Raw genomic sequence first — 70904 nt, 5'->3', positions numbered from 1 at the left:
ACTGGATTATAATTGGATTTCACTTGGATTAAATTAGACTGAATTTGTGTTTGTGTTGTTTATTCTTTGCTGCAGTATTGTGCAGTAGAGTGGTGTGGTGTGTACTTATTAGAGGATTTGCATTGAGCTGCTTTAAATCATATTTATCTGATAGATTCAGGCTTCTCTGTCTGCAGGATTATATTTTTTTTCTAGATTTTTCTAAATCAAAATAGAAGCCGAAATCTTCTGATCTACGGCTCCTCTATTGGGGAATCAAATCTGGCAACCAGACATCTCGTTTTTCCTTTTCAGGAGCAGATTTTGTGTTACGTTTGTTTGCTGCACTCTTTGACCTTTCTGGTAGAAGCAACTGGAGGTTTCTCCTTTTCATAGAAAGTCATTTGTCTCCTCTGTTACCCAAATCTATAATCGGTGAGCATTGTGACTGAATAGAGTTACTATAATTTATTCATCAGTGATCTAAATAAATCTGAATTGGACTTAAATAAGTCATAACAACCTCAGGGTGTTGAACTTTTGCTTTTTTAAAGACTTTGATGTCTTCAGATTACTTCTCTTCAATTAGAAATTGAATTATATCCACATTTAAGGGAGGTAACTTGTTTTAAAAAAAAATTAGATTTTTGTAGATAAAGTCAGAGAGGCCAGAGTGAGATGGTTTGGACTTGGCCAGAGGAGAGACAGTGAATATATTGGTGGAATGATGATGAGTCTAGAGCTGCAGGTCTAGAGGAAGGTTTAAGGATGCTGGTGTCAGAGTAGAGGATCCAGGGTTAGACGGAGAAAGCTGATTCGCTGTGGGGACCCTTGAAAGAAAAAGCCTAAAAAAAAAAAAGTTGTACATAAATCTGACAAAAGCATACTGTTGTGAAATCAACCATACAATTATGAAATGTAAATGTGTTTTTTGTTCTAAACACAAAGAAACTTTATTTGAATCATGTTTCTCACAAAACCATTTGACATATTTTCCTTTTGCATCTTGACTAGTATCACCTCTGAGTCACAAGTAGCTTAAAGTTCATCTTTTGATTTATTTATAAAGCCTTCCTAGAGCTCTTTTAATTATGATTATCTCAGTTTTTAGGCAAAGTTTGAAAAGAAAGTGTCATTTTCTATGACATAGTTTCTGTAGAGTGACAGTAGTTCATTAGAAATTCCTTGAGTTGTGGCCGCCCCCTTTCCCGTCATCCATATCTGAGAGCTCTCTGTTCAAAGAGAACCTGGTGGCAGACAAGATGGTGGCTGAAAATCATTAGCCGGAAACGGAAATTCCACAAGATTTCAGAGTTGTAGCCACTTTTAATTAAACTTTTTTCAGTGTTCAGGATTAGCTTAAAATGTGTCAAGAGGGTAAACGCTTTATTAAAGGATATTAACCCTTTAACACCCGAGGGATCGTCGGTGAAGCTTTAACACAAAATCTTTAACATACTGTAACCATTAACTCGATCAATATCATTCCAGTGGATGCCAGAATCTGCTGGAATTGTGTTGATCGTGTTCACAGTTGAAAAGTTACAGGAAATCAAAGAAAATAAATACTGGAGCTCCGGTGTTAAAGGGATACCAAAAGTGTTCAGATTTATAAAACTATTCAGACTTCTACATTGGAGCTTTAGCTCCAGACCAGTGTTTATGTTTGGCTTCAACAATTTATGCCAGGTATAGGTAACTCTAGGCCTCGAGGGCCACAGTGTCTGCATGATTTTCAGATATCCAAGCCCTACTCATGACTGATTAACTTGTTCAGGTGTGTCCAGTCAATTAGAACATGCCAGAGCAAGGGATGCTGGTACACATGCATAATGCACAATGCGGCCCTCGAGGCCTGGAGTTGCCTGTTTCTGCTTTACGCGATGAACATGAATCAGCTCTGTCGTGATGACAAGCAGATTTGCACCGATATAAAATTACTTCATATTAGTAATGTGTTGCATATCTGCTTACCAGCACAAAACCGCTTTTCTCTGCAGATCAGCTCATTCACATTGATCCCGTGAGGAGTTATGGTATGTCCAAAAACATTTTAGGTTTTGACAGAAACAGCTCAAGTGGTAAAGGTTCAAACTTCCTTCCGGCTAATGATTTTTTTAGCTGCGATCTTTTCTTCCCCCTCCTCCGTTTACACTCTCTGTCGCTAGCTTACAGCCCCTCATACCCCCACCGGGGCTAAAAAATGGCGAGCAATATTGGAGCTATCCAGTCGTATAGTTCTGAGCCAGATACCAGCTCGGACGAGGAAAACGAAGACATTCATGGATCTATTGTGTACAAGTACATCAGAATGGGGCAGAACAGGAAGGTTGTGGCCCAGCTAGAATATTTTCTACATAACAAATAAGCTCTTTTTCAAATGGCTTTTTTCCTCCAAAATACACAATTTTACCATACAGATACTCCATCCATCCATCCATTTTCTTGACCGCTTCATCCCGTTCGGGGTCGCGGGGTGCCGGAGCCTATCCCGGCTACTGAAGGGCGAAGGCGGGGTACACCCTGGACAGGTCGCCAGTCTGTCGCAGGGCCTCAATCACACATCCATCCACTCTCACATTCACACCTAGGGACAATTTAGTGTCACCAATGAACCTATGAACCATGTTTTTGGACGGTGGGAGGAAGCCGGAGTCCCCGGTGAAAACCCACGCATGCACGGGGAGAACATGCAAACTCCACACAGAAAGGTCCCAGCCGGGATTCGAACCGGGGCCTTCTCGCTGTGAGGCGAGAGCGCTAACCACTTGCGCCACCGTGCAGCCCCATACAGATACTCGTAAATGCAATTTTAAACTTAATTTTCATCATATTTGTCCTATATCATCAAAAAAATGAAAAAAAAATGCTGCAATAAAAACAACTAAAAAAAACATTTTTACCAGAGTTGGTCTTAAAGTCACGTTGGTCCTATAAGTCTATGATCACCAATACTTTTCTAAATGTTGGAAAAAGTTCTGGAGGAGTCTGGAGTCCATTCTAATCAATAATGTCACTATCATCTATCCTACATAAATGAAATAAACACTTCAGGGGGTTCAGCCATTAGGTAGCATCCTTTCTTCTGCATAAAAAAACAGCTGTTGCTCTGAATTTTCCCCAAACTCAGAACTGTTTTAAACACAGCAGCAACAATTCTTCATGTAAATACTGCAGCCCGCTTCACCGTGGAAGAGTTTCACCATTAAGCTCATGTGTATTTAATATACATCAACTTGGATTAAAGCCTTCTGCTGTGTACCTGCTAAAGCACCTGTAGGGGCTTAGTGATAATCCATAAAAAAGTGATTGGGGCCTGCTTTGCTTGGAACAGATTCCATGGGTGGGGATATGAAAAGCAAAAGGCTATAAGTTGATGTTCAAACATGCTGGTCTGGCAGATTCTCTCCTTTTATTCAATTTCACAGAGATTACCGGTTTGATCACATACGCTGTGTTATGTTTCAATCTATTCACCAGTGGCAGCTTTGAAGTTAGAAAGGAGATTTTATTGAGAGGCAGGTGTGGCGACCAGGGCCTCGCTAAGCCGGTGACAAAAACGACACTGAGACGCTCTCTGTCTCCTCTGATCCACAGGGACTGGGAAAGTAGGCCAGGCTCGGTGTCAGACTGCAGGGAGGATCGGGATGCTCAAGTTGTTGACTTGTGATCAAAGTTGTTTCTGTTTTTTTTTCCCTCACTTTGGTTGTCAAGATTTTCACAGAGGTACAGATTTAAAATACTCCTTGCACACATAAACACAAATATAGGTCTCCTACTTTGGAAGGAGGCTTTCCAAGGGAACACAACATCCTCCAGATGCTCTGTCAATAAATAGCAGCTTCTTGTAATAGCATTTGAACTGTTCACTTTATGACACATGCATGCGCAAAACCCAAATAGCAGAGAAAATCCAATAATGAGCATAAGAGTCTGGTTTTCTCTTGAGTGGTCTGCAGATCAGAGTCAAAATTGGCCCATTGTTACTCATTAGGGTAAATGTTTGATGTTTCACCGTTTCTCTCCCCTCCAATGTGGCATTCAGAAGCTCACTCGTGCGCAAACACTTCTGGAGCAGACTTTTTCCCAACTAATTAGACCAATATGCCATGCACCAAAGCGACAGACAAGCATTTGACTAAGTTGCAGTTGGGGGAGCTGAAATTTCTGCACCAACGCTGACCTGCAGAAACGCCAAAACAGCTGAGGTTCTGCGTCCAGTTGTAATCAGAACGCGCAGCCGGCGGTGCGGAGCGCGCTGTGCGAGCGCGCTGACGGCTGCGTGGGATTGGGTGGAGTGGTGCGCTGTGGACGGAGTCACGGGATTGGTAGAGTTCAGCGCCAAACTTGTTGGCTCGTCACTGAGCCGCTCCTCTCCATCCTTTGTGCGCGAAGCTGTCCAGGACCGTCGGTGCTGAAACTGTCAGCCTCCGACACACATTTTTAGGGTTTTATCTTTCAAGCCCAGCATCTGTTTTTTTCTCTACAAGACGCCTGGTTTAAGCCTCCTTTGCCTGAATTCATTCCATCCGCCGCTCTCTCCAGGAGCGCATCAGAAGCCTTCAACTTCAGCCGATCCAAGCGGGGACTCTCCGGATCTCAACCATGGCTTTCATGATCAAACACGTGGTAGGGGGACAGCTGAAGAACCTGACAGGCGGACTGACGGAGGAGAAAACTGAAGGGGAGAAATCAGATGCTGCCGCGCAGGGGATGACTCAAGAGGAATTTGAGCAATATCAGCAACAGTTAGAGGAAGAAAAGTAAGACAACTTTATTATCGAGCATTACAACGAGAATAGTCGGTGTTTGTCAGACATAGCCGTCGTGTTTTTTATGTTCTCTTGGAGAAGCGCCCCCAGTGCGCCGCGCGCACTTTTACGCATCAATGCAATAATAGGAGCGCTCCACAAACAGCTGCTCCTCTCGCCCAGAGAGCCCTCCGTTTCTCATCTTCGGCTAATCCTGAAGCCTTTTTAATGACGTGACTCCCTAAACTGTTCTGATTTTGTAAATGTTTGGGAAATCGTGCTTAAAGGGCAAAAAAACATTATTTCAGTCTTTGGTAACTTCCATCCTTCCTTCAGTCATTTCTAAAAGCTTGGATAATTTAAATATCTGCATCTGAAGTCAAAAATCTATTAATTTTGTTGTTTGTAAAGTCTTTTTGTCATTTCTGTTGTTGTTTTCCTATGAAATCAAATAAGTTTCTTTTCCGATTTTTAACCCAGAGAGTTGCTTAAACACCTCTTATAAGAACACAAGTCAAGAACAAGGTCATTTGGCAAGCAGAGTTCCAGGGCACACGGCTCACAGCTGATTAGTGTGATGCTCCCCTCAGAGCAGGACTCCAAATCCCCATTTTAGACGATCCCTACTGCTTTGAAATGTGTTTGTTGTGCTTAGATAGTGTTCAGTTGAGACAAAAACGCATCACGGCCTTTGCTTTCATCGTTTTTCAGGGCTGTATGTCTCAGTCTTGGCATCACTCAACACCTCTGATGAACACTTCTGTCCAAAGTGTCTCGTGATTCCAAAAATCTGAAGTGTGAGTGGGAGGAAATGTCCTGATGCTGGCAGGATTAACACTCAGCCCAGCCCACTGGGTTCTGCAGGAAGCGTGGCGAGACGCGTTTCCGTCATAACGTGACCTTCAGTGGCAAACAGCCATTAGTCAGAGGTGCTGAACATGAGCATAGATCACTGAAGGGAAGCAGAACAGGACTGTAGGGGGGTGGGGTAGACTGCTCATACAGGCATGTCACATGTAGACATTTCATCACCCTCAGCAGCGGGGCCACAGTGACAGCCCTGGTGATCCGATGCCCTTGAGAGAGAAGACACAAAGCTGCAAGTGAGCGCCGCGTGGCCCCTCGGTGCTCGGCCCACTCACGTTAATCCAAAGTGAACTCCAGATCGCAGGGGCAGGGCCACGGGTGCAGCGCCTCCACACAGAACGACCTTCTCCTGACACAGAGGATGGAGACTTTCCCCATGAAGAGCACTGCGGTCCTGCACTGTCACTCTGTGTTTAGATGATGCTGCTGAATTGATCAAAGGTGCAGCTTCTTTCCCTGCCTTCCCTCACCGAAGGCCGTCATTCATTCTGCTTTTTCTGAGGCATTTTATCAAACTTGTGCTCATCGATGAGGAATCCCTTCAAACTTTGAAAGGTTTAGGAGTAGAGGAAGCTTCTTCTGGATGCCCTCTGCTGGAGCCAGTACACTGTGATCGGTCAAAATCAGCATTTAAGGTGGATTCAGACAAACATGGAGAAGCAGAACCTTTGTTTGATCGTAACAGAGCAGCAGCTTTGACTGAAACCCACCAAAAGCTTCCAACTTTTTATCAAAAGCTTGGATCTAAATGTGCAAAAAAATCTTCACTTCCCTCTTACTATCAAAAATCAGCTTAAAAGTGGTGGAATTGTGATGCAGTTTGCAAAACAAGATAGTTTACAGTTAAAGACATTTACAGAAAAGAGAATTGAAATGAAAAACATTGCAAATTTCTGCTTTTTATGACCTGCAAACATTAACTAAATTGGTAAAAATGACTGAAAGAACAATCAAAAAATGAAAAAAAAATAATAAAAGACATAAAAATGTAAGGAAAGTCAAACGAAAGGACAATATAGACAGACATCAAATTGAAAAATGAAATATGAATGCAGTCTCAGCAGGGCACAAACCAGTGTCCTGTTTGTGCCTGTCCCAAGTCCAGTAAATGCAGTTGGTAGTGTCAGGATGAGAATTTCAACATAAACTTATAAGACATATCAAAAAATATCAAAGGAGAAGAGAGATACATGGACAGATGAACTGGTATGATGATGATACAGTTTTCTATGCATTTTAGGGCATTTGAGACATTAAAAGGGTAACCAAACCCTAATTCAGCTTTTTTTGGCTGTTGACCTTTATAAAGCGCCTTTAAAAGTGCAGTCTGTTGGTCATTACCAATTTTTTTGTCAAATTAAAATAAACTGTTTTAATCGTTGAAAATATAGTCAAAAACAATATGTGTGCTGCCCCCTACAGGTTGAAATGAGGTATTAGAGTTGAATTTGTGATTAATCTGCAGCTCCAGTGATGATAACAGTTCTATTCCCTAGCCCCACCCCTCTGACTGGATATTCAAATTTTGGCTGTGGGTGGAGTCAGCCTCCACCTTTGGTTAACCTTTAAACTCCACGTCTTGTAGGCTGTCTTCCTGCTGATTTCCTCCCTTTGTTGTTGCTGATTACCTGGATCAGGTGTGCTTATCCAATAAGGAGCTTCAATGGTAGATTGGTTGAAAAACATGTTAGACACCGGTCCTTGAGGCCCAGATTCTAACAGCCCAGCCTTCAGGGGCGGACTTACCATTAGGCAAAGGTGGGCAATTGCCTAAACACTTTGGGGAGCCCGAGCTGAAGACTTGAAATATTTCAATTATAATTTTTGTGGCCATCATCATTGGCCATCACTGAGATGGTCACTCATGTGAAAGTGTTTCCCTCTCCCCAGTAAATCTGCAGCAATAGAATATTCCGACAATAGCAAGTTAGTTAGCAGTGAAAGACTCATCCAAGAGTTTGAAAAGAAAAAAGTGGTAATAATCAATAAATGCAGGGAGAAAGACAAAATAGAAAAAAGAAGAAAACAATCACAAAAAGATGAGAAGACAGAAACAGAGAGGAAAGTCAACAAAATTAGCAAAAATTGTCTAATTGAGCCTTTTGAGTCCACCAATGCCTGCCCTAAACTCCCAGTACACCAATGTGCCGCCCTCTTAAGTTCTACATGCACCTCAGAGTGTGGCAGGCGAAATCCAGGCCTGTCTTTAACCTTACAGCTTTAAGGTTAAGATTTTTTTTCAAATTCTGGAATTCCATCTGAACCTTTTCTTTACAAAAATCTATTTACTGTAAGAATTTGTGGAGGTTTCTGAAGCCTCCTCTGCTGATTAAAAAATAACTCAACAACCTGAGACGTCTAACAAACACACTGCGAAAACAGCCCCCTTGAAACTAGTACAAAATTCTTAAAATTTGATAATTTTTTTCTTTAAATAAGCTTTAAAAATCTGTCAATTAAGTAAAAAAAATTGCCTCACCAAGAATTCTTATTTAAACAAAAAATAAGTAACTTCGGTTGTGTCGGAATTCCTTCACTTCTCACTATAAAGTGCACTATATGTTGTGATTGATATTTTGTAGTGCTGTCCAAATCTATGATTAAAAATGTATTCCCATTGAAATTTCCCAGAACTCTCTCTGAGAAATCCAGGTGTGCATCGATGCTCACTAGAATGGCAAATATTATATATATTTTTTTTAATAAACCATCCATGTTTTCATCATCAGAACACAGTAGATTCATATAATTGTCTTCGTAAAATGCTCAAATTTATTTGGTTTTTAGTTTGTGAAATTAGTGATGTCATATTTGTCATTAAAAAAATGTAGTGAGCATGGTGTCTGAATTGCTTTTAAAATCCAGGGCACTAAATAGTCCCGCACTTTATTGTTTTTTTAGAAGTTAGGGAGTAAAGAGAGAGAATGCGGTGATAGCACAAGGCATATTTTCTTACACTAACATTATTTTGCTATTGAAAAAAAAAACAGCATAATAAGATTATTAAATATTAAAATAAGTCATCTTTTTTCTTGCAACAAGGGTTTTTTACTTTCTTAAAATCAGTTTTTGCTTGCATTTTAATTTGAAAAACAACACTCACAAGAAGAAACCTCCAAAAATATCACACCTGTACATGTTTGTTCATTAGATTCTGGTTGTTTTTCAGTCAATGTGTGGTTAAAGGAACATTTTGTTCAGCTGCTTTCTCCTCAGCTCCTCAGAACGCACACATTTCTGCACAGCTTGAGCAAAGTAAACAACAGCTCTGAAAGATCAACACCATCTTTTCGTTGAGGAGTTGGTTTCTCCTCAGGGGGGTGAAGCCAGAAATCTTACAGAAAGAGAGCTGAACAGACAGGAAGCGGAATTAGGAGCACCTGAACGTGAGCGGAACATGGCGCCTCCTCCAACAAGCACGCGTACACAAACATTTGTTGTGCTGCTCCTCCACCTTCTGTTAGCTCTGCTATTAAAAAGGACACACTGTTAAAATTGCCTCAGAGGAATTAACGGTTTGAATCTGATTTAAGTCTCACGACACGTTTATTACAAAGATGCAAATGCAGATAAGAATAAAAAACATTGATTTTTATGCATCAAGTTTAATTCAGTTGTGTGATTTCACAATAAGAGTAATGAAATCAAGTCTTACAAAGTCTATTTATTGTGTGAATGTTTAGTAAGCATTTACACCATAGTGACTCTCCTGCTCCTTTCGAAAAAACTCAATCACACTTTCAGCAATTTTAGCAATCATGGTATCATAACGTTCAGCTCATTAAGGACATTACTGCTTGTATATTTGGTCTTCATAAACTTTATAGTTTTTGAAATATTGAGTAAAATATGCCCCATAGGAAATTAATGAGAATGTCTTCAAATGTCAAAATTTCAAGTAGATTAGCAACAAACATTGAAATAGATTCATGGCTATGTTTTAATCTTTATAGCAATTTTCTAAGAATTTGGATCTTAGCTAATATTTAGCAACGTGCCAAACATTTTTGTCTAATTTGTTATGGTTTTTATAGGCTAATTTAGAGTTTAGTTTCTATTTTAGCAACAGACTAATGTAACTTACTGAGGAATTTTAGGCTATTTTGGAGTTTAGCTAGTATTTAAACAATGAGCTAGCTTTTTTGGCAGATTTGGCATCTACTAAGGTTTTTTTGGACTAATTTGGTGTTCAGCTCATATTTAAGCAACACACCAAATATTTTTTTTTTGCTAAATTGACATGTATTAGGAATTTTTAAGCAACTTTACTCCATATTTTTTTAGAAATTTAGGGCAACTTCAGTGATTTTTCATAGTTCTTTAACAAAATTTCCAATCTTTTATCAAATTTTACATTTTGCATTTGATTTTCAGTAAATCCCTTCAGCAATTAAAGTAAATTTTGACAACAAAAAGCTTCAGCATCTTCAGTGACTACTTTCAGCAAAACACATTTATACTAGCATTATTGCAGGTAATGCAACTTTTCTAATTCCTCCTAAAATCCGGTGAGGTTGGATGCTATAGAGTGTTTTTCATATAAATCTTTCATACCTGTCAATCATTTCAAATTATTTTAATGGACAAACAGATTCTACTGAGATTTGTGCTGCAATTACTGATTCATGAATGTGAGAACAGAAAGTTCTGAGATCAAATGCTATTAATTTATGATCGGTCCTTTGTGTCGTTTGAGTTAGTGGGGATCACAAAAAGCCAAACAAATAATACTCTTAGAGAATGCACCATTGAAAGGGATTGAAATGTGTGCGTTTGAATTTTATAGTCACTAAAAAAATGTGTTTTAAAGCAATAGGGGTCATTTTAAAGCAACTTTTTATCCTTTTTTTCTTTGCAGACAAGAACGAGAAGCTCATTTTGCACAAAAGAAAGCTGAAAGAGCCACAGTTAGAACCCATTTTCGAGAAAAGTACAAACTACCAAAGGTAAATCGATGCTGAATGAGGTATTCAGGATTTTGGTATCTAATATTCTTTTTCTCCCACATGGTGAAGTGTGTGTCTGATTGTTCTCTGTGTCGCAGAATGAATTGGACGAGACCCAGATCCAGCAGGCCGGAGACGACGTGAATCTGCCCACGGAGCTGGCCAAGATGATCGCCGAGGACAACCAGGAGGAGACACACAAGCAGTCGGTGCTGGGCCAGCTGTCCAACATCCAGAACGTGGACATCGACCAGCTGAAGGACAAAGCCCAGGCCACACTGGAAGACCTCAAAAAGCAGACAGAAAACTGCAGCCTCATGTGATGCGGCCGGCTCGCCGCCTCAGGAGAACAGAGATGTGCAGGCCTTCATCAGAGGCAGAGCTGCTCTCGTTGCTTTAGCAGAATGTCAGCTGGCAGGAACACAAAATTTTACAAATTTAAATGAATCTTTGGAAATCTCTGACACAATCGAAATTCTAGAAATGTCATTTTCCACATTTTGGGGTCATTTCTGCCGTTTGAGCAACTCGTCCTCTGAGTGAAGTTCGTCTGGTGAGTCCAGTCCTTCGTTCCCTCTGTCGGCCAGACTCCTCCGCTCCCTGTACCTCATGTGACCAGTAATAACACAAGATGATCAATGCGATCTTGTGGCGAGAAAGTGTGCCGCTTTGCGTTGTCTTTTCTTTAACACACAGCAGCTGGTTTCACTGATGATCACATGCACTTTCAATAAGAGGAGGGGTCACTGAGACCAGCTGCTCTAGAAAACATACATCTATCTAAGACGCTTGCGCAGGATTTCGTGTTATGTTAAATTTGGGAAACTTAATTTATACAACAAAACATTTGTTTTTGGTTTAAACCTCCCGTTCAAAAGCACACCTTTGCGCAAAGAGGCAATTTAAGACAAATTTACAACAAAAAGTCGTTAAAAGTAGCTCCCTTATGCTGCTGTAGTCTTTTCTTAGACATATCATATTTATTTGTTAACTTTTTCTGAACTTCAGTGTGCCTTGGATGTCAAGGTTGTCTTATTTTAGGCTATAAAAAAACCTACAAAGCTTTCTCAATTGTTAAATTCTGCAGGAAATTTCTTCTAAAAGCCACAGAAGATGATCTACTTTATGAAATGTTAGGGAAATTATAGGAAGTTCTTGAAAAGAGGCAGTCATGTACTCCCAAATTTAACGTAGCATTCTCATAAATGACATAGCGAGTAGATCTGTGAATATGCTGCATCCCAGAGAGAAAGAAACACTTTAGGGAAGTTGTGTGATGCCAAAGCCTTTGCTGAGAACAAAACGTAGACTAAAACGGCGCTTATATTCCTCGTGTAACTGAGTATAAACCCAACACATATTAATGTTCTGTAGATGTGAAGGTATCTAACGTTCGCCCGTGCTGTCCACAGCAGGCTGTTCTTCATCGTTCCCATGAGCTCGCTGGGTCTTGTGGTGTCCTCACCTTCACCTCTTCCATCCCCTGTCCCATCTGCCCCGGCGTCTCAGTGGTGCTGTTTGTGCTGGTGGGTTTTTGTGTCGTTTAGCTGGTGTGATACGTCAAGTGGTGTCTGTGTAGAAATCAAGTATAACACAAAAAGTTGTCCTGCAGCCGGAGCTCGCAGTTGCTTACAGCGGTGTTACATATCCTCTCTGACCACAAGGGAAGGAACTCGAGGGGATTTTGCTTCAGCTAGTTTCTATCATTATATGTGTTGTTGTATTTATTTTTGTTGTGGTCAGAATTTTGGTTAGTTTCTCTTTAAAGACCCACTCCAATTATATATTTTTTCTATTGTAAAATCTTTCCTAGTGGTCTTCAAATTATGATTATGACGTTTTTAGCCCAAATCAAAACCCGGGGCCCTTTTTAAAGACCTATTTCCTATTTAAGACCTGAGCAATATCAGAGCTATCCTATTAGAACTCAGACGGGGAAATAAATATGTGAATGGATCTATTTGTCTGCAAGTAAATGCATCAGAATAAAGCAGAAATGGGAGATTTTGTGGAAGTTGGTGCGTCACAACTGAGAGATTCTTCAATCGCCAAGTTTTTATCTGCTTCCAATAATTTATGATAAGAATAAAGAAATACTAAGAGACTAAGTTTTAATCTGAAACTCGTATATATATGCCATCCATCATGATTAAATGCCACAAGAATTAAGTTAAAAAGAGTAAAAAAAATACTAAAAAACACAATTTTCCTTGGAGTGGGTCTTTAAGTTCTTCAACTTTTAACTTTGGAAATTAAGTCAATTTTTTCGCTTTGTGTGCCACACTGCTGCTCCACAAAAACTGAGGCAACACATTTTCCAATGCAGTTATTATTCTGAAGAAATAGATCACCACTATCAGGATGAGCTGCAAAAGCCCTTTCATATTAAAGCCACGACAGCTTATGTCATTCACGATCATGAGGTGATACTCACAGGTGGAAAACAAGCCATAAACTAAAACTTTATTGCTTTGTGAGAAAGTGTGACTTGAAATACTAATAAATAGGAATAATAATCAAGTGTAACCTTTGTGCTGTTTTCCTGAGGAACAGACTCCTGAGGAAATGGCTGCTCTAACATGCAGTTTCCTGTGATTTTTTTCTTCTCTGTCATTCTGTCAGAGCATTACAGTGCGTTTCAACTGCAATAAACTGATTTTTATGAAAACGTCGACTCTTTTCCGTTTATTTAAGGTGTTTTGTACTCACAGCAGGAAAATGGAACCGCGAAAAAATAATTTTAACAAACAAATGATTAAAAATCCATCCTCAGATCCCTTTTGAGGTCGTGGGGCTGCTGGAGCCTATCCCAGTTATTGTTTGGAGACACACACTGAACAGGTTGGGAGTCTGTTACAGAACCATGCACTTACATGCACACCGAGGGGCAATTTAGAGACCACAATTAAGTTTCAGGTAGTAAGTTTTTGGACTGAGAGAGAAAACCCTCACTTGAACAGAGAGAATATCCAAACTCCACACAGAAAGAGACTGTGAGGTGAGGGTGCTAACCACTGTCCCACTGGTCAATAAACCAAATTATTTCAATAAGATTGTTTGGAAATCAAAATAAATCTAAGATTTACTTAAATCAAACACTACTGTGAATGGCAGCAGAGATATTCTTCATTTAAGCATTGCAGCCTTGAAGTAGACAGGACTCCGTCTTCTTTTTGGAAACTTTTTGCTCTGAACTAAGTATAATTTTGTACTTTTTTCAGTGGCAGCTGGAGGAAAAAAGCTTGAATACTTACACATTAAAGTGCATCTCTCTTTCGCACGTGCACACAGGTTGATATTGACTACAAATATAAAAAAGTAAATAACTGAAATAAGAAATTGTTCAAACAATGCTAAGACAGAAAAAATACCCTTTTCATTCAAATATCTCTAATTTATAATTCGTAAATTAGAGTAAATAAACTGAAGATTTTCAGGCAACTTTATTTTTGCTTTATTTTTCAAAAGTAGTTTAGGAACATTAGCGCCCCTCGAGGTGGCGGTTGGAATTGCAGCTCCTCTTTCGAATTTATTTAATGTAATTTGGATTCATATAATAATTTATGGTAGCCTATCCAGTTCATAGTTGATATTTTTGAGCGATCTGATCTGATTTGATCCGATTCACTGACCTAAAATCGATCCAGAACATATTTAGCCAAAAAAAAAGGAAATATTTCTTGAGATAATCAAGTGTACAATAACTATGTGAACAAACAAGTAAATAAGAATTAGTGGCAAATCCATTCACATTTTAGCTTCATAAACTTCAGCTCTTGTTTTTTGACATCAAAATAAAACAAACAGAACTTTACTAGAACATTCTATCACACTGTATGGTCATGTCTTTGAAAAATGTAAGATGTTTCCAAACATTAGATTATAATGATTGTTTTTTTGCTGTCATGTTTTTGTTGTCCACTTTGATGGTTTTTTTTCTGAGGATATCAAAAAAAGAACTTTGGTTGTTCTTATTTTTTACTAAAATGCATTTTTTTATTTTTATTTAACTCTTGATTTTTCACGCACTTTTTCACTCAAAAAAATTCTTTAGATTTACTTTAAAGTCTTGCATCTTTATGAGTAAAGCAAAATATTGAATGCATTTAGTAATATTTACACAAGTATTTTAAAAATTCATGAAAAATCAAAGGAGTTAAATAAAAATAATAAAAATGCCTCTAAGTATAAGTGAGAATAGCCAAAGATCATTATTTGAGTGTGAAATACTTTTTGCTTTACTCTGTGATTTAGGCAAGTAGAGTAGAAAAATAAGAATATTTATCCTTTTCGGATTCTAGCTAATTTGCTTCAGAACAATCATTCGGTGTGGTTGCGTGCAACCACTTGACGCAAACCTTTCAAGTAAATCCCAAATTATTATTTTTTTTTTTTTTGTATAATCAATAAATCAGCAATCGATTTTGTTTCTTGATAAAAAATCTGCATTTGATCTCATCACAACTAGAATATGCAAAATTATTAAATGGAATAACTCAGTAGGGGTGGGATTATATAAGTTTGCTTCTTCCCACTCATTTTCAAGCAATAAATCAAGCTCCATAATCACTATATTTAATGAATTACATGTGACTTAAGTGTCTCTATTTTTTAATCAAATAATTTAATTATTTAACAAGGTTGAAAAATCAGTGATTTTTTTGTCTCAATTTAAGCTTGAAATAAACCAAATTAATAAATCAGCTAAAAAAAACATGATGCGCTTCAATCCTAATGGTATTTTCCAAAAATTATCTTATTTTGAAATGTCTTTTTTTTAGTAGTATCACTGTAAGAAGTGAAACGTTGGCTCAATTGACAAAAGTTACGTCATTTGTTACATTTAAAATTGTTAGCTTGTATCAAATTAAAACAAATAGTTGATGGATAACTATACTTGGAAGTTTTATTCAACATAAACAAATGATTATAAATGTAACAAAGTACATACCTTTTGTTAATTGATCCAATGTCTCACTTCTTTCAGTATTCTGCCTCAGATCTGGTTGGATCGTAAAGAAACCAATTAATCAATTAATTGTTATCCCCCTAGAAATTATTTAATCTTGGTTTAATTATTTCCATGTCTATTTTATGTCACACGGATTAAAAATTGTTGTGATTTCCTAAATTGAATCTGTTTATTATGGGATGCCTCTGCCTGCTGCACTGGTAGCAGCCCGAACACCAGATGGAGACAGAACCACTCAGTCAGAAGTGATTGTCAGTGATGAAAATGAGAGATGTTTGACCAACTGATGCTTAGAATGAAGACAGACGTGATGGAGCATATTTGGATCCACTGAAACCAATGAGAAAAGTACAAAACTTCTAACTGTGAAATGTCTGGATTACAGTGTTTCTATTTTCGTATTCTTCCAATGTGCGTCATCAAACTCACACTTCTTTCACGCACAATCTGTGCGGAGTTAGGAGTGCTTTTAACTGCTTGGCATCCATCTGTTTTTGTATTTTTGGCATGCTGGCACCTCTCTGCGCGCAGACGCACAGCCGTCTTCAGACACAGAGCTGGTTACCATCATAATGGCAGGAAAGGCCTGCGCCTTTGCTGGTTTTCAAGTGCGCCCTGAAAGGATCATGGCTGTAAAATATATTGATGCTGAACCTTTCCCATTGACACTCCGCAGTGCGTGAACAATCTGCAGCCGAGACACTGGGCCGCTGCGTTGCCAGTTTGACACAATCGGGGTGAAACGGGCCAGAAAATACTATTCTCTGCCATTCTCCTCTGTCATTCGGGGCTTAAAAACTGGATAGAGGGAGGTGCAGATAGAGAGGAGGAGAGAATGATGAGGAGCAATTAAAGATTAACTGTTTTTAGGGCAAACCTCTTCCATAATGTGCGTTAAAAACGAACTTTTAGGAGTTTAAATTGGAGCAGAAGAGGTGTGAGCTTTTGCTCCAGGAATGCGTTTTTTCAAGCCTCCCCCTTTTTTCTGACTTGTGTTTTGCTAGAAAGAAGCTTGGGCTGGGGTGTGGGGGTGCAGGGGGGGACCACACAAATCCAGGGTTTCATTATAAACAGTTTCATCCAGAGGGCTCGTCTCGGAGAGGATTTGTGCCTGCAAATTTGATCTCACGGCTCGGACTCGTCAAACGGCGACCAATCGGGGATCAAGATCGTAAACGGAGGAGGGAAGAGGTGGTGGTGGTAGGAGAAGGAGGGGGCTTTCTTTTTCTTTTCTTTTTTTCATGACAGAGGGAGGGGTGCTGCGGGGAAATGATCGGCGGACCGTGAAGCGTAACAGCCAGAAAGAGGGACAAAGACGCACGTAGCGGGAGCAGAAAGCAGCGCAGAGAACGCAACAGTGGGGGGAAAGTTTAGACCGCGTGGACGGGTGATGTTTGAGTCTGGGAATAATCAGGAAAAATTGGGAAGATTCCGTTAGGAAAACTGTCCTTAAAGCGCGCGTAACGTTTGGATACCTCCGTGGCGCGTTGGCGGACTCTGCGTGGACACGCGTCCAGAGATGACCGGTTCTGCGCCGAATCTCTTATGCGTGCCCTCTTGGGGTGGTCCCGATCCAGATTTTTTTCGGTTGAGAAAGTAAACTTCTTCGCAGCGGAAAGTTTGTGGAAACTTTTGTGGACTTCTTTGGACTAGTTCCGATCCGGATGTGTTGGACGAGACGGTCCCAGTCATCGGACTAGAACTTCATCCGAGCATGAGGTGCTGGTGCGCCCCCCTGGCACTTCTCCCATGGGTGCTGGTGGCTTTGGACGCCCAGCTCATATGCTGGCAGGCGGTTCTCCGGTGCAACCAGGAGCCCGAATGCAACCTCGCGTTCCGCCAGTACTCCTCAGCCTGTGACGACGTCATCGCGGGCGCCACAAAGCAGTGTCCGAGCCACTGCATCAACGCGCTCATCCGGCTCAACGACACGCGCAACGGGCCCCAGCTGGAGAGCTGCGACTGCACGCAGGACCAGGAGTGCCTGCGCGTCCAACGCGCCATCGAGCCTTGCCTGCCCCGCAGGCACCCCAGCGACTCCGGCGGGATCGGCTGCATGGAGGCCCGCCAGCGCTGCGAGGAGAACCCCGTGTGCCACACCTCCCTCACGGCGTACCTGGCCCACTGCGGGCAGCTCTTCAACGGCAGGAGGTGCTCCGCCAAGTGTAAGGCCACCATCCAGCAGATGCTGCTCATCCCAAACGGCGAGCTGCTCAACCAGTGCGTCTGCGACGGGGTGGAGAGGCCTTTCTGCGAGGTGGTCAAAGAGAACATGAGCAAACTGTGCTCCATTGGGGACCCCAGTGATGTTACGCACACGCCAGATTACAGCTATGATGACGAGAACGAGGGTGTGAGAGAGGAGGAGGTTTACTCTGAAAACTCCTGCTCCTCCAACAGCTTGAGCTCCCATGTGCTCCTCCTTCTTTGGCTGTTGTTCTGGATTAATGATTGAAATGAAGGAAAACTGGAGATTATGATCTGGACATGAAGTTCTACAATTAGGGATCTTCCATGATTTTGTCCTTTTAGCTGATCACTGTAAAGGAAAATCTTCTGAAACTCAAAGATGCTTCCAGGTGAGAGGACCAGACTGCTGCAGCACCTCCTCATGTGCCTTCTGTTTATTTGGCTTCCCTTTAATTGTACTTGAAGTGTGGCTTTAATAAGACTAAAGACAAACACCAGACTCTGTTTGCTCGGCTCTCCATGTCAGAGGCCTTCAGTTGTTGCAGCAACCGCTCTTCAAATATTTGTGGGAAACGTTTAGAGGATATAGGCCAGGGTGTGGGGATCAAGTACTTAAATTAAGTGAAGCACCACTCCAGCACTTTTGTCGTGTTCCCATCCCCCCATGTCAAATTGTTTTACTGAACTTCTTTTCCTGAGAGGGCCCCCCACTCTTCCTCTCCCAGCAGCCCCCTTTAACGCTCTGCCAGCATGCGAGCGTGAATGTCCCAGCTAAAGTTTGACCACCACGTAAAGTTTATGCACGCTTTAAAACATTTGCAATGAAAGTAAAGTATCTTGATGTGTTTGGATGGCACAGGAAGCTTGTTTCAGCTCTTGAAGGTATATATACTGCATCTATTTGAGCTGTTTAAGAGCTTGGAGGATCCAAGTTTGGTTGAAATTAAATAAATGTGCACTGGTTGGTTAAGAAACCACACATATGATTGAATGTACAATGAAAGATACCCACAAAAAAAGCAAATGTTGGCTTAAAAAGAATGTTCAGCCAATACTCACACTGATAGTTCTACAGTTTGTCCGAATGTTTTTACAACTTCATGTGAACGGACCAAATTGTCCGGAAGTGTTACAACAGCTGCTGGTTTGGTGGGTGTGTGTGCTGAAAACAAGCACTGACCAGAATAGAAAAAGCACCTGTCCAGTTCCTAAAGTCCATCAGAAACGAGTGGGCAACTTAACCTTCCAACTGAACAGTTTTCTTTTTTCAAATTCTCTCTTTATTTCGCATTTTGGGCGTTTTTCTTTTCTGATAATGGATGGCGCTCATGTCAATTCCTCTATTGAATTCACTTCTGTTCTTTGGTGTGCTGATTAGTTTGTTTGGTTCTGTTTAAAAACCCACTCTGATATATTTTTTTATCTATTTTTAAAGCGTTTCCATTGGTCTTTTAATTATGGTTATGCAGTTTTGTAGATAAAATAGTAAAACATGTTTTCTTGGACATAGTTTCTGCAGAGCGGCATTAGAAATTCAGAGTTGTGGGTGAGACCGTTGGTCTCCCGCTAGCTTATAGCCCCTCACATCCCCAACCTAACATTAGGAGTGCAACAGCTCAGACGAGGAATATGAAGACATACATGGATCGAGTTGTCCACAAGTTGATGCATTGGAATGGAGCTGAGCAAACCCTTCCAGCGTAATCACTAAAAAACGTTCTTTTTCAAATTGCATTTTCAGTCTGCTCCTGAGTTACAGCCTGGGCTGGATTGATAAAATCGAATAATCAATGTGAGCTTAATAGATCAATAATCAATCTTCAAAAGTATAGATTGATCCAACACAAAATGCTAAAGTATGATGCTAACGTATAATAGGATTTCCCATAGGACGGCTAATGCTAACGCTCGGTTGACCTAAACATACATTGTTGACTAAATTTACATCTATTTACTCAGGGGTATGAATTTTCCAAACTCTTTTAAGGAAATATTTTTTAAAGTAACCATTTGTGGTCTAAAGTGCAGTTTTTTTGAGCATTCTTTCTTCTTCTGGAATAAGGTGTAATGCTATAGTGCGATTGCCACCTAGTGGCCAAACTGAAACGCCCTCCAAGAGAGGCAGAACAATTGTTGGCGCTTTTCCGTTTGAAAATCCATGTAACACTGTCTGGTAATACATCTTACAGTATGTGAACTGTATCAGATTAATATGAATATATTCAAAACATTTATAGATTATTCATGTATTACTAAACAAATGTGTCTAAATGTGTAAACTCAAAATGGAATCAAATTGAATTGAGAGGATCAAAAGAATTGGAAAAAATCAAAATCAATCCAGGCTCTGGTGAATCAAATCGATTCTGGAAATAATTGGCGATACCCAGCTCTAGTTACAACAATTTGAATAAAGAAATACTCAGAAATGCAACTTTTTAGCTTGATTTTCTTTATATGTCTTTCATCATTGGAAAAATACCACAAGGTCATGTTAAAAACACCAAAAACACCATCTTTATCAGAGTGGGTCTTTAAATGCAACCACAAAAAAAATCATGCAACAGTTCTGTGTTTTTATTGAATTTCCCAGAGACTACAATACGTTTTTCCAGCTGTGCCTTGTGTCTAAACTGACACTTTAGCTATTTAAAAATGTCGAATATGACATCCCTTTGGAGAAACAGGTTGAAGTTTGAGGAGTTGGTTTCAACCTGGGACCAAAAAGGAGGTTTTGTTTCTCTTTGGGAAATGTAACATCATTAGAGGGCGTGTCATATTCAAGGGTGCCATCTCATTGGTGTAAAAGTTCCATCTGAAGAGTTCAGACTAGTCTCCAGAACAGAACCACGTCTGTCTGAAAGAGCATCTGTTCAACTGTAAGCAAATAGAAACACTAAAGAATGTTGTTGTGTGTTTGTGCCAGTTTGCCGCTTGAAATGAAGCCTTATACAATGTTGTTAAATTATGAAGCTGCAAGATGAAGAAATGTAAACATATTTCACAATCATATGCAATAAAATAAATGTAAGATCAATGTTAAGGTAAATCAACTTTAGTTCAGATCTCCACAATGGTAGATGGGTCGATTTTTAAATAAAGTCTTTATAACTTAAAGAGATGTTCTGTCTGACTGCATTTCTACAAAGTTAAACACACTTTTTTCTTTTAACTATAAGATTTTCTCTTATGTGAATTTACATGACCTCATTGTCAAACCAAAAGTTGAAAACTTGAGGAATTTTTCTTCATGGTAAACATATTGAGCTGCTGCTCTGACTAGTTTAGGTTTTAAGATATAAGGTGATCATCCATAGAAAATGGTTTACTTTGTCGTCATTTGGTGAGATATGGATGCCGCTATGTTGAAACCAGAAATTGTCAATTAGGAGTCACTGGTCTGAGTTAGCATTTCTATGTCAACCCCTTTTGTCACTTAGTAGTGAGCTTGTTAGAAGGCCACTCCTCTACCACTTGAAGGAGAATCTGTCAATCAAACGTTCAATGTGGAGACCAGCAAGAGCCACATACTTTGATTGAGGCATCTGATTGATCAGTTTATAACTTGAATAATTTAAAAGATAAAGAAAAAAATATCATGAAAAAAACTAGGATTTTGAAAAATGGTAAAACAGTACAAATGGTTATTCTGACAAATATAGGGATAAAGGGTGTATTCAGAATGGAAATGTTCATTTGTTCAGATCAAGTCCGTGGTGTTGCGCTTATTCTGTACTCAGACCGTCATGAACCGGAAGTTTCTGTTTCAAACCAAAGCTTGTAAACAAAACCATGTGAAAAAAGATCTCTTCAGTCTTTGGCAGGAATTAAGAGAACGGGCAAAGCAGCAATAGAAAGAAGTCCTGCGGTTTGCAATTCTTGTAAAGGTAGTTCACTTATTTAAAACTTTATACTTTGCTCACCAACTTTGAACGTCAGTATCAAGGTCATCTAAAACACTCTTCCTGGTACTTTGGCGGGGCGGCGTCATGCGGCAAGGCGGTTACTGAGGAGACAACTAAGAAGCTCCGCCATTAAGTGTTTAAGACATACAGATTGTAAGGAAAACTGTGAGAAGTAATGTGTATCACATTCAAAGTTGTTTTATTAAGCCTGTATTCATCTGACCAAATTTCAATGAGTTGCTGTGTCTCATTAGCCTTGTTTCCACTGAGCAACCTGGTCCGGGTAGGTATGGAGAGGAGCGGTACGGGACAGCGAGGGTTTTCACTCATGTCTTCACAACATGGTGTACACCGCTAGCGCGTCATTGTAGTGCGACCACTAGTTTAACCGCCATTAAACGATGATGAAGGTTACCCAGCCATTTTGCTCCAGTTGTTCTATTCAGACTGAAGAATCTCGGAGCGAACTGGAGATCAATCTGTTTGGAATAGAACTGAGACCACCTCGAAAGACGGGTCTGAGAGCGATTCTTGGTCCCAGACCAGGGTCCGCTTGGGTGTAATAAAACTGACATTTTTTTCTAAAGTATTGGGAGAAATGAATTCTGGCTAACTTTAAACAAACCGAATGTATACAGTTTGAATACGCCCTTATAGCTTTTTATTTTTCAATAGAAGTCTACGGGATTTCTGCTTCTTGGAGCCAGTCGGTACTTCCGTTTTGAAAATAAGGAGGGGAGTGGTCAGTCGGTCCAGTTCTCAAATCCAGTCAATGGTCACATACCTGTTCCAATGGTAGAAAAAGATAATACGCTGAAAATGAACAGCCTAAGAAAAAACTGCGCGATCAAGTTGACCTACATTTGCTGAAAAAATTCTAGATCACATGTTAACAGTTGATTGTTTGCATCTTTTGGAAAATTATGCATTTTTTTTTCTCAACATTTTGACTGCAACTCTAGACGTCATAAAACAAAAGATGGTAGGACAAAGTTTTACAAAAGTTGGCTGCAGTCTGGTATCTTAATCCATGCATCCTAAAGGTCTCTAAAACCACCTCTCCAGTTAACTCCCCCTACCTCCTCAAATTTTGGGAGCCAAATCAAAACAAACATGAGCCGAGCAGCCCTGGGGAGTTGAGTGTTTTTCAGTAGGGTGGGTACGTACAGAGGCAGCAGTGTGCTGGGGCCCATTTTCTAAATTATCTTTATTCAACGTTTCTTTAAAAGAAAAAAAAGAGAAAGAAAAAGAAAAACTCCTCAACCTCGCCACCCCCCCACACCACAGAACCACACTCTTCTCCTCACGATTCCAAAGCCGAGGACACTCAGTGATTTAGGAGCCTCTTGTCTTCAGCACGTACAATCTTCCATTCATGATGATGTCTGACCTGCTTTTTGTGTGGGGGGGTATTCAGGCATCCCGCTCCCTTGTGTGCCGAAAGAAGAGACCCCTCTTTATAGTCTCCAGTATAAAAGAAAAGGGGGGTTCTGTGGTTGCACCAAAAATGGAGACTAATCAAACCCACAATGCCTTAGATTGTGGTTCGAGAGAAAAACGGAGGGATGTTTTGGACGCTGGGTTAAGTTTTTCCATCTCAGAATGCTCCTTTTTTTTTGGCCACATTACACCGAGAACATTTACAACAGTTTTTTTAAAGAAATATATTCTGGCAGGACTCCCAGAATCAAGAAATGGAGAAATTGCAGAAGGCCACAAAGTTTGGCAGGCAGCAGCACACTCATGTCATGGTTGACGCACAGAAGCCGAGCCAGGATTTGGGTTCCGAGAACCAATTAGATGCAGATCCAGTCAGGGACGAGCCACCTGAAGGTTCCCCAGCACCCCGGCTTGGCACTCACAGACTGTGCTGCTCTTTGTTCTACTCAGTTCAACTGTAAGTATTCTACACCTGACATGCCAGGTGGATGTGAATGAATCAGACTGTGGGGCCAATATTTCATAAAAAAGTTTTAAAAATAATTTAAATGGAAAACTTTTGAGAATGTTCTCATCTTCAGAGCCATAAAAATTGGGTTTACCCTTTAGCAAAAAGTTGTATATTTGAAGTTTATTTTACTAAAGAACCACTCCAATGAAAATTGTGTTTCTGTTGTTTTTTTACACGTTCTTGTATGATTTTTTCTGATGATAGAGGACATAAAGAAAATTAAAGATTAAAACTGCACTCTTAAGGATTTATTCCTCTAATCTTCCTCATAGGATGAATGCAATTAGTATTCTATTTTATGTCTTTATTCAAATCGACGTGAATCAGGAGCAGACAAAAAAATGCTATTTGAAAAAGATAATAGTAGTTACATATAAATTACAACCAGTAAACCACAAGCTCCCTGCTCCTCTCCATTCTGATGCATCCAAATGCACACAAATAAATCCATGTACGTCTTCCTTTTCCTCCTAAAGAGATTTATACTCCTCATCTGGCAATTCATTCAATCCATATCAGTGCCGTTGTTTTTTTCCTCTAAGCTCAGTGCTTTTATTCATATTAAAAAGCTGGAAAGTTCTTTCATCGCTCCTCTCGGAAGGTCCGACTTCAACCATGGTCCACGCCAAAAACACGAGGAAACATTAGAGCTGGCATCCGCCTAAAAACTGTATGGCTGGATAGCTCCAATATTGCTCGCCATGTTAGCAGAGGCTGTAAGCTATGCAGTAGAGAGTGTAAAAAAAATGGATGATGGGAAATCAGGCTTATTCTTCTACAACACACAACTCAGAGGCAAAATTCAAATGAACCACTGCCGATCTGCAGAAACTATGTCCTTAGAAAAAAACACAGGTTTTTTTTATTTTGGGTAAAAATGATATAATCATAATAATAAGACCACTGGGAATGTGTTGAAGATAGAACAAAACATGTCTGGATGGGACTTTATGTATAATTACGCATAGCAAGTATTCTATAGAACATGTACATGTAGTAAACTTCTCACAAAAATTTGAAACATTATACATTTACAATTTTTGGATAGTATATAAAAAACGTATATAAAATACTATATAATAAACTTCAAGTATACTGGCTCACTTTTAGTATTCACTAAGTACGTGTGTAGTACACTTAAATAGACTTTTTGCTAAGGGTATCCTAAAAGTATAGATTACTTCTAACTACAAACAAAAACCAGATAAGAGGATTTCTAAACTACATAAAACTGTTTTTTAAGAGTAAAACAACAACGACAAAAAAATGATAAGAAGTGGACACAGTTTGCAACTTCATAAAAAAACAAACACAACCTTCTTCAGGAAGTTTGTTCAAACCATTGACTGTAGAATCCCTGGACATATCAACCCCTCCCCTTAGGTGTTCCAAATAGGAAGCACCTGTGGGTTCCAACACTCAATTTCTCCACAGAGCTAATGGTGATCAGCAAAAAACTTTCATTTTAGATGAAAAATATCGTATATTTTCCAGTTCGTGCTGACGTCAGCATGATATGAACCGCTCGTTTTTGTGGGTATGGGAGGGGCAGTTCTTGAGTGCGCAGATTTTTAGAGGATTACTCTTAAATGTATAAACTGATCAAAATACCGCTTTGGGGTTCTTTATAGTGAGGAACGGATAGTATAATGCACTTAAAACCTCAAAAAGTAGAATTTTCATGGTATGGTCCCTTTAAAGATGATTCTAAAAAGATTTTTACATTTAAAAATTCCCTTTTTTTCTAATTTCTCACAACATCCCATTATTTCAAGTGGAATCCCATCACCTTCTGGCTCTGTTGTAATTCTGGAGTTTTAAAAAGAAAGTCATGTTTGGAAACATTCTTATTCAACAAAAAAGGAAGACACTAAAAGAAGAGGTCTTCATCACAGCATTAAAAAGTATAAATAAAGTAAAGAGAGCATTTTCTTAATAAATTTAAAACATATAACAACCACCCTAACGCTTCTGTCATCCCCAGTTTATGTTGATGTACATAATCACAAATAAAGAAAACAAATTCTCAATTAAGTATTTTAAAATGTCGTAAACAGTTTATTTACACCAACAAATCATACATTTTAAATCTTTTTCACAGTTGTCCCTTTTATTTGATAATCAGCCGCACATCCAAGGAACTTCAGAGTCCTAAATATCTATAATAGTTTGAATATGTTAACACAAGGCAGACAATGGTGCACTTTTTGGATATTGCAATGAATATTATTTGTCATTAAATTAATGTGTCTAAACAGACAGTGCGTCACTTTCTATTTTATTCTTTTGTTTCAAGTATTTCCTGTGTTGCTTTAAGATTCCACACAACGATTCTCCCTCGTGAAATATTTACATCTTTGATATTCAGACAGTGTAGTCGTACAGCAGTACAGTACGGCAGTCAGCATGCCGAGAGCCTTCCAGTTTCATGAAGGCCTGCCTCTGAAGGCTTTGCATGAGTATTCCTCAAACGAAGAGCTGCTGCCAAACCTAAGAACATTTAAGACCAATGTAAATAAGGCAGAGGCCGCACCTCTCCGGTTTACCCTCACTGAGGCGGCGAGGTCTCCATCAGTGGAGAGAGCACGGCGAGCCTGCGGCTGACCCACAGCAAAGGCAGAGTAGGGAGGGGGGGCTCTACATCCAGGCTGAAATATTTGAAAGGCTTAAATATTCTTAACAGCTGTGACTTTCCTTCACATTACAGTACAGGTTTGTTTGCCGCCGTTCAGGTCTGAAAGTCGGGCTGGGATTTCCTCTGAATGCTGGACTAAAAACAAATGCAGCCGTCTCTTTTACCATGACAGTGGGGTATTGTCATCCAAGCTGTCCTGCATTTACATTTCAATGGGGAGGCGGGGGATCGAGGGAACTAGTCCCAAAGAAAAGTGCAGGGAACTTTCACATTAACCGTGGAGCTAATCCGAAAATCAAGAGCGACTTTAAGTGCCTTAACTTCAACATTTTTTTTTTAATGGAAAAACAACAAATCAAGGTTCCTCACCTGCCAGTTTTATCTGATAGAAAAACTGCCCAGCAACAGCCAAAGCAGTAGCCACATTTGGCTGGCAAGTGCAAAATCCCACCCAGACGGTGTACTCAGTTGGTCAGAACTCGGTGTGGTTTGAACCCGCAGAGACCTGATGAGGTGAAGGCTCTGTGTCCGTCCCAAACGCTGACCGACAGGCTGCAGGCTCTCCAGTCTTTTCCTGGAAGCTCCCCAACTCACTGCACACAGCAGGCTGACAAAACAGAAACGACCGGTGTTACGTTCTCTACATTTTACAGGACATAACATGGAACACTTAGTTTTTATTGCAGTTTATCTTGCAGCAACCGACAGAAAAATCCCACAAAATCTTTTGAGTCAATTTTTTTATTGATATGTAAAAGTATAACATGATGAAAACAAATTAATCTCTAGAGATCAAGCAATTTTCACTAGGGTTTGTTTTGGCAAGAGTCTGGCGATACATAACGTATCATAACACAGGTGTCACTATTCAATATAGACCAATACTGTAACAGAATAGGTCACAATTTTTTAAGAGCAAGACTTTGAAAAATTTTGTCCAAACACTAATACACCATCTACATGCACAATTAAGACCCACACCGTTGAAAATTGTGAGTTTTTAACATGTTTCTTACATTTATGTAACCTTTTCCTGATGATGGAAGACAAATATTATGAAAATTAAGTTTAAAACTCTGAGTACTTCTTTATACAAATCATTGTGAATAAAGAGCAGATAAAAAAATAGATTTTCGTTCAGTTAATAGAATGGGATTGTGATAGAGTTGTACATACATTTATCTCATATTTGCTTTGTATTATTTTAACCTCTTTTCTCTTTCTGCTCATTTGAGGTCGTGCTCAGCTGGTGTCTGGAAGGTTGCAGTCATCCTAGGCTGAAGGCTGTCTGGAGGCTGACACATTACAGATACTCAAAGATGCTGACGCAGACCTATTGCATTGAACTAAGACAATAATGATAGTAGAACCAGTTTGAGGCTGTTTTTCCTTCCACACCGTGAGAGCAGCAAATGTAAATAAAATAAGACCGCCCCTGAAAGGTTATAAATATGGAAACCCTGACCCAAGATCTTCAGAGCGGGTGGAGACTGGTTTGAACATTCTCTGTCTGTTCTCCTTGTGCAAGTAAAATCTGATTTAAGAACTGACCCCTCTCTTGTCTTCCTTTCAGAGAAATGTTTCAGGTTGTTTGAACCTAACAGATTGTTTTAAAATGAACCAATATAGACGATGAACTACAAATTATAGCATGAATCAAATTGTTGTTGAAATCACACCCTAATTTCAGTCTATACTTTTGTCATTTTTTTTTAACGTTTTATGTTGAATAACCTAAAATGACATTTGTAATCAGAAAGTGGCAGTTGTATTTTTACATGCTGCGCAGGGGTTTTAAGAAAAACTTCAAATTTTACAAGTGTGACAGGAGGGCAGCAGCTTAATTCTGACTGATAGGAGGGTCTCCAAGGTCCCCAAAGTTGTCTGATGATCGATCAGCTAACTTTAGATTGCCGTCCCACTGCCACTGTCAGATTGTTAGAAATTGTACAGAAGCAACTGACCACTGTGGGTCTTGCATATAAATGGGGAGATGGTGCTGATGAAGCACTAAACTCAGACTCTTCATTAAATGAAGACTCCTGCTGCGATTGGACCGATTGAACCTTCGTTATCTCAGGCACCAGGGCTTTTCCCTTGCATAGTTTTTGGAGGCATGTTGTCTCAAAGTTGTTAAATTGACAACATATTATGTATACTTTAAAAACTGAGTTGCAAATGACCAGTGGTGGAGAATGGCCTGCTTTTTTCATACCCCCAGGTGGCTGGTGGCCATCATATGGATGTCCGCCGTCGGGAGACATTTGCACACTGTGCAATGAGAGTTTCTGCCGGCGATCTGGCGACCACCACCCTGTGGTCGCCCCCCCCCCCACCGTCGCCCGATTTTGTAATGGCGTCAACCCCACCTGACCTACAGACACCTGATGGCCGCCATCTACATACATGACCACGTCAACGATTTTCAAAAAAATCAGGCATGTGCATGAAATCTTGAAGATTCTGCCGATGCCTCCGCATCACATGCTGTGTATATGACCACATACTGTAGCTAAAGCTTTTAAAAGTTGTAGTTTATGTTTCCTTTCTATAAGTTAAAAGAAATTCAACACAAAATCGAAGCAAAATTTTCACACTTCATGTTTTTACATCATAAACTTGATGGCTTTGCCTGTCATATGATGCTATCATGTAAAAGTTTGGTCAATGGTGATGCCACATCTGAAATATGCACAGATGCATGCAACAGAATGTGTCTGTAAAGTGGATTTAAAGCATTTTTTTTAATAAAACTAAAGTGAATTTTCCAGACTGGCTCACATCTCAAATAGCATGGCAAAAGGGTGGAATATGCTGCAGATTTAATTGATTTTATAACATTTTCTTTGGTTAATTCCACACTAACCATAATATGAAGTTATAGCTCTTCAGAAGTTCTCACATTTTTATTTATTATCACGGGACCCTCATTGGTGTTGACAAACAGTTTGATGGTCATTTGTGAGGTCATGTGACATTCTAGTGGTTTTATGGACCATAAAGAATAAGACTACACTGGTTTTAGTTGCTTGTTGATTATTAGAGGACAAATGTGAAACAACAATAAAATCCCACAGTAGTAGCTAAAATGAAATGCAGTTGTTTTATAAATTCTGACCTGAAATAAACAAATTGATCTTAAATGTATATGTACTTTTTGCAGATGTTTGTTTCTTGAATGTTTCTGTTCAAAGTCCTTCCTTCATGTAGAAAAAGTTCTTTTAGAGGCCTTGTGTCTGAGATGCCACACAAAGAAGTCCAAAAACATGTTTTTTATTGTGGATTCAGTGAGATGGTTCTCAGTACGTTGGTGTATTCCAGGGTCACCAGACAGGCTTAGGTGCTGCTGCCATCTAATCTAGCGCAGCTGCTGATGGATCAGCGCCAGCTGCTATGGCTGACTTTAGCTTGTGTTTCTTATTAAAACAGCAGCAGGATAAGAAGCTACATTCTTCATGAAAGCTGAGCAGCCTCTGGAGATTTTCATGCCCTTGCTCCATCCCCCTTTTTGAATTCATAATTCCCCAGAAATTTCCAGCGGGGAACAGGATATTGTCTGAGCTTTGGTTATCCAACATCAGTCCAATGGCTGAGCCGCCCCCAATAAATTCAGTCTTGTGTGTAGGCAGTGCGTTTGCATTTTCACTGAGTATTTTTATTAGAGGACCCAGAACAGCACGGAGCTGCTCGGAAACCGAATCGCGCCCTGCAGGGTGGCCGGCAGACCCCGAGGATGGCTGGTGTTTTACTAGAGAAAAACATTCAGTGAAAGGACATTTCATTCCAACTTTGGGCATCAGCTCAACCCCTGACCACCTTCCTCAACCAAACCTCTGTGTTGTTGCTTTTTGGATTAATATAAAACCTCAACACTGTTGAAGCCAAAGAAATTGTGCAAAAAAACAACTCACAGCCTCTGATAGAATCTGCAAAAGATTCTCGATCCAGAGAAACATCCTGCTGAGTCTCCTGCATCTGAAATACCAACATAAAAGTATTAAAGTAAATGTGTTCCACTATTTTTTTTTTACCATTTTCATCTTGCTTTACCTTAATATGCTTTTTAAGGTACTCTGCTCTCGCCATGAGGGTTTTTATCTGTTGACAAACACAAAGAATATTGTTAGATGAAAATAACAGTTTGGTTCAACAGTTGGTGCGTTTTAGGTTTAAGCATTTTGCCATCAGGCCCAGAGCGGTTTAATCTAAGATGAATGCTTTAACAGGTGTCCACTTCCATTTGTCAAAATCTGCCTGTGTGATAACAGCTTATGTATCAGAAACATGTATGCAGTCCTTTATAAAGAGGGATTTTTGCTGAGATAATCACTTTTTCTGCTGACTACACAAAGTTTTTAAATACACGTCAATACCTGCAAGTGCCCCTACTTAATCTCAGTGCAACCTCAACCCAGATGTTACAGGTTCTGTATATGAGAACTGGACTGAGTGACACAGGACAATAAATTATACTCTTTAATTGTTTAAGACAATAGATTTCTAAATGACAGTGCAAAGCACACGGGAATATTGATAAGTTTCCAGGACAGGGGATGAGATATGCTTGGGTTTTATGTTCTGTGAGTGTGGATACTCAGCCACTGATTCAAAGAAGCCCGAATGATGAGTTATGACTTCAAATGGAGAAAGTGCAGCTCCTGAGAGATGTGAACACCAGCCATGGCTGCGTGTGTCGGCTGTTTTGGGCTCTCACATCCACACATGCTTTCAATTTAGCCCCCGATCCTGATGCTGCTTCAGATTATTACAGCCACGTCTGAATTTACTTAAGACAAGCACCAATAAAACTTCAAACAGGGAGGTCTAGGAGGCCCAATACTTGCCATGCAGCCTTCTTGGAGGTTTGTCGGTGAAATACCGTTGTATGTTATTAACTCATTTGCTAAATAAACATGGCATATGGGAAAAAGACACTGAGACATTAATGACAACCATATGACTATCAATTTACAGCTGACAAACAGCGGGCAGACATTTTATCAGTTACATCAGCACAACAAGACACAACAGAGAGCATTTGTTTTGTTCCAAAATGCTTTTGTTTGTTGGCTACCTCTTGAATATAGTCCCTTCCTTCCTTCTAACTCAGTTTTAGTAGGCAGGAACAGGTGAACATTAGCTTCCTCTTTGGTTTGAGATTTATGAAGCACATTATTTTAAGCAAAATTGATAAAATAAATAAATAAATAAATAAATAAGATGTGGATACCCCCCCCAAAAAAACAATGAATCAATTTGATTTCAATCCTGAATTTAACATTTTAATTCACTTGTGATTTGAGTAGTGCTGTCAATCGATTGAAAACATTTATCAGATTGATCACACTTTTGGGTTATGATTAATCACGTTTTACTAGGTAAATTTTATACGACAATATGCAGCTTTGAACAAAAATAGCCCAGAGAGAAAATGTTTTCCTTCATTTTTATTGTCTGAAATATATAAAGTATTAACTCAGAAGTGTAAGTTGTGTGCACAAAACACAACAGTAAGATTAACAGAAGTGTAACGTTTAGGTCAGCAGGATTACATCAAGAAAACAAACATGCTGATATACAGCCATAAGAAACAAACATTGCATTTCTCCATTTCAAATGACCTGGGTGAATACTCTGAACTGGTGCTTTATTTAACCTATTGTGACTATCAGCAAATATATTGCTTTATTTGCCCCTGCTGTCAAGATCCGACTCAGCAATATGTTGCTGTGTTACTGTGACAACGGGTTGCATTACAAATCAAATAGTCCACCTTTTGTGAAAAATAGTATCTAAACCTAAAAAATAACAAGAATGATCAAAAATGTATTTAACATTTATATATTTTGTAAGTGACTACATAGTAAGCGGTATAATGCCCGACAAAGTAAGCATTTTTTAGAAATTAACGCACGCCATGGAAGTCTGAACTGGTGGAAGATTAGTTAATAAATATTAACGCTTTTTAAAAAATGGATCAAGTGCAATTAACACGTTAATGTTGACAGCCCTAACTTTGAGACAATTCAATTAAATGCCCATTTATTTTTCAATTCTTAAACTATAATTCTTCAATATCTATATACAATAATTACTTCAAAGCAGTTATTTACATGAACATAATACAAAATACGTCACTACAAAATTTAATCCCGTAATTGTTAAAAAGTTCGACCTGATTTAACCTCCAATACCCCGTCAATCGCAGCACGTTTTGGACATGGGGCCCGAAAACTGGCGTTGCAAGGCGTTAACGTGGAAGCCCAAAAAGTCAATTTACGTGCATTTAGACGTGGCGTAAACATAGTCTAAGATACTGCCGCTGCCCTCTGCGGGCTTTCACAGACCTGAACAACCCAAAAACCATTTGCACCTGTACAGAATGAACATTTCATGACTAGATAAAAATACAAAATTGTTAACAACAGGCCATTAATAATAATAATAATTTTAAATTATCTGTGGGGGCGGATATGTTTCAATAAACTATCAATGTTAGATCAGCTGAAACGATATAATTTGACAAGAAATTTTGAAGAGTTTCTGTAGTGAAATAATTTGAAAACATAATGTAGGCAACCATATACGTATGTGTAGAAGTGGATGTTACTAGATATGAGCGATGATCAGCTCACAGACTGTCGTCTAGTCACCCACTCACCTCACTGTGCAGCAGCTCTTTCCTCCGGCCCTGCGGCTCCGCTGATGCACCACAACAGAGAAAGAAAACACAAGAATGATGAACTGGAGAAGTCCAGCGCTTCATCAACATTTAAAATGAGGCCAAAGACGTTGCTTGCGTATACACTCGGGGGTTGAAAAGTGGAAACGGTTGTAATGTAAGCATTGTTTTCACAGTCGGCCTGTCTGGAGAGTGACAGAGGGAGGAAAAAAAAGAGGAGGAGGAGGAGGGCTCTGTGGTGGGGAGGCTCACTGGGAAACTTTGCAACAAAAGCTTTGGGCTAAACAAAGACCCAATGTTTTCTCCCAACAATCCCTGTGGTCGTATCTGAACAGCAGAAACTCCACGAGGACCCTCAATCTGTTCTTTATACTAATAAAGCTTTAAATGCTGTGCCCACTCTCCTCAGCTAGTGCAAGGAGCGAGACAACCAACACTCATGTCCATTAGAGAAGTAATCGTTTTTATTTGTCTCCTGTGTTTAAAAACAAACACAAAGTTTGGTGTCTGGATTGGAAGCAGATGCCGGGACTCCGATACCACACACGGGGTTGCTGGCACCGGGTCTCATCCCAGCTCAAAGCCACATCTGGATCCTGCTAGCCCACCTCTTCCATTAGGCTGATCTTCCCCATGAGCTCATGGACCCGGTCTAATGGACGCCAGGCCTCAGTCTTCTCTGTTATTCATCTATCCATCTCCTCACCCACCCCTCCTTCACCAGCTCCTCTCCTTCACTGCTTAAGTACCCTTTTGTTTATATCCATCTCTCTCAAGGACTCACTGTCACGGTGAGTCGTTCTCCGTTTCACTTGTTAAAATGATCTCACATTTCTCTTTGTTTTGACTGCGATGTCTTTTTAACTCTATCAGAGGATCTGGTCTACTGAAACAACGTTTTTAAAATAATTTGTAATCCTGCCATTCCTCCAGTTGTCTAAAATTTACTCCTGCAGAGTCATGATACAGAAAGTGTGTATAAGATAAAAAACAAAAACAAAAAAAAAACAGAAAATCTCTTAATTATGACACCTTTTCATTGGATGTGTTTGTTTTATTCATAATTTGTGGGCGTACAGATATAAAAAGAATAAACTCAAAGCTTTTTTGTTTTAGTCCAAGCTCTATTCTTTGTTCAGAAAGTGGCTGATTAAATTAGTGTAAATGTTGTGGTTAGAAACGTTGATAATAGTAACTGCAGCACAAAAGAAAGTTTAAAGTCTTTATGGAACATTAAAGTAGACTTTGACTGAAAAACAGGGTGTATTCAGAAAGGAAAAGTTTATTGCTCCGGACAGTCTGGTTAAGTTGGACCGGATCGAGTCCTGAACCTTGCGTTCAGACCGGTGTCTACCAGAGATTTCTGTTTTGAACTAAACGACGTGATTAAAAATCTTCTCAGTCATTGGCCAGGAAATATGTACTCCAAAGGATTGAAGCTCAGACACCTTCTTGGTCACAAAAAATTATTTATATGATTAAAATGCAGTTACAGAAAGAAATGTTTGCATATTATACCTGCAAGCGCCAACAGAAGCTCTCCTAAGCATTGCTGGTACATGTCCAGAGCCTCACAATCATCTGATCGGCTCTCCTCCTAAAAAAGAATATCAAAAGCTTGTTAGCATCAGCTAAATCCACAAAATCGCTCAATGGTGGTTCCTCGTCATTTCGTAAGTCACCTTTTGGTGTTTCAGAAATTTTTTATGATGTTATTTTGCATTCAGTTTTTTTATTTTTTTAACAGCAGATTCTGCGTCCTGATTGGCTGAAGAGCATTTTTAATCAATCCCCCAGAATAGCTGGAGAAAGTGGCCGGGGAGAGGGAAATCTGGGCAACTTTGCTTAGACTGCTGCCCCCACGACCCGGTTCTGGATAAGCAGAAGAAGATGAATGGATGGACTTAGATTTGTTCTTATTCAATAAAACTTGTTTTTCTACATAGATTTAAACTTTAAGAGTTTAAACAAGAGAAAAACGTGTTAAAATGTTCATGTCTGTCTGAGAAGTGTATAAAATGTGAAGTGAGGAGTTTTACAGTCAAAAAATGTCTATAATAATAGAGAGAAAAATAAAGACAAATACTTTATTTTTATAACGCAACTCCTGGATAAATGAGGGAACACTGTATCAAGGTCAGTGTTTATCCAACAAGTTTGTTACCAATATATTTTCTTTTTTGATTCAAGTTTAGTCTCAGGGAAATTGGTGATGATGTATTGATAGGTAAACAAAAGTTTCTATGTCAAGTTTGAACTAAAATAACAACGGTAACAATCATTTAAGTTGTTGTTTTCCAGCTGTGAACATGTCTAACCTTAGCGATGGCTGTGGACGCCAAATTCAAAGCAGCGACGACTCGTGGTTGGTCCTGAGACATTTCTGCAGAAGTAAATAAAAAAAAAAAACATGATGTTTAGATAGATAGATACTCATATTTGTCAGATGTGCAACAAAATGTAAAGTACTCTTAGCTCAGTGCATCATTCATTAAAAAACAAAAAATATTACAGCGAGTTAAGTTGCAACTAATTTGTAACTAATGGATAGAAACTGCAAAATTTTGGTCATTAAAAACAAGAACTAATTATAAGACAACTACAAGGTGCATCCGTCATTAAAATCAAGAATTGAAATAAAAAAAGTGTTATACTTGTTTAAACAAGCACAATAATAACTACGTAGCCATGAGGGGGGCCAAGCTGGAGACTAACTATGCCGGTCCAAAGCCCAGATAAATACAGAGAGTTGTGTCAGGAAGGGATCAAACGTAAAATCTTTGTCAAATCAAATTTGCGAATCAGACCTATAGAAAGCTAATTTGATGTGGCGACCCCTGAAGGAAAAAGCCAAAAGGAAAACCACAATACAGCACAAGACCACAATACAACAAGTTTTCAAAAACAGTTTGAATTTAAAGTTTAGTCCTTATACTGTCACAAATTCCCCAGCAGAACATTTCAGCAAACAATTAGCTGTGATGATTTTGGAGTATTTTGAACATCTCTAGGTGCGGTCCTGATGGTTTTTGGAACTGGTGATACCTCTGATGGAATTCAATTGGAAGAATTTAGGGGTCAAATCAACGTCTTAATCACTGATTTGTGTTTTCTGAGCAGTTTTTGGAAGGTAGTAAAATAAAAAAAAAAATTGTTAATAGAAAAAAAGTGTTTTGGTTTTAAAATTAATGTGGCACCAAAGAAGAAACTGATGACAAAAAAAGTGAAGTCTTACTAAAAGAAAAACACAATAAACTGGTATAAAGAAGTAAATATCAAAGTAGATTAGGAAAGGCTGGTGTCACGCATGTCAGCAGTCCCTCTCTCTTTACCTCGGAGAACATCTCTGGCACTTCGGGCCTCTTCGACGCTTCGTTTGTTGTCTGAAGCGAGCAGAGCTTTGAGCTCCTCAGCTCTGGAAACGTACTGCTTGACCTGTGGAAAGCCCTCACAGTCAGTTATGACAGCAGCAGCAGCACACTACAAATGTTCTCCATGCATAGTGGAAACTGTCCATGAAAGAGTTTCACTCCAGCTGAGTACCAGTGAAAATGACAAGAAAAGATCAGTTGATGAAAGAAGCAACAAAAAGCATTAATTCCAGGCGTACCTTCTGCCTGAGGGCTTCTTTACGTTGTCGGTCTGTTTCATCTAAAGGAAAAGAGACATTTCAGTTTTACATTAAGTTCTGGCAGTTTATTATGCTGGATGAAAGAAAGAAAGCATAGACAGAATACAAGAAGAGTTTCTGCTCTTACAGTAGATGGCGGGGACAAAGTGCTCAAGGGAACTACAGTAAAGAGACAGTGCGGAGGACCTCTCTCCATCCTGGTCTTTCTGAACAGCCTGCACCACCAGCTCTTTCTGAAAAAGTAGAAATATCCAGTATGTATTCACATCAGCACACATGTGCACTAAAACACAAACACATGTGCCGCCAGTCTCTCCAAACTGAATCATTTTTTATAAACGTTTATCTCCTTACTGCCTTCTCTATGCTGTCTGCACTTGGCATGTGCTCCATATCCACAAAAGGGTGGGTGAAGAACTCTGCAAATGTGATCCGGGCATCTGGATTTCGCTCCAAAAGCCGCAACAGAAGATCCCTGCAGTCCTTGGATACCTTGGCCCCGGGAGGTAGCTGATACAAAAAACACAACCTCATTACGCTGAAACCGATCTGCGGGGCACTTCAACGGCAAAGAGGACGGCACATTGTCGCTGCAGACCCCGCAGTCTTGCGTTACTGCCTTCTGTGAGAAGATGACCTTTAAATGTGTGCTAATGCTGCCAATGAAGTCTGAGTCTTAAAGCCTGAGACAGGAGTTCAACTGTTTTAAAGTGGGCCATTATCTAAAGTACAAGTAGACTGGATAGCAACCGTGTTATCCTGTGAATTTGGTAAGCAGCGGGAAATACAGTAGGACACAATTTATAATCAGACTTAAAAAAAAAAAAAAGTTAAAAATTGTGCATAAAACAACAAATATTTTATTAAACCTTTGAGTGACTAGCAGGCTTTAATTTCCACAAAAAATGAAACTAGTTTAAAACACTTGAAAATAAATTTGGGCTATTATAATTAAAAAACAGCTCTTATTTTGGCTAATCTTCTAAAAATATGTTAAAAAAAACATTAGTAAGATGCCTCTCACTGTTAGTTCTTCAAGGGTGGAACAAAAAGCCACCTAGTGGTTTATTTGAAAACATCACAAAAGAAAAAGCAAATGTGTTTTAGTGGTTGGAGGAAAATGTTACAATAAGTTTTTTTCTTTTCCTGAATAATCTCTTTTTGGAGATGATATAGTGAGAGTAAAAATGTTTTAAGAATCTATGTAATGTTAACAAACTGCAGTTGTAACAAATCTTTTAGCCTTTTCTAGCTGCATATCATTCATGTTTGATAAAAAAAAAAAAAATGTAATAAATAAAAAAAAACATTTAATTTCCATTTACTGAACATGTCACCTCAATAGGCTGGTCACTCCGGATCTTCTCTTCTAATTCGGCAAAAGACTTTGATGCAAATGGAGCTCGTCCAAACAGAGCCTCTGTCAAGACACAAAACAACTTGTTTTCCAAAATCAATTAAATAATCAATTAGTTTTAGCAAAATCAAAGATTACTGCTCTTATAATTTACTTTTGTTAAATAAAATATCGTTATCACACTTCCAAATGTATCAGGGGTCTAACTTTATTAATCTAAACACCAGGCAGCAACATGTTCTAAATGACAGCAATGGAAAAAAGAGACGTTGAGAAATTTAAAGGAACGATAAACTACTCCATGGGGAATTATTTTGTTAAGACAAAAAGTTGCAACGTTTTGAGATAGTATTCTAAAATTAGACTTTTAATAAATAACCCTCCAAATAGCATATGGAATCATAAACTGCTTTTTTTTCCATTGAAAAAACAAATTAGTTTCATTATTTTAAGAAGAAAATCCTACCATCCTGTCAGAACATCTGTAAATCCCCTCATTGTCTTTCAAATGTCACATCTTAGCTTCAAACATGAACAGCCCTGGCTTCAGGTCAAATTCATAAATGTCTGTTTATTGTGTTGACTTATACAAATAAGTCTTTTTATTTCTATCTGAGATACAAATTCAGTTTCTAGTCATTGCTGTGAATTCCTTAATAAATATTTTGATCTTTTTTAAATTTTAGTGCAGGTGGAATAATTTACTAGAACAATTAAAGGTTTTTATTCAAGTGAGGTTCCTTTGAAAAAGTGATTTTTAATCACTTGGTTAAATAAAGGTAAATTAAAAAAAGTAAAAAAAAAAAGTGACAACTCATTAGCAGCAAATGCTAAAAAGAGCTTGTCTAATATTTCTAGAATTAATTTAATATTTAGGTTTATTAGAATAGAATAGAATAGAATAGAATAGAATACAATAGAATAGAATAGAATAGAATAGAATAGAATAGAATAGAATAGAATACAATAGAATAGAATAGAATAGAAGCGTTTTGATCCCACAAAAGGTTCAATTTACCTTTTTGCTACAGCTCTATTTAAAAAAGCAGATATGTATAATAAAAAACACTAAAATGACACTTAAAAAGTGAATTACAACAATAATTATTGTCCTAAGTCTACTTGTAAATTTAACAAGTTTTTAATTAAATAAAAGTTAACTTTTAATAATAAATATTTGTATTATTATTATTGAAAAAAATAATTTCCACTGATCTCGTCTGGATGGAATTTTATAGAAATACAATAAAACGGAACTATTATGAATGTAAAGTGTAATTAAAAGACATTTTTGGTCTTTAATTTTGCACATTCTGACTCAAAGAACTCCAGTTTATTGTTGCCCTTTTTAAACTACAGTGAGCTACTTCCACATTACTGTGTTGTTAACTCAAAAACGAGCCTTCTACCTTCTTGGCATTATTTGATTAATGATACAATTGTGTTAGACCCTCCTCAGCCTGCAGGTCCACTTGACTGATTAGAGTTCCAACGTTGAAAAAGCAGAAATGTCAAGGAGTTATTAATCTCCATTAAAGGGGAGTTACACTTCGCAGCACAAGACAATTTACAGCAGGCAGAACAACACAAAACCCACTTCATTTCATCACATGCTGAGTACGAACAGTAATTTGAAGCGGAGCATAAATCATGTTTGGGGGAATAGGATGAGAATGCCGCCGCTCACCGTAAAGAATGACTCCCACGGACCAGAGATCCACTCGGGAGTCGTACTGCCGGCGACACACCATCTCAGGAGCCATGTACAGAGGAGAGCCTCTGAGGACGCTCTTCTCATCCCACGGTGACATGTACTGGGCAAAACCAAAATCTGAAGGCAAAGGCAAATGTTAACAACATTTCCTCACTCAGAACAAAATGCTGCAAAAACTCCTAGAGACCAAAACAAAAGTAACTGACAAGTTTATATGACTAAGTGCTGAATGAAGCTGCATAGCTATATACAGTTGAACACCTTTAGAACAGATGTTAGCACAAACTGAACAAGGAAATTCAAAATGAATTTATTGTCAAATGTGCAACATATTTTAACATGTGAAATTGTTGTTCTCTCAGAGTTTGGTGCAAATGTGCAAAAGAATAAATAATAAAAAGACGCAAGCATAAAAATAGGTATAAGTACAAATATTTAGGTAATGTATATACTAATGAAAACGAATTGGTAATGGCTGTTGATAAAAGAGGCTGTGCAAATAGAGCAGTTAGTAAAACAGCAAAGACAAAACCAATAAAGAGAGGAAAACTCCCAGTTTTCGATGCCTCATTTCTCTTCGTGGTCTTCGTTTGTTTTGTGCTTTATCTGACGTCTTGACAGAGTTGGGATGAGCTTACCTGCTAGTTTAAGGACACAGCCGCTCAGTAAAATATTTTGAGGCTTCAAATCCAAATGTGAGATGTTTCTCTCATGGAGAAACTGGAGGGCACAAGCTATGAACACACACAAAAACACAACACAAACAGTTGAGATTTGCACATATTTTCATGAAAAATCTTTCTCATTGTCGGCTCTTCAACTATGTACAGGATTTGCATTAACTGTAAGTAATCAAACATATCCAAATGCTTGACTGACTCTTCTGGTGGTTTCTCAAAATATTTTATAAATTTGACTGTATTAGCCTCGATAATGAATGAAAAACACGCTAAATATAAATCGATATCTGAGGTAATGTGATAAATAACAGCTTTTTATGCAGAAATTGTATTGATCTGTGAAAATATGACTGACTCCTTAGTTTGAATTGTGGGGATGTCAGAAAATTCTCAGTTTAAAAGTGTTTTTTAGTTTAGTGAATAGAAAGATGATAATAATATCGTAAGAAAAAAAAGAACATAATATGCTAGAAATTTGTTATTTTTAACAGGGAGTAAAACCACAAAGGTTTCATACGTCTTATCAAAGAGGAGATTAATCTTCACTCTATTTTAGCTACATTTGCTAATTCGTCCTCCCAGGATGAAGGACCCACCAATCTGCTGCAGAAACCGCCTGGCCACACTCTCAGGTAAAATCCTGCGGCTGCGAATGAAGCGGGAGAGATCTCCTCCAGAGCACCATTCCAGGATCAGGTAAATGTTGTCAGCGTCCCACTGAAAAAAAAACAAGCTAAAGTTTTCTAGTTTTCAACAGTTGGTTTGAAGAGGAACTGGCTGATGGAGATCAGTTTGACAAAATGATGATGAAAGTTTGGAGTTTTGAGAAAATTAAGATGCGCACAAAAACAATGTCTAAAAGAAGCCTAATACTTTGGAGTATAATCTGAGTTTAAATTATTTTCAAGATGCAGACAAGTCTCTGAGAAGCAAAGTTCTGACCTTCCATTAATTATTAAGCATTTGGAGCCTTTTAGGTACAAAAAAGAAAAAAAAAAATTCAAAATTTTAAAGATTTGGTCTCTTTCCTTCATTGGCATATACTGGTACATAGAGTCAATAGTGAAAATCCACTTATAATGATATTTATTAACTGTGCACACATACATAATATATTGCTTTGTATAAAGGAAAAATAAACTGTTTTAATATTTATTCAAATTAGTTTTAGCAGTTTGTATGCCAGGAAGCATTTCTTCAATAAAATATGGATAAATATACAAGTTTAACTGTGCAATCTGCGTGTACTGCCCTGTCAGATAGTTACCATTTATTTTTTTCTGATTTAAAATAAAATGTATTTACAGAATATTTTTATTCAAATGGTAAACATTGAAAAACAAGAAGAAATAAAGTAGTAAAGTTACCTGAAAGTCCTTCAGCTGGACAATGTGAGGGTGACGTACAGTTTTCAGGATTTCAATTTCTGTGAGGAGGTTTTCTGTTGAGGCCTTATTTAGAGTCTTCTTCCCAACCACCTTCACTGCCACAACCTCCCGACTGTTCCCCTACAACGACACCATCATGGAAGCCATCAAGGCTGGAACAGGAAGTCGGAGCTGACCTAAATACTGGATTCTGAACACTGTCTTCAAACTTCACCCTTTTTTTTACTGTAGCTTCTATTGTAATTTGGTTAGCTGCCTAAATGTAATCAAGTTGTTTTCTTGTTCAAAAACACTTAATATTAGAGTAAATATTTAAATATCAAACAGAAGTTTGTTATACAGTGAAGCTCTGAGTGTTAAAAGGCGTTCCAGAAAAAGTTAAACATTTAAGACATAATTAATAAACTTAATTAGATGCTATATTTAGTAAAGTACACACTGCTTTCTTTTTTTAAGACAACACCAATTAGGGTCTTTGGTCAAAGAACACTTTTTGAATATTGGTTATGTTAAACAGTGTTAATGGTATTTTACGATGAATACAGTTATTTTTGAATAATAGTTTTATATATTATATTTTAGATTAGTAAAGTATAACTTGAAAAAATACTTTTAACTAAAAGTTCCGTATTAAAATCATTACTGGCATAAAAGATTATAGTGATTCATATGTATATGAAGCGAAATAACACAAAAGGGGGTGGATTTTACAAGTTTGTTTATTTCCACTGCCTTTCAAGCAACAAATCAAACTTTACTTGACTTTAATTGATTATTATTTTTAATGGACCTAATGTGATGTGTGTCTACTGTATATATTGCTTCAAAAATGCCAAGTTATGATTATAAGTAAATAATGCTTTTTTTCGTATTTATATAAATAAAGTCAAATCTATCAAAGAAAAACTAGCTTAATAAGCCTTTTACTATGAAACAATATGCTCAAAACTAACATCAATAGATCACAATGAAGCAACTTAGAATTAGTCAAAAATATCAGTAGCTAATCCAAGACTGTCTTTAATCAACATGTAAAGGCAGATTACTTCTATGCTTTATTATATTACTTTAAGAAAACCTGAATAGTACTAGGAAGTTAAACTATGAGGAAGTTCATCTACTGATTTTAAGGTTTTGATATACATCGCTTCCTGGCAGATTGAGCAGAAACAAAGGTCATTTTCTCTATCAGAGTTAATACACTAAAATAGTTTCAAGTAATCAAACATTTAATTCAACTTGTAGAAAATGTCTCTTTTCAACAATATTTACTTACTTTCCTGTAGGCTTTGTAGACTGTAGCATATGTGCCACTGCCCAGCCTCTCTGTGAGGATGAAGTCCGCCAGCTTTGGGGGGGCAAAACCTGATGTTGAAGCCATGCTGACACAGCAGCATTTGAATGACCAAACCAGATAGTTGTGCTGCTTTGAAAGGTGAGAGGCTCAGAGCTGCAACCTTTCATGGGAGAGTCAAAGGTGTGGGAGGCTCCCTAGCAGTCACACATAAAACATCACACTAGTATTGTATACTCCCTTACATTTTTTATAAGATATTGAGATAATACTCAGTAATTATTAATTAGAGGTTACAATGTAGTTGCCTTACTGTCAATAAATTATTATCACACATATGTAAACAAGAATATATATTACTATATCCCGAAAACACATTTACAATTAAAACACGCTAATAGTTAACTTTCTAATATACACTGATAGTAAAATAACCGTTTTTACGTGAAATGTGGCGAATTTAAAGAGTGCTAGCTAACCAAGTTTTAGCTAGCTAGCTGCTATTCTGTGAGTTTGGAAGCAAATTCCGCTTTTTCTGTCACTCTAACTCTAACCCAGAAATACGTGCGCCATTTTCATGTACAAGTCAAAAAGAAAAAATGCAAACACTTACTCTTTCAGCTAATTCGAGAGCACATGAAATCAATGTTTACATCGCCATTGACAGACAGATGTGAGTAGATGACGTCAGCATTGATATAAAGTTTTCTACTGCCCCCTAGTGACAGCTTGTTAACACTGCACCCTAAATTGCTCAAAGCTTGACCGGAAGTTAGCAGCTAGCGGTCTTTTAAAGATGGCTGAATGGCTAGCAACACGTTTGGCCGCACAGGAGGAGCAAATTCGACTCCTTATCAAGGAGGTGTCTAGTCTCCAGGACGGACTCAGCAACGGGCTCGACGCCGCCGGCATCACGGCCGTAACACCGGAGCTGGAGATCCTGCAGGCGGAGAATGAGAAGCTCAAGTACCGGCTGCTGCACCTCCGGCGAGGTCTGCAGGCGGAGCTGAAGCTGGAGGAGGAGGCGGAGGCGCCGCGTAAGAAACGGCAAGGGGCTAAGGAGGCCACAGCCCCCGAGAGGAACGCCAACAAACACCAGCAGATAAACGGGGTAGGAGTTGACACAATAAAAGACATTTTTAGTCATTTAAATAGCATAGGCCCGCCACCATGGTCAACCAAAACAGTTTCCAAAAATAGAAGCCATATTGTGTTACTACTTTAATATTAAGACAGCTAATAATTTGACATTTCTAAATAGCTACAAAATTAGTTTGTTCATATGTTTAAACAGGTGAAACCCTCAAACCCAAAAACAAATGACAAAAACAAGAAGGAGAAGAAACAAGATAAGGAGCAATCTGAAGGAGGCGCAAAGGAGGTAAATGCTTTTGATAAAAAATAATAATAATAAATCTGACATATCCTTGATTTCCATTTCTATTATTTTTCCTGGTGAAGCTGACCCCCTGGCCTGGATACATCTCTGAGCGCCTTTCCCTCTACGAGAGTCTAAAGAAGGAAAGTGACGCTCTGCTGGCCAAAAGATCCCAGAACAGCAAAGCCATCACAGTGGAGCTGCCAGACGGGCAAAAGGTGGCGGCTAAATCCTGGGTCACCACACCTTATCAGGTGGCCAGTGAGATCAGGTGAGCTTGTCTTTTGTGATGCTCGTAGAAATCTCCTGGATGTTGCTGAACGCAGCGTTTCTGAGGCAACTGTGATGCTTGTCATCTTTCAGCCAGGGCCTGGCTGACAATGCAGTGATTTCTCGGGTGAATGGAGAGCTTTGGGATCTGGACAGACCTCTCGAGCGGGACTGCTCTCTTGAGATTTTACGCTTTGACAATGAAGACGCTCAAGCTGTGAGTATAAAGATGCTTTGCTATATTATATTACTATTAGATCCATTTAATGTGAGCAGTTCTGACCTTTGAAATGGCATTTTCTTCTTATTTTCTTTTGCACAATTTTGCCTTTAAACCCAAATATTCAGGACATGAAATGGACAAATTAATGAAAAACTATTATCTAAATAAAACAAATAACCTGTTGTTACCAAATAACTCCTATACAAACATTAAATCCTTTTAGAACTAGCAATTTTACTTTCCTATAATATTTCAAGATCTTAAAAAAATGTGATGCCAATTTTTCAAATGTAATCAAAAGTTTCTGGGATTTTGATTAAACTTTTGTAAAATCTCACGAATATAACCTTAATAGAGCAATTTTCTAAAATTACTTTATCACTTAACTTATAGCTGAAATGGTTGTAAAATGAAAAAAAATAATCAAAAGTGGAGCTAGATAATGTAGATCTAAAATATAATAATTGTTTCTTGGGTTCAAACAACCTGAAACAACTCGAATGATTGTTTTGACTCTCCAAATATGTATTTTAAGCACCAAAAGTGTGCATTTTTACTGTAAATTTATAATTTTCAATATTAATAAACTTTGATTCTACATTCCAGTCCATACTTTAGTGTATAATTCATCACATATATTTCATAAATAGAAAAAAATGTTATTGGTCATCATTTAGAGGAAAAAACAGAACCTCCCATAAAGAGTATTAACTCCAACGTTAATCACACACTAACAATAAATCCAAGTGTCTCATGTTTGCACACAGACTAAAAATTTCAGTTAATGTAAATCATTTAAACTGAGGGTCTTTTTCCTGCATTACTGGTGTAATGAATGCAAAATGATGGCTCCTTCTTTCCCAAAAGAGTTTTGCTGTTACTTTATTTTATTTTATTAACTTTTTTTTTTTGAGTAAATGAAGAAATTCTCACATGAACACAAAAATCATATTTCCCATTTTTCTAATTATGTGGTGGCAGAATCATGGTTTGGGCCGTAGTCTAAATTACACGTAAAGCCATCTATCTAAACTGATATTTTAAGAAAAAGTTATTATTTTCAGGAGTAACTACCAGAAACTTCAACATAATTCAAACTTTTGGTGTGCTGGTCCGCACGTTTTAAACCAAACCATCAGAAAAATAGTGCACGTTCTTTGAGCATTCTAAAAATTATGATAAAAAATGTCAAACTTGTCTTGATCTTGTTCCCAGGTGTACTGGCACTCCAGCGCTCACATTCTGGGTGAAGCAATGGAGCGCTATTATGGGGGCTGTTTGTGTTATGGCCCCCCCATAGAGAACGGCTTCTACTATGACATGTTCCTGGACGAACAGAAGTAAGGAAGTCTTTTCAGAGCCCAGTCTGGTTTCCATACATGTTGGTATTACTGTATGATGTCATGTTTTGTTACTTAAAAATATTTTTCCTTTATTTTATTGTTGATTTTTTTTAAGCATTTTTCTCGAAAATGCAGTAAATGAAATGGGAATTTGTGATCTTAAATTGTGAATAAGATGTTGGCCCAAACCTTTAGGATCCTCTTTGTTTTTGTCAGAGCCGTCTCCAGCTCTGAGTTTGGCGACTTGGAGGTGTTGTGTAAGTCTGTGATGAAAGAGAAGCAGCCATTCGAAAGGCTTGAGATCAGCAAAGACACTCTGCTCAAAATGTTTAAAGTGAGTAAAAGTGGATGTTTGTTGATTTTCATATATATATCTTCATTTAAGATCATCTCTTTTTAACTTTCCAATTTCCACCAGTACAACAAATTCAAGTGCCGCATTCTGAATGAGAAAGTCACCACTCCCACTACAACAGTCTACCGGTAAGCTGCTGATATTCATGTCATTTTTAAATATTAAGCCCATTATTACCTTACAGAGTATTAGGACCAGTTTACCAAAAAAATCAAATTCTTTAATACTCGTAAATTTATGAGAAAAAAGTAATAACTGTTAAGTTACAAGAATAATGTCATATATTTATGACTTACAAAGCCAAATATCTAAATTTATGACTTTTTTGATGTAAGCTTACGTATTTTAAAGTAATAAGTTTATAACTAAATCTCATAAATTTATTATAAAACAGTGAAAATTTTATGAGAAAAGACTCAGGAAATTAAAAAGTCTTTAAATATATGAGAAAAATGAAAACATTTAAAAGAAAAAGTCATACATTAAAAAAAACATGTAAATTTACGAGAAAAAATTATAAATTTGCAGGAAAAAAAATATAAATGTATGAGAAAAAAGTTGCAAATTTAAGAGAAAAAAATTAATACATTTACGAGGTATAATTCATACATTTACAAGAAAAAAGTTGTACATTTACGAGAAAAAAGTAATAAAACAGTGAGAAAAGAACCAAAGTTGTCTGTTTATTGTGGCTGTGTTAAAGATGAAAGGCGTGGAGCATCTTGTGAAGCGTTGTTACCAGATCGGTGCAAAAATAAACAAATTCTGAATTTTTTGACCACTCAAAATCAAATTATTATCAGTGAGGCTGAATCTCCGGGGTTCGGTATGTAAAATAAAGCTCAGAGACAAACATTTGAAGGACTTTATTCTGCCCTTTTCATTCACATACCCAGAAGCCCATTTGCCACTTTACGTCAAGTATCTGTCATGGGCACAAGGAACACTAAAGGAGAATGTAAACAGTGTTGAATACTCCCCCTCCTCCAAATGAAACGCCCTGTTTCACCTTAAAGTACCGAAGAGGAATAAAATGGATCTGACACATTTGCACAAGAGCGTTAAAAATGCCAAAAACTAGGCCTCCTCAGACAGAAGCATCAGACAGAGTTGGAGGTGATCTTATCTTTCATGGAGGAAGAATTATTGGAAGTGGACGGCTGCGAGGATATCGATGACTTTATCAAAGTTGTAAATTTACAAGTTTTAATCTCGTAATACAATTTTTTTTTTGTGTCCCTAATACTCTGTCGTACCCTGTAGAGTCGATGCATTTATTCATTTCATCTTTCTTGTTCTTGTCCTATAGATGTGGGCCCCTCATTGATTTATGCAGAGGCCCCCATGTCAGACATACAGGCAAAATCAAGGCGATGAAGATTTACAAGGTGTGTAGGAAATTCACTTAATCTTTACAATCCAAAACCATAAGCTCCATTTGTTGAGCCAATATTAAAACCAAGATTCCATAGAGGTTTGGTATTTCTGTCCACAGAACTCCTCCACTTACTGGGAAGGTTGCTCCGACATGGAAACTCTCCAAAGGATCTATGGGATTTCCTTCCCAGACTCGAAAATGCTTAAGGAGTGGGAGCGCTTTCAGGAGGAGGCCAAGAACAGAGACCATCGCAAGATTGGGAAAGTAAGTCAGTCGTTCCACCGAGGCTGCTGCTGCTGCTTGAGCCTGAACGTACCAGCTGGGGGTGCTGTGACTCCTCCTGCTGGCACATCCAGACCACCCATGAGTCATCAGAGCACTCCAGCTGGTTTCCCAGCAGGGTAGACCCAGACGGCAGCGTGTCGTTCAGCACTTATCATAACACAGCTCCATATTAAACGAGAGTGCCAGGATAATGGTGCTGATTCCTGTCGGAGGCTGGTGGCAAAAGCGGCATGTTGTGGTAAAGATGGTGCTCAATGACACATCCCCAGGTCAAGCCTTTCCATTTGGACGAGGCGTCTTGGAAACGCTATGAGAACTGGTCATCACCGTCTGTTTTTCTTACTCAGGTGTGCCTGCGCATGTCCAGCTGTGACCGCTTTTCCCTGCAAAAGCTGGTGGATTTCTTTAGCTGCAAATGACATACTTTTATCCAAATGTCACAGAGATGTGGAACAAATGTCCCTTTTTAACCACACTTTTTTACCCCTGATCATGAAAACCAGTGGGTCTCTCAAAAAATGAGACCCATTTAAAATAAAACACAACCCTTTACCAAAGAACCAAACTTCTTAGAAATGGCCAATTCAATCCAGTAGTACTTTACAGTATGAAGAAATGTTAAAACTGAAGTAAAAAAAGCATAAATAACCAATTATAATCTACAAAAAAGTTTTTAAAAATGGATAAAAGCCATAACTGACAGAAAAATCAGCAACAATCACTAATTTGAGCTTACTGAAAATGTGTAAAATGAGAAATTTCTCTTAAATCTTTGTTCATCTGATTTATTTTATTGTCAAACTTATGAAACTATAAGGCCACGAGCGCATCTCTAAGCAGCTACACATGATATTTAGAAGTTGACCTCCCTGGACCTGAACAAAACTGATGTGACTTTAGAGACAGATGGTATAAATGGTAACAAAGGAGCCCAAAAAAACCTCCAATGATAGTTTAATAAGAGAACTCCACTCAAACTGTACATCATTTTTACTTAGCAGCATTTGTTATGTTCAGTTTAATGCATTACAAAGTATTAAATTACTGTAGTTTAATGTTTAAAGGACTAAAATGACAAATTACAGTTAAAATTTCAATAATTGAATTACAATAACTAGACTACAGAAACCCTCATCACTTCATTACTCACATTTTGGTGCAGTGAAACCATAATAAAAGCAATTATTTTTGTGTAAACAGTTGGTTCTGACATTGTCTCTTGGTTAGATGAAAACAAAATTGATATAAATGTAAAAAAAAAAAAATACTGAGATCGCGCATGAAAGCAGAAATATGGACGTGGACAAATTCTTACGGACATTCGACATCTGGAGGTATTTAAATGATTTCTAATTTGTTGAAAATAAAGGCAAAAATATTTCAGTTAAGTGCAAGTTATGTCCTGGAGATGAACCGTTTTCCACTGCCCGAGTGTCAATGAGCAACCTGTCTATTTACTGTGTAGTCTGATCTACAACGTACATTTTCTCATGTTAATATAGCAACATTAATGAGGTGGTGCTCAAAAACCCTGTGTTTTTTTTGTGTGGATTTTACAATGGAATCTTGTTTGTGCTACCTTTATTCCTTTAAGAATTTGTATGTGAGTGACTCGTGAGTTACTTTTTAAATTGGGGAATCGGTAAAGTAATTTAATTACAGTTTCATATAGTAACTAAAGTAATCAATTACTCTTTAAAAGTAACTCCCAACACTGGTCATGTTTGAGCTACAGTGGGTGTCATGCAGACAAACAAGGAGGATACAAATGCTACTAACAACAAAGTCGGACTGGAATTTCCCACAATGCATGTCGGCAACATTTCTGAAACAGTTTGCAGATGAGCCAAAACTGCAGCTTTTCTAAAACACCAGCTCTGTCTTTTACATATGCAAATATTTTCTATGTTTAATTACTTTTATTGGTACTTTTACTGGTGATTTTATTATATAAACTGTTTTTTATACTTCACTATATTTTATGTATTGTTGTGCTTGTACTTGTCAATAAATATCTTCTAAATAATAGTACATTTTATTTACATGGCGCCTTTTTGGTTGCCTTACAAGCAGATACTTGGTGATTACATACTGATGAAGTGTCTTAATAGCATAGCAGAGGAGCTCCAAGACGATAATGACCCAGAACACAAACGCAAACGGCTAAAAACCTCCATGATTGGCTAAGAAAAAAAGACATCTGTTATGCCTTCTATGATACTTTGTCCAAGCCCTCTTAGATGTCTGTGACTCGCAAATAGTGGACCAAAATACCTGTCCACAAGTGTCTACATTGACAAATACAGAAATTGTTTAGTTTTTTTAAAATCAGCATATTTAAACACTAATAAAAAAAATATTTTTCTGTAGTTTTTCAGCACTTTTTTACTTGGTTGTACATTTTCTATTTTTAAATTATTTTTGTGATCATTCTAGTTTTTCCATCTTGACCAAAGGGAACCAATGATTTTGTCAATGTAAATTTTGCACTTTTCTACTTGATTTTCCCTTTAATAAAAATACAAATAAAAAATAACTGTTAAGAAGTACCAGCTTTTATTAAAAGGTGAGCAAGTCTGCTGGGGATTTCTGCCTCAAAACCTAATTTTTGACAAATTCAACTTTCTAAAAAGTCAAGAAGTTCCCCCTGATCTGTAGTTGTGAAGCTGCAGGATGACTGTCAGTGTGTGATGATTGGGTAACTCCCTGCTGTGTACAGTAGTTTCTCACTGGCTGTGTCTGCAGATGACAATGTGACGACAAGTCCTTAAAAAAGTGTTTTGTTTTTTTTTTGTCTTCTCGGTGACAGGATCAGGAGCTCTTCTTCTTCCACGATCTCAGTCCCGGCAGCTGCTTCTTCCTGCCGCGTGGAGCCTACATCTACAACACGCTCACGGAGTTCATCCGAGTAAGGACCGAACACTGACTAACAATCAGAATCATGTTATTTCTCACTGTGAGATCTTGAATTAGGTCATTGGTGCTGGATTCCTGATTTGTTTTCATTTAAAGTTGGTAGAACTGCAGAAATATATTTATAGTTTTAAAATGAAAACACAGCATGAAACACAGAGTCTCACTGTAGAACTCATCAGGCGATGCTAATCACTTCCTGTGTGCTACGGGTGATTGCCTCTTCACTGAAGTCAATCAAATCAAATCAAATATACTTTGTTGTCCCAGAGGAAATTTGTCTTGGACTCTGTGCCGGTGGCCGCATAAATACATTCGCACACAAACCACTTACCAAGAATAACCTCAAAAACTGGTTCAGCTTCAAAATCCTGGCTCTGTTCTTCATGCTGTGCACGCTCGACGCGCTTTAAATGCACGATTATAACTGACCTAAAGTGAAAGGAGTCAAAGGTTTGTTTGATTTGCATTTAAATCCATTTTAAAAGCAGTCTTTTAATCATGGTGCCTTTGGGGAAAAAAACTTGTGTTGTTTTCTAAGACATAGTTTCTGCAGAGCGGCAGTAATGTATTAGAAATTTGCCTCTGAGCTGTTGTCGGGACAATTGGCACGGAGAAACCCCGCCCCCCGTTCCCCTCACTGTTGCAGAGAGCTTGTAGCAGGGCGTTTGTGGCCCCCCAAGTTTATTTTCTACGTCAGGGGTCCCCAACCACCGAGCCATGGACTGGTACCGGTCCTGGTCCGTGGATCAATTATCACCGGGCTGAGGAAGAAAGAATTAATTATACCCGTCTTTTTTTCTTCTTCTTCTTTTGATACTTGACAATCTTTTATTTTGAAAAATAACCGTATTCTCTTAGCTACAATTTTGATTACTTGTGCTGTAAAGTTTAGTCGGGGGAGCAAAATGATGACAGTTAAACAATCTTTTATTCTGAAAAAATGTCTTGAATTTGAAGACAACGGAAGGTCAGTATGGTGGCGTGTTGTTATTTTGTAACAGAATCTTCTTCAGTTGCTCCAGATTTATGATAATTTGAATTTAAATGTACTCAAAAATACAATTTTGAGCTTAATATTCGTATTATATGTCCTCCGTCATTAGAAAATGCCACAACAACATGTTAAAAGCACCAATTACACCATTTTCACAAGAGTGGGTCTTTAATCTGAGCAGATGACCTCCCCTCCAAAGGTAAAACTTCAAAGTTCCACTTCTCGTCCAAGTTCAGCAACTCTGCAGGAACCTTTGACGTATGTGAAGAGTGGAGTCGACATGTCGAAGGCTTTGACAGCTCACTCCCACAAACCAGACCAAGCCTGGAGGAGCTTGCATAGATTGTAGGGAAAAGGTGCCAAGATCCTTATGGTGTCACCCATGTTTATCACTGCGAGGGAAGATGCATCCACACACTTTGCATTTTTACCTAACACGTAACCAAATATTTAAAACCAAGATCTGCGTTTCAGCGAACACTGCTCACCAAATGTTCTCCTAAATTGGGTGTTCTGGTTCTGTTGCTCCTCTCACAGTTTTGTTTAATCACAGAATTCCTCTTACTGATGGCTACTAAACTGCTCATTTTCTTTAAAGACAAAGTTAAAGTGCTATTTTTGTTGCAGTGACTTGTGTTTTTGTGGTAGGGCTCATACTGTGGCTCTGCTCTGTGGAGTACCTGCGCGGTTCACTTGGAGTGTTTGGATTATGTGGTTCTGCTGTTTGTTCTAGGACGAGTACTGGAGAAGAGGCTTTCAGGAAGTAGCCTCCCCCAACATTTACAACAGCAAGCTGTGGGAGACATCTGGCCACTGGCAGCACTACAGTGAAAACATGTTCTCGTTCCCGGTGGAGGAGGATGTCTTCGCTCTGAAGCCGATGAACTGCCCCGGTCACTGGTAAATGTGGGGCGACTGTGAATAATTGAGTTGATCTCAGCCGTGTGACTGGCTGCTCTGCTGTGGCCCTGCAGCCTGATGTTCAGCCACAGGCCTCGCTCTTGGCGGGAGCTGCCTTTGAGATTGGCGGATTTTGGGGTCCTGCACAGGAACGAGCTGTCGGGAACTTTGACCGGGCTGACCAGAGTGCGGCGCTTTCAGCAGGACGACGCCCACATTTTCTGCACCATGGATCAGGTGCGTTATTGTGTGAATGCATCCACACTATAGTGGCACATTAAAAACTCAATCACACTTTCAGCGATTTCAGCAATCTTGGTATCAAAACATTCTGCTTGTTGAGGACATTACTGCTTGTACTTTTGGTATTCATAAACTTTATAGTTTTTTAAACATTGAGCAAAATATGGCCCTTAGGAAATGAATGAGAACATTATCAAATGTCAAAATTTTAAGTACATTAGCAACAAGGCTTTAAATATATTAATGGGCTACTTTTAAATTAGAGTTTATCGAATATTAAGGGAACATGCTAACATTTTTGGCTATTTTCTTATCTACTGGGGCTTTTAATAGGTGAATTTGGAGTTTAGCTTCTATTTTAGCAACATACTAACGTTTTTGGCTAATTTAGTTTACTGAGGAATTTTGGGGTATTTTGGAGTTCAGCTAGTATTAAAGCAACAATTTTTTCTTTCTTAATTTGGCATCTACTAAGGTTTTTCTTTTTGATAATTTGGGGTTTAGCTCATATTTAAGCAGCACAATAAATAATTTTACAGTTTTTAAGAAATTTTACTACATATTTTTCAGAAATTTAGTTTAAGTTTTTTAACCAAATTTCCAGTCTTTTAGCAAATTTAACGTTTTACAAAAAGCTTTTGCATTTTCAGCGAAAAGCTTTAGTAATTAAAGTAAATTGTGTCACCATTTTCAACAAAAAGCTTCAGCATCTTCACTGACTACTTTCAGCAAAAAGCATTCACGCAACTTTCCTAGTTTCCTTTTGTCAAAAGTTAAGCATGTTTTATTTTTTAAACCCAGATGCTTTTTTGTTAAAACTGCAGATTGAATCAGAGATGAAAGGCTGCCTGGACTTCCTGCGTGGCGTTTACGACGTGTTCGGATTCTCCTTCCAGCTTCACCTCTCCACTCGTCCAGAGAAGTACCTGGGTGATATAGACGTGTGGAACCAGGCTGAGAAGGCAAGTGTTTTGTAATCAAAATATATGAATGCAGCCTTTTTGGCACACTTGAAACAAACGGCTGCTTTGATGTGACACTGGTTATGAAGAGGCTGGTTGCCTGCCGTGCATGTGGTCATCCAGTAGTATCACATCTGTGACTCATGTGGAGGTTCTTCAATTGCTGTGGGCGGCGTGTTGTTAGTAAGCTATTACTCATCTGAGTTGATTTGGGTATTTTTTTCTGGTTAAAGATGTTCAGTACAATATTATTGAGCCTCAATTAAAATCAAAGGGAAAAACTTTTGCATTTGATTGTGCTTTTCAGTTCAGCTCGGTCTGTTTCACTGTAAGGGCCAAAAGTCGCACTCAAACTATATTTTTTTTCTATTGTAAAATCGTTCCCAGTGATCTTTTAATGTATCATTATGATGTTTTTAGCTAAAATAAAAAAGTCTTTGTCATTTTTTAAAGACATATTTTATGCACAATGACAAAAGATCATTTTAAATACAATTCTGGGTTGTGGGTGGGACTGTTGATACAGAGCAACCTGCCGTGTTAAGAGCCCTGTTTGTGCCATTGACATAAATATAGATGAACAAAACAAGGCTATGATGTCACCAATAGAAAATGCCTTACCTCAGGTACCAACAAAATGAAGTCAATTCAGTCACCATGTGTTCTTGTAGTATTTTTCTCATAGTAGAGGACTTATATAAAAGAACTTGCGATTTAAACTGCATTTGAGTATTTCTTAATTCAAATCGTGTTGGATCAGGAGCAGATGAAAATGCTCGAAAATTCTCGGATTAATAACGCAACTACTACTATCCGCAGGACAAAGTCTCTCTTTCTCCGCTCCAATTCTAAGTTATACACTTGCAGACAAATAGATCCATTAATGTCTTCATTTTCGTCTGAGTTACTTCCTGGATCAAAACTGTGCAGCTACATAACTCTGATATGCTCCCTATTTTTTTTTGCCCTGCTTATATATGTTTGTGTAGACAAAGGAATGTTGGGATATCGGTGTGACTTCCGCACCACAACTCATTTCTGTTGAAGATTTCTAAAAAAAGTGACACAGGCTCTTTGATTTTAGCTAAAAATTGCACAATTTTAATTTAAAGTCCACTGAGACTGATTTCACAATAAAAAATGTATAGTTTGAGTGGGAATATAATAATTCTGAAGCTTTGCTTCTTGTTTGACAGCAACTGGAAAACAGCCTGAATGAGTTCGGGGAACCATGGAAACTCAACCCCGGAGATGGCGCTTTTTATGGACCCAAGGTCAGAAAGCAATTTTGATGTTTCCAGCCAAACATCCCATCAGCTTGATTTTCTGGGTTCTTCAAACGGGATTATTTCTGTGCTGCTGCAGATCGACATTAAGATCAAAGACGCAATTGGACGTTACCACCAGTGCGCAACAATTCAGCTAGACTTCCAGCTGCCTATTCGCTTCAACCTGACCTTTGTGGGGTGAGTCACCTAATCAAAACACAGCCACACTGCTGAGTCTGTGGGCTTTGCTGCACCAAGGATTATACATTAAGCTCCTGCAGGATAAGATGTCCCAGCTTGCACACTCGGATCTACAGTCGTATTGTTTCAAAGGTGATGAGTTGTATGTAAATGAGCAGCAGGTAGTCCAGTTAAACATTCCACTAATGGACCAGGTTGATTTATTCAGCCCTTTGCTGTCCAGGGATCATGATCATGACACAGTGAAATTTGAGACATTTTTGTAACGAATTGTGTGGCTGTAATTAACAGAGCTGTTTCTCTAGAGTACACGTGTTTAATTGACATTATTTATGAGGATGAGCTGTTGATCTGCCTCTTTGTTTTTCTGATCTCTTGTTTTCTGACACAGAAAAGATGGTGATGACAAAGCTCGACCAGTCATCATCCATCGGGCCATCCTGGGCTCAGTGGAGAGGATGATTGCCATTCTCACCGAGAACTATGCCGGGAAATGGTAAAGACACTGAATTAACTTCATATTATTTTATTAGTTTAAAAACAATATCTTCATTTAAAAAGCAAATTTTATTAATATCAATTCATAAAAGCTTTTTATGTTTTTTTTTATAACAAGATTTATTTATTGTATGTTATTATAATGTTTAGAATTTTTTATTTAGAAAAAAGGATTCTTATTTATAGCAACCTATAAGTAATGCAAAACAATCTTGTAAATTAGGGAGCATTATATAAAAAGTAACTGATCCATCACCATTTAAATAAAAAAATACTCAGAAACTGAGATTTAATCTAAAATTATTTTATATATGTCCTCCATCATGAAAACAATGCCAAAAGAACATGTTGGTCTTTTAAACATGATTATGCTGTTTTTTCCCCAAAATTATATTTAAAAAAAAAAAATTAAAAGCTTGTGGCCTCCCAAGCATATTTTCTATGTCACAAATGAACTATTTTTCAAAAGAAAATTGTGTCTGCTCCTGATTCACAATGCATTGAATAACAAAGTACATAGAAATGCAATTTTTAGCTTCGTTTTTCATCATGAGAAAAATGCCACAAAAACACGAAAAAAAAACAATTTTGCACTGAAGTAGGTCTCTAAATTGACGCAAAAACAGACATTTCTGTCACTACTGCCATCCTTTTGATTACCTCGAGTGTTAGTCAGAGGATTTCAGAGTACTTATAAGTACTCCGTGAGCTCAGCAGCTTTTGGTGAGCCGTTTACAATTGGTTGGTCTGCTTTCAAACTGACGGTCTCTTGGGGAAAACTGAACTCCACGTTGTATTCACTTGTAAAAATCCTACAAGTAAAAGCAAGTGAATGTAGATGTTCTGCACCTGAGTTTGTCTGTGATGTTTCTTTTGCAGCTCCACATATTAGACAAATGTTTTGCATAGTATGAACCAGTCTTTACCTGTCATCTACAATCCATACGTTGCACAACAGTGAATTTTATTGACACTTGGGCTCAAAAGGAACAAACTCACTCTTTAGGAAATACAGAGAATTGGAGGCCATATAGAAAACAAACATGATTCAGCTGAAAAATATGTTCTAAACCGGTTTCAAGTGACATTAATGAATGCATCCAAGGATTTTTTTCGGATTATGAAGGATTAATGCAAAAAAGATCAAACGTAACACGTTGTGTTTATTGAAGGATGAAAACAAAAGCAGCTAATTTTCAAGAAAGGCTTAAATGAATCAAGCAAAGAGGAGTGAAACCTGCAAGTTCTTGAACCAGAATAACGCTCCATCCTTTGTGACTGAATGTTAAGTGCAGCTCTGAGAGTTTACAGAACAAGTGCAGACATGAATGCTCTGTCTGAGCTTGTGAAATAATTACTATCCATCTGCAAAAGTTTCAAGTACTCTCAGGGCCTTTACAGAATTTTGAATCAGCTGCAGGCTTTTTTTTAAGTTTAAGTGAACTTGTTAATTGAGATTTTCTATATTTAGCTTTTATTTTCGTTACTCTGATTCCAGATGTTTTGAGTTTGGAACTTAATCTAAAAATGATTAAAAACCGGCAGATGTGGCCGACTTTTCTAATGTGTTTTATTAGAATATTGTGTGTTTTGGGGTCTACGATCTATATTTAATAGAACTCCATACAGTATGTTGTCATGTTTATGTCCAAAGCAATCAAACTGTACTTGACTTTAGTTAATAATTACTATATCTAATTAATCAAGTGTGACATAGGTGTGTTTTGTTTTCTATTTTCTAATCAATGCATTTCATTATTTATATAATGAGTTTGAAAAATGTGTGTGTTTTGCCCAGTAATTTTTAATAATTTATTCTTGAAATAAATCAATTAAAGGTTAACAAATCATTTCCTTCACTTTTTTAACTTCAAAAAAGCTCTTAAACAGGAACAAGAAAATAAAAGATTTGTAATAATGAGAATGATTTTGGCTGTTTTAACCCAACAGGCCTCTGTGGCTCTCTCCACGCCAGGTGATGCTAGTGCCCGTCAACCCCTCCTGCGAGGACTATGGAAAGAAGGTCCGTCTTCTACTTTTTTCTTGCAGGAATATCTTAAAATATGTGTGTTCACATCTGGCACAGATTCCAGCATTTATATTTGTTGTAGTTCTACTTTTTTATACTGAAGATGTAGAGAAAGGAATTTCGGAAACAAACTATGAAACTCCCTTCTTTATTGATATGCAGACAAATTAAAAGAAATATAGTCTAAATTTGATCATTTTTATGTCTTTACTTTAATTGTATGATCCATAATGTTAATCATACAGTATGTATATTTTTTTCTTTTAAGATGTGGCTTAATTTAACGTGTTTTGGCCTCTAGCCTACAGTCTTTCTCAGAAAATGAACCGGTCATCTTTATCCTTACATTTGTCCGATTAAAAAATCATTTATATACATAAAATAACTTGATTTCTCTACAATTAAAGTCTGTTTTTTAACCTGTTTAGTCAGAATTATGCACAAAAGACAGCCATACATAAAGATGAAAAATGAATGTTTATTTATAATTTAGAGAAGGAAGCGGATGTTTGTGGAATGTGTTGTTGGCTATTATAAAATTGTGTCCTTATTTTCAATGCTCAGGTGTGTAAGCAGTTCACAGAAGCTGGTTTTATGGCAGACGCTGACCTGGACTCTAGTTGTCTTCTGAACAAGAAAATCCGAAATGCCCAGTTGGCACAATATAACTTCATTCTTGGTGAGTGTTTCCCAGAAAAAGTGAGTTTCACCAGCCCACATTATGCAAGATCCTCACACTGAACCAGTTTTTAGTATTTATCCTTTTTTACCTCTATAAAAATGTCAAATTCTTCTCATCTGTGAGGCATTTATTTTGTTTAGGACTATTTTCATGCAGCAGAATTATACCTTATTTTATGCCTTTCTGATTTAGTTATAAGGGAGGTCATTTGATTATTTTTTCCCTCTCATTTTATTTAAATAACCAACTTTATTTTTTTGATAACCACCATGTTTGAGTATTATCCAGAAACTTTGAGGAATTTTAAAGTGAAATGTCATAAAAAGTTGAAAAAAGGTTATTTTGAGTTAGGTTTCTGCAAATTGAGAAAAAATAAATTCTGCATTCAAATTGTAATCCAGAAATGAATGAATATTTGATTTGTAGCCGACAGCCCGAGTGTTTTTAACACCACAGCTGCAAGAGTCTTTGTAAGTCAAAATAAACATTTCTAAATGGTCTGCTGTAAGGCAAATGGTCGTCCAAGCTGGCGAGCCACCCACAGCTTTTGAAGTCAGCATTGGAGTGGGGACAGTGTTAGGGTAGCTGTGTGTAGGGTGTTATGTCAAGCTGTTGTCTTGTGTTTTGGCAGTGGTTGGAGAGAAGGAGAAGATGACTAACAGCGTCAATGTGCGCACCAGAGACAACAAGGTTCACGGGGAGCTGTCGGTGTCCGAGGTGATGGCTCGCCTGTCTCTGCTCAAACAGTCCCGCTGCAGAAACGCAGAAGAGGAGTTCTGATGAAGATGATTCTTAGTGCGTTTAGAGGAGCAGTAAATGGTACATGTAGAAATGGCTTTTAGGTCAGAGTATAAGCTGATGTCCTGGAAAAAATGTTGAATTATCAGTCTGATTTTTTTGGAAAAAGGGGTTTATTTTCCAAGCTGTGACAGTCTGTCTGAAAGTGAAATGATAATTTAAGAAAAGTGAGATAATTGAAATCCTGAAAAAATGTCAATTTTATCGTCACAAAAGCCTTACTTAATGAGACAACCTAGTAATAAAAAGCATTTCCTGAATGTGACTGTGTCTCATCTTTCTTGCTTGAATAAAAAAAAGTGACATCCGGTTGCTTTTTAAGTGATTCACAGCCCTCTCGAATCTTCTAGATTGTGTAATTTCCGAGAAAATGTCACAGGTGTGTAGAAAGATTGGCATAATAAATCACTGCCAGCTAATTAAAATATTGTCTGTTAGGTATGAGATTGGAGCGTACAAATCCTGTCATCAGCTAAATGCCTCACAGCCAGCTGGTGAATTTGGGTTTTTGAATGGAGGCTAAAAATGTCAATTTTCGTCAGTGTGTGGATTCATAAACATCATGATTAAAAAAAAAACATTTTATTTTGTTTAAAAAAAAAATCACTCTCTCTTGAGAGGAAGTCGGATGTGTACTTCATTGACACAACTAAAAATTGTAAATTTTGATTTTGTACATTCTATGATTTAAAAAAAATCAGTTGAAAAGTTATAAAAATTAATAGAAAGGACTACTCATTTTGAGGTGTTCAGTTAACGGCTAAACAAGCACATTTCTTCGTTAGTGATCCAATGCCACAAACGAGTGGCTGCCGTCACTCCTTTTTTCCCACGTGACTTGAACGCAGCTGGTGCATTGCGTTCGGTTCCGCAGCAACAATGGCTGCTAGCTGGCAGATATGGAGACCTGACCGAGGACGGTCCTTTAAACACGAAGGAATATTAGTCATTCTGGTCATGGACTTGGTCCTACAGTCAGTAAACGGTAGGTTGACAAAGATGACGTAGATATTATTCAGTTTATAAAATTAAATTTTATATATTTTTTGTCCAACGCCTCTTCCTAAGCTAACGTTAACCAGTAAGCTAGCTTGTTGTATCCAAACAGTGAAAACAGACTCTGTGAGCCGATGAGATTTATGATTGTTAAACTCTTCAGCTAAAAAATCTCTCGATTATTTTTTCTCTTTTGAGCATAAATTGCTAACTTGTAGTTGTGCATCTCATGTAAACATTTTCAGCCATTTGTTTACTCATTATAATGTCAATTTTAAGTGAATTGTTTTTGAAAATTCGAACATTGGGTTTTAAATTGATTGTTTTTGGACCACAGTCATGAAAGTTTGAGATGAGCCCATGCTTTGTTTTTTCTCCCGGTTTGGTGTCAGGATATTTGAGTTCCCCCCATGTTGGTCAGGAGGCTCCCTACAGCAGAGATGCCCCGCACGGACCTGTCATCACCAGCCCGGTGGTCCCCTCTGCAGCCTCCGGTACTCTTCTTCTTCTGTCGATACCAGCTGTGAAGTTGAGCTTTGTTATCCAAGCATGAGTTCTAACAACACACTTTTAAAAGTATGCATGCGTATTCTTAATAACTGCATTGGGAAGTGAATATGTAAGATTCCGAAGGGTGGAGTCTGATGTAGATGCTCTATGTACTAGGACTGAAATGATTCATTCTGACATTATCACAATTTGGGATACAATTCCTTGTCGATTTTAGTTCATTTTGAATGACCTAATTCACTGCCCATAAATCAGTCCAGGAAATCTTTAGCCACAACATTGTGACTCAGACTAAAATACCTGGATACTGAACAGTGCAGGTGTATTTGTTGCAAGATAATCAAGTGTAAATGAAATATGAGTACAAACAAACAAAACAAGAATGAATGTCAAATTCATTCACATTTTCGTTTCATAAAGTTCAGTCCACTGTTGTTTTTCCTCATCAAAATAATACAAACAGGCAATTATTTAAACATTATACTACACTATATGGTCACATGACTTTGCAAAATTCAAAGTGTTTCCACACATTGGACTATAATGATGGCTAATCTTTTTTTTTTTTTTTTTGCCATCAAACGTGTGTTGTCCGGTGTGATGGACTTGGTCATTTTTAAGTTATAGTAAAATAAAATATGTTGTGCAATTACTTAACATAAATCATATCCACAGTGCAATTGCTTCTTCTTTTTTTTTTTTTTTGGATATTTTATTTCGGCACAATTATTTTGCTCTCTTGTAAATATGTAAATTGTTCCAATTTTTTTCTATTTGCGACGCTGCTGTAACACTGAAATTTCCCCACCGTGGGACGAATAAAGGGCTATCTTATCTTATCTTATCTTATAAACACTGTGCCTCAGTACAGATGGTAATCTCAAATTATGTAATCAATTTATTTCTATTTTAAATATTTTTTTAAAGGTTATTATAGACTGATTGGATTAACAACTTGCCTCAGACAGATATATCTGGTTGGATCGATATTTGGTATTAACCTGTTAAATTTATAATCAACATTTAGCACCCTGTAATATTACAGAAGTTGTGTTTTTATTTAATCTAGACTGAGGTTTATTCTCACAAAAGAAGTAAAATTTTCATATTCATTTCACAAGTCATTCAAAGATAAATTGTGTTGTTTTTTTAAAAAATGGTTCTATAGTGCACTTCAAAATAAAATGTTCAAAAATATATAAAAATATATCTTTTGTATAAAAAAGTAACGGACTATTTGCATGTAATTAGGAGGGGGTTGAAGTAAGTCATGGTTAGGGTTAAAATACATGCGAGCAATGCACATATTGACCACACGAATGACATGAATTTCCATCACTTTTTGTGCTTGGCTGCACGTGAATACGTGCGAATAACATCGGCCATAAATAAAAATACATCTTTCCCTAAACAAGTTACAAAACTGATTGTTGTGTTTGGTTGATTTTTAAGTTTTATTACCACTGTAGAATTTCCAACTGTATTATCATTTTTGTATTCTGGTAAACAGATCTGTCTGCAAAAGCGCCTGTTCAAAATAACGTTTTTGTCGTATCCAATAATTATTTTTTTAAGAGATTCAAAAGATGAATGGCTGTTTTTCAGTAAACATGATTGGTTGTTATATTACAATAATTATTTAGAGTAGTTCTGATTTACTTGTCTTTTTACTATTACTGTTTTTTTCCCCCTTTTGTAGTGTCCCCAACAGACAAAGAAAACTACACTTCTAAGTGTCCGAGTGGCGGTTTGTGTAGCCGTCTTCCAGCTGATTGCATTGAGTGCAATTATCAACACAACTGCACCTACGGCAAACCTGCGTCTTTTTCCTGCAAACCCAGAAAAGGAGTTCACTGCATAGTGAGTAGCACTTCATATTGTACTTGATGTGCTTTAACAAAAAGCTAATTTTCCTCTTTCACATCTGGAAAAATATAAGAAAATTGAAATAATTGGTGTTTGTGATTCTCAGGGAGAGACAGGACATCAAGAATCCCACTTTGTTCTGTCCATCACCTGTCAGTTCTGCTGGCAGCTGGACCCGTCTCAGTACCGCTGCTCCAACTCCACAAACTGCATGACCGTCTCCTGCCCACGCCAGCGCTACAACGCCACCTGTGACGTCTTAGACCACGTGCACTGTTTAGGTAAGGCTATTGATTTGCTGAAAAGTTATAAAGTACAGGACTCATATAACCAAATCGGATTCCCATCATGTATTCAAGCATCCAGACTTCTGTTTGGTCTTTCATACTTTTGTGAATTTTGAAGAATAAATTTCATTTCTGAAATTGCCACATTGTTAGAACTCGGACTCACGCAGACGTGCCACTCTCCTGCTCTATTGTCGAAATAAAAAGGCCACTTTGCCACGTCTGTAAAGGATGAGAGATTGGAATTGTCTCATAAAGGGTTTTATTCAGGTCAAGATCTTGTCTAGAGAAGATTGTGGTGCTGTTTACTTTGTGCCACAGCACTCTAAAATCACAAACTGTGGGCTTAGCCTCTGACACTGTTAAAGAGTTAATCTAGCCTGTACTGTTTGAAGTACTCTGAAGCTCATAATTGCCTCCCACTCGTCACCAGATGTGCAAAAGTAAAAACGGTCTGGCTCTCCAATGTATTTGATCGAGCAAACATTATTTTTGAGCTTATGTGGTTCTATGAGGTTTCAATAAGCCTCAATCTTTGATTGCACTTTCGTTGGCAAACAGTAGTAGTTTTTTTGCACATATTTAAAGTTTTTCCACATGATTGTGATTCTGGTTGGAGTTGCTGAAGAACTGTTTTGCTTTAATTTGCTCAGGAATCCAGATGTGCAGAACAACTGCCTCCAAAATGCCCAATTTATAGGTACTGCACACCATTTTTAAGATTTAAAATATTTATTTTAATTTTATTCAAATTAAAACTTGATCATCTTGGTGTGCCAAAGCTACTATTACTGGTGTCAGTTGATGCTGGATTGGTAATTAATTGTTTTTAAAACATATTTTCTTAAGTTGTAGCAGCTGATGGTTGACGTACACACTAATGATTAATTCCACATTTTCTGTTGATCAGGGAAAAACAACAAGAGTTTTAACTGAAGTTTAAGTGAATAAACATATTTAAACTGAAAACTTGTTTATCTGGGATTCTTGTAAACAGTTAAAGGATAAATCAAGTTGATTTCTTTTTCCCAGTTACCAAGTCTTAATATGGGAAAGTTGCATAACACTAAAAGCTACAAACAAGCATATTTTGATCTTATTTTAGAAGCTTTTAAAAGCTTAATGATTTTCTTAATTATGATTATGCAGTTTTTAGCTAAAAGAAAATGAAAAAAAATAATCTCTGTCATTTTCTATGACTTAGTTTCTGCAAAGCGGCAGAAATTTGCCTCTGAGCTGTGGACCCACCTTCCCATCATCTATCTGTTTACATGCTTTCCCGCTAGCTTACAGTTCCTCACACCCCAAACTAACATTACTGTATATAATATTTGAGCTGTCCAGCTGAGCAGTTTTGATCCAGATTCCAGCTCAGACGTTCATGGATCTATTTGTATGGAAAGTGGATGCATCAGAACGGACGGGGGCGGGAGTACGCAGTGCATTTAAACTGCAATTTTTTGTCTGAGTCAAAAAAAATGTGAATAAATAAATACTCAAAAATGCATTTTTAAGCTTAATTTTCTTAACATTTGTCCTCCATCATGACAAAAATACAACAAAAATATGTTAAAACACCAAAAACACAATTTTATTCTGATTAGCATTAAAGAATTTGCTATATTTTCTCCCATTTATTTCAATAGAATATTATTTTCTGGTGGACAACAGTAGTTCCTTTATCTTTGTTCTGCAACCTGCTGACCCACTTCTCCTGCGCTGCAGACTCCATAGGCTGTTGGTGTCATGCAGGTAACAGCTGTGGTCCAGACCCACAGGTTAACCGTAAACCTCAAACTTCACTAAATGAGTCCCTTTAGCTGTAGCCAGAGCTCTTTCAAGCCAAATTGCATCTTTCCTTTTTCACTTTCATCTGAAAAGCATTTTCTTTGCTTTTCTGCTTTTATTATTGAACAATGCAGGTAAACATGAAAGCTCGACTGTTGGACACAATCTCTGCGCGTCTTGTGGCCTCATTGTGATTCAGTGCGTGACCCCTCTTATGCAGTCCATTTATTTTAGGCAGAAAAGGCTCTTAAGAATCCTGTCACACAGCGCACGACCGCCTTTAGGCAGTTTAGGGTTTAAGAAAACTGGTTTCACCTGTCTGTCCTAAAAAAGTTCAATAACTCCTAATCTGCAGGCCCCATTAGAAACAAAAATCATTTTAGGATATGAATAATAAAGGGTGTGTCCTTCCTACTGTGTGGTTGATGAAATTAAAATACATTTTGATTTTTTTTTTTCTTTGAGGGGGGGGTTGGTCCTACTTGAGCATCGTGATTAAAATGTTTTTGTTTGAGTACAATTTTTTGATTTTGCAACTAAAAAAGCTTTTTGGCACATTGTCACAAATACAGTAAGCTTTCTTTGAAAATATAACAAAAAATACTGTTTTTAAAACTGAAAATTATGATATGATATGATCTAATGAAAATTGTGTTTTTGATGTTTTTAACATGTTCTTGGAACATTTTCTCATGATGGAGGAAACGTTAAAAGAAAAGCTCAACATTATTTTATATTTAAATCCTTGTAAATCTGGAGCAGCCAAAAAAGAGCTCATATATAACGTAGAAAATACACTGGGTGCGCTGCAAGCTCCTTGTTTTGCTTGAACAGAACCTTGGAAGGTTTCAGGTCTGATTCCCACCTTGCCTTTCTCATGTGCCGAAGGGTCCTTGGGCAAGACACTGTGCGGAAACCTGTATAAATGCATATTTTCCCATTGTGTTCTACCTGTTATATCTGCCTGCCTCATTTTTTGCAATTGACGTCCTGTTTTTGAGCTGCTCAAATCTCGTTTCTTACGCCCCATTTTGTGCCCAGGGAGATCTGGGGCATAACCAAAGTTATGTTCACGTCCTAACTTTAAAGTAATAACAAAAGCACCAAACAAATGTCTCCATAAAAAAGATTACATATTTATTTACAAGACAGCAAACCAACAATAACTAAGATGTGAAGCAAAAGGCTTCAGGGTGAACCAGGCCAAAATAAAACAAAGATCCACAAAAATACAGATATCCCACTCTGACAGAAATACAAAAACAAAACACAGAACAAAGAGAAAAAAACAAAAAAATAACCACAGATGTAACACGTTACCATGTCCATCTTAATGACACTAAATGATTCTGATTCTTAATGGCTGAACTGGACTGTGACTGTAAAGGCCTTTGAGTCTTTAAGGTAGGCAGAAAAACGCTATACAAGAATACAGCATTTACTAAACAGAGTTTTCAGCAACTGGAAGGGTAAGGGGGGCGGGGTTGCTCTAATGGGTCCATCTACAACTGAGAGGCAAATTTCTATTACCACTTTATAGAGAAAGAATGTTTTTTTTTTTTTAATTTTTGATAAAAGGGCATAATCATAATTAAAAGAAAACTGTGAAGGTTTTTACAATAGATCCAAATATAATTGGAGTCTTTAAAGGCCAATATTTAAACACTGATGCCTGTAATTATTTATTTAGACATTTAAATTTGAAGCTTCAAACACTTTTTTTTTTATTTGTAGGATCTCATAAATTCAAAATTTTTTATATTGCTGGGATTATTATTTGAATGTCGGGGTATTTTTTTTTGGACTTCTAAATCAATGGTTTCTCCTCCTGAGCAGGACGACGGCGTTTTCAGAAACGTCTGTTCTGTAATTGGACAGGTGGATATAAGTGGTCGACAGCTCTGGCTCTCAGGTACGTTTTTTTTATTTTTCATGAGAGTGCTGAAGAGTTTCATCTTTAACATTGAGGATGTTTTACTAATAAAATCCCTGATAACATCTGCTCTTCTCTGCAGCATCACTCTCGGTGGTTTTGGGGCAGACCGGTTTTATTTGGGGCAGTGGAGGGAAGGTCTGGGCAAGCTGTTCAGCTTCGGAGGCCTGGGCATTTGGACTTTAATAGACGTTCTCCTGATTGGAGTTGGCTACGTGGGCCCTGCCGACGGCTCCCTCTACATCTGAGGCCAAACCTCTGGAGGGTTTTTGCGGCCTCTTCTGCCTCACGCTGCTTCAGTCTCGAAAGATGGAAGATTTGAGATACTGTGTTCTTTGCACATTCGCCCGCCCGAGCTCTCTGCTCCACACGTCCTTATCCCATCTGCTAACAAGCAGGAAGTGTTTTCCTCCTCACACCAGCAATGTCTTCTTCCCACACGGCCATCAGATCAATCCCAGTCATTCTGCGTCCATCTCCTGTTGGGGCCGTGCAGATGGAGCTGTGCAGGAGGAGGAGAAGCCAGTGATTATGTGCATCCAGTTGGTTAGATTTAAGTGCTGGTTAAGCGCCGCTTTGCTGATAGACAGCTTTGGTTTCCTGTGGAGCGGCGCTCTCACAGACATCCTGTCACCTCAGAGCACACACTGCTCCTCTTTCATCGCAAGGTAGGAGCATCGCTGAGGGTCAGATCGTAACCATAGCTACTGACTTTTTTTTTTTTTTTTTAATCAAAACTGTAACATTTAAGTTCTGTTAACATAAAAATTCTGCGGAGAAGGTTTTTATTGTCCTTATTCCTTTAAAAGAAAATTCTGTCAACAGTTATTTTGGAAGCTCTTTGTTTTCCTTTGAAGGATCGGCCCACAAAGTCATTGTTGGGATTTTTTTTCAGTACCTAATACTTTTCAAAACCTTCAATTCAACTATTAAAACAAAGATTTGATCGATGTTTTACAAACAAAAGAGGGAGGGTATCTAGCAAAGGAGAATAATAATCTGTGTCACTTCAGCATGCAGCCTTATTCTTGGAAATGCACAGATAATCTTGAGAAAACATAAATGCTTTGCACTAGCAAACTGCAGTAACGTGTGGTTCCCCACATTAAAAGAAAGCAAACTATTCTCTACATTTTTCTAATTTTCTTTCTTCTGTATATTTTATATTTTTGTGTGCAAGTGTCAAGTAGAATTTTTATTTGAGACCATCCATCCTATGTAAATATGTTTTTTTTTTCAGGGACTTCCTGTTGGAACTGTAAATATTGATTTAAGTTATATAAATAAAAGAAAAATCTACCAAAAATGGCTGTCTTTCATGAAAACAGAAGATTTTATTTTTGTGGTGCCAATTCTCAGAAAAAAAACCCCTCAGAGCGTTTTACATCCTAATTTTTCTGTTTTTATAACCTCATTTATCTAGTCGAGTGCCTGAGTCATACTAGAAAAGATAGTAAAAAGCTCACTTAGGGGAAAATAACTAAAATAAAAGATGTAACAATTAACTGTTACTTTATTCCAAATTTGTGCCACCATTGAATGGTCTCGTTCTCTCGACTGCAAGACAGGTCAAAGGTCGCCATCAGGAGTTTGAGCGTTCCACTTGAACGCCGTCCGCCCGACCAGCAGCTCCAACAGGAATTCAGTGCTCTGTTATTAGCGAAGGTCATTTTTATGGACATCTGAGGTTTTTCTCACATTTTCTGTAGTTTGTGGTGCCAGAGGCTTTTGTTACCCACAAAGTGTGCGACAGAAGGAGGGGGTCAGGAGGGCAACGTTTCGGCCAAGAAACATTTCCTTCCTAATCTGTTATTGTTTGAGGACTTGAGCACATTAGACCAGATATTAGTGAACATAGTAATCAGTGTGAGGCTGGTTCTTCTTTTTAAATCAGTCCTGTTTTATCACACAAACGTCTATGGACTTGGCCTTTTTTTCCCTAAATCGTCTTTAATTCTTAGATATTTGACCTTTTTATTTGAGAGTTTTGTAAATTAACCCCAATTTCAGTTTCTCAATCTTCTTACTCACTTTAGTTAAACTCCTTTGGTCAGGATTTTTGTGAAAAAGGACATGAGTTTGCTTTTCTACATTTTCTATCCTTTCTTACTACCAGCAATGCAAATTTGTCGTCTGTAAAGGACATTTCTTATCCTAAATATCTCTCAATTACTGATTTAACTTCTTTTGGTATCTTAGAATAGTCGTTTTTGATACATTTTTAAAAGAATGTTGACTTTTTTTGTCCTCTGATAGATAGGAAACTGTAATTTCATATTTATCAAAAGGCTTTTTAAATTTACAGTGGGGATTGAAAGTTTGGGCACCCCAGGTAAAATGTTATATTATTAGTCATAAAGAGCCCAAGGAAAAATGGAAAAATCTCCTAAAGTTATCAGTTTATAGATTGGACATTCTTTTAATATGTCAAAAAATAAGGTTTTACTTCCATCATTTACTTGTTTTAATACCAGAAAACAAAAAAAAATGGTTGTGCAAAAGTTTGGGCACCCTGAGAGTTAGTAGCTTGTACTGCCCCTCTTGGGAGGTATTGCAGTTTGTAAAGGCTTTTTGTATCCAGCCAAGAGTCTCTTAATTCTTGTTTGAGGTGTCTTCTTTACAAAAGTCTTCCAGTTTTTTGAGACTTCTGGGATGTCTGTTGCGCACTGCTCTTTTCACGTCTTTTCATAGATTTTCAATGATGTTGAGCTCAGGAGATTGGGAAGGCCACAATAACACCTTCTTATTTTAAGACAACGTAGACTTTGAGGTGTGTTTAGAACAGGAGTGGGCAAACTTTATCATTTTTGGCCCCAAAAGGTTCTTAAATTTGACAGAAGGGCCACACCAGGTGCTGATGTGTGGCGTGTTTTGTTAATCCGTCTCATAAGATATTTTGATTGATATAATTTTGATTAAAAATGTATTTATATACATTTTAAAACAGAACATTTTGGACATTTTTGTATTTTTTTTAGTGCCAACTGCACCAAACTTAAAGAAATGCTGCATTTATGTGATGCTGGAATGATCAGAAAAATCTCTGTCTGACTCAGAAATTACACATTAATTTCAGAAAAACTGCAAATCTTAAAAAAACATGAATGCAGAACAACTTTCTGAACAAAGTCAGAGATCAGTGTTTCTTTATTTCACCATCTATGAGGAGACACTTGAAATAATGAAAACCAATATTAAAGATCTTCAATGATTTATCCTAGTTTGGCAGGCCAGATTAAGTAGTTTAATGGGTCGAATATGGCCCCCGGGCTGTAGTTTGCCCACCCCTGGTTTAGGATCATTATAATTTGTAGAAGCTGTCCTCTCTTCAACTTTCCACAGATGAGATCAATTTAGTGTCCAAAATGTGCTGAAATTTTGTGGAATAATTCTTCCTTCTACTGATGAAATGTTTCCTGTGCCAGTGGCTGCAGATAGAACCACAAAGCGTGTTGACAATTAAAAAATTGCAGTAAATCAAAGAACATGAACACTAGAGTTCTACGGAGCTAAATTGGGGCCAATATTATTTTTAACCTAAATAAAACAAATGGAAAAAAATGTTTGTGTCTGGCCAAAAAATATGTAAAATGTCTGAAACTTTTTGCCATTCTAAAATAAATGTAATTATTTTCAGCTGTTTTTGAAGTTTCAAAACTCAAAATTTCAATTTCAAAACTTTTTTTTCAGATTAAAATCTTTTTTTTTCACTTTCAACTCTTTTTTCAGCTTTGAATCTGAAAATGTCAGTCAATTTTAAAACTTTTGGCCCCATCGTGGTGCATTGGGGCAGGGCTAACACAAAGGACCAATCAAAATTGATGGGGGTGGTAATTTCAGTTCTGTTGCATTCACTGAC

The 70904-nt window shown here is 37.8% G+C and overlaps 5 protein-coding genes across 6 annotated transcripts; 4 read left to right on the top strand and 1 right to left on the bottom strand.

Moving 5' to 3' along the window:
• The first annotated feature begins 4195 nt into the window (after positions 1-4195).
• cplx3b (complexin 3b) lies at positions 4196-13211 on the top strand. The gene is made up of 3 exons (XM_024294967.2): positions 4196-4742; positions 10456-10543; positions 10642-13211. Exons 1-3 carry the CDS (start codon positions 4585-4587, stop codon positions 10864-10866), a joined length of 471 nt encoding a protein of 156 aa, XP_024150735.1. The 5' UTR covers positions 4196-4584; the 3' UTR covers positions 10867-13211.
• Positions 13212-16328: 3117 nt separating this feature from the next.
• On the top strand, positions 16329-19218 carry LOC112160456 (growth arrest-specific protein 1). The gene has a single exon (XM_024294968.2). It carries the CDS (start codon positions 17230-17232, stop codon positions 17968-17970), a length of 741 nt encoding a protein of 246 aa, XP_024150736.1. The 5' UTR covers positions 16329-17229; the 3' UTR covers positions 17971-19218.
• A 6378-nt stretch (positions 19219-25596) lies between these two features.
• ulk3 (unc-51 like kinase 3) lies at positions 25597-43711 on the bottom strand. 2 transcript variants are annotated; one of them, XM_024294971.2, is made up of 17 exons: positions 43556-43708; positions 42925-43139; positions 41628-41768; positions 40857-40977; positions 40219-40314; positions 39554-39697; positions 37847-37929; positions 36864-37019; positions 36637-36742; positions 36489-36529; positions 36211-36313; positions 35197-35261; positions 34397-34475; positions 32858-32898; positions 30247-30294; positions 30108-30171; positions 25597-26803 (listed from the first exon to the last, which is right to left on the bottom strand). In XM_024294971.2, exons 2-17 carry the CDS (start codon positions 43027-43029, stop codon positions 26787-26789), a joined length of 1410 nt encoding a protein of 469 aa, XP_024150739.1. In that variant the 5' UTR covers positions 43030-43139; positions 43556-43708; the 3' UTR covers positions 25597-26786. The 2 variants fall into 2 exon arrangements, with proteins under 2 accessions (XP_024150739.1, XP_024150738.1); XM_024294970.2 differs by lacking the exon at positions 25597-26803 and adding an exon at positions 29132-29944 and having other exon boundaries at positions 43556-43711.
• On the top strand, positions 43702-59930 carry tars3 (threonyl-tRNA synthetase 3). The gene is made up of 19 exons (XM_024294969.2): positions 43702-44053; positions 44237-44323; positions 44404-44591; positions 44684-44807; positions 46029-46153; positions 46373-46490; positions 46575-46639; positions 47821-47899; positions 48007-48153; positions 50984-51082; positions 52818-52984; positions 53059-53221; positions 54052-54189; positions 55386-55463; positions 55555-55655; positions 56050-56154; positions 58107-58179; positions 58750-58864; positions 59499-59930. Exons 1-19 carry the CDS (start codon positions 43739-43741, stop codon positions 59645-59647), a joined length of 2436 nt encoding a protein of 811 aa, XP_024150737.1. The 5' UTR covers positions 43702-43738; the 3' UTR covers positions 59648-59930.
• Positions 59931-60312: 382 nt separating this feature from the next.
• tm2d3 (TM2 domain containing 3) lies at positions 60313-68351 on the top strand. Its single transcript, XM_024295904.2, has 6 exons — positions 60313-60650; positions 61054-61155; positions 62871-63031; positions 63144-63318; positions 66949-67024; positions 67128-68351. The coding sequence occupies exons 1-6, from the start codon at positions 60545-60547 to the stop codon at positions 67291-67293; spliced, it is 786 nt and encodes a 261-aa protein (XP_024151672.1). The 5' UTR covers positions 60313-60544; the 3' UTR covers positions 67294-68351.
• The last annotated feature ends 2553 nt before the right edge of the window (positions 68352-70904 follow it).

The sequence above is a fragment of the Oryzias melastigma genome, linkage group LG3 (assembly GCF_002922805.2).
Source record: "Oryzias melastigma strain HK-1 linkage group LG3, ASM292280v2, whole genome shotgun sequence".
NCBI lineage: Eukaryota > Metazoa > Chordata > Actinopteri > Beloniformes > Adrianichthyidae > Oryzias > Oryzias melastigma.
Note: the sequence above shows the minus strand (reverse complement) of the source record. Positions and strands in the feature narration are given on the sequence as shown.

Bases quoted from the DNA above. Each gene is read 5' to 3' on its own strand.
- cplx3b (XM_024294967.2), top strand. From the start codon at position 4,585: ATGGCTTTCATGATCAAACACGTGGTAGGGGGACAGCTGAAGAACCTG. The intron at 4,743-10,455 runs GTAAGACAACTT...TTTTCTTTGCAG, and splicing joins CAACAGTTAGAGGAAGAAAA to ACAAGAACGAGAAGCTCATT. The intron at 10,544-10,641 runs GTAAATCGATGC...TCTGTGTCGCAG, and splicing joins AAAAGTACAAACTACCAAAG to AATGAATTGGACGAGACCCA.
- LOC112160456 (XM_024294968.2), top strand. From the start codon at position 17,230: ATGAGGTGCTGGTGCGCCCCCCTGGCACTTCTCCCATGGGTGCTGGTG.
- tm2d3 (XM_024295904.2), top strand. From the start codon at position 60,545: ATGGCTGCTAGCTGGCAGATATGGAGACCTGACCGAGGACGGTCCTTT. The intron at 60,651-61,053 runs GTAGGTTGACAA...GTTTGGTGTCAG, and splicing joins GGTCCTACAGTCAGTAAACG to GATATTTGAGTTCCCCCCAT. The intron at 61,156-62,870 runs GTACTCTTCTTC...CCCCTTTTGTAG, and splicing joins GGTCCCCTCTGCAGCCTCCG to TGTCCCCAACAGACAAAGAA.
- ulk3 (XM_024294970.2), bottom strand. From the start codon at position 43,029: ATGGCTTCAACATCAGGTTTTGCCCCCCCAAAGCTGGCGGACTTCATC. The intron at 40,315-40,856 runs GTGGGTCCTTCA...GTGTGTTCATAG, and splicing joins GCGGTTTCTGCAGCAGATTG to CTTGTGCCCTCCAGTTTCTC. The intron at 37,020-37,846 runs GTGACATGTTCA...TTTTTGTATCAG, and splicing joins GGAGTGACCAGCCTATTGAG to CTACCTCCCGGGGCCAAGGT.
- tars3 (XM_024294969.2), top strand. From the start codon at position 43,739: ATGGCTGAATGGCTAGCAACACGTTTGGCCGCACAGGAGGAGCAAATT. The intron at 46,154-46,372 runs GTAAGGAAGTCT...TGTTTTTGTCAG, and splicing joins ATGTTCCTGGACGAACAGAA to AGCCGTCTCCAGCTCTGAGT. The intron at 58,865-59,498 runs GTGAGTGTTTCC...GTGTTTTGGCAG, and splicing joins ACAATATAACTTCATTCTTG to TGGTTGGAGAGAAGGAGAAG.